At 41.9% G+C, this 72,089-nt stretch overlaps 2 protein-coding genes across 4 annotated transcripts in view; one reads left to right on the forward strand and one right to left on the reverse strand.

Annotated features, from left to right (window-relative positions):
* The window catches only part of EPAS1 (endothelial PAS domain protein 1), an 80,810-nt gene extending 79,913 nt beyond the window's left edge, over positions 1-897 (forward strand). For all 3 annotated transcript variants that reach the window (XM_074818064.1, XM_074818066.1, XM_074818065.1), the window contains one exon: positions 1-897. This exon is cut by the window's left edge and continues 1,385 nt beyond it. The gene's annotated coding sequence lies outside the window, so the exon portion shown is untranslated.
* A 42,617-nt stretch (positions 898-43,514) lies between these two features.
* Positions 43,515-47,067, reverse strand: TMEM247 (transmembrane protein 247). The gene is made up of 4 exons (XM_074820528.1): positions 47,036-47,067; positions 46,209-46,425; positions 44,502-44,691; positions 43,515-43,585 (listed from the first exon to the last, which is right to left on the reverse strand). The coding sequence occupies exons 1-4, from the start codon at positions 47,065-47,067 to the stop codon at positions 43,515-43,517; spliced, it is 510 nt and encodes a 169-aa protein (XP_074676629.1).
* Positions 47,068-72,089: the final 25,022 nt, after the last annotated feature.

Below are 72,089 nucleotides of genomic sequence, written 5' to 3' on the forward strand. Positions count from 1 at the left end.
AACTACCATTAGTTGTCATGCACATATTTTAAAAATTAAGGCTTTGAATGCTGTCAAAGGATTTGAAAGTTTAAATTACAACATATTTAAACAGTAAAAATATTAAAGTAATAAAAGGCAGGTGAGCAGTTCTGACTTTAAAATACATACAGACCTAGATATATGTTGGGATATATAATCTTGTTTCCTCCACTGGTATAAATCATCACAGCTTCATTGAAGAAAATGCAACTGTGGCAATGTACAAAAGATAAAAATCTGGCCCAGAACCTTAGAACAAAGATATCATCTTTTGAGACTTCTGATTCTGCTGAAGCCTGGTTTATAAAATTGCTTTATATCATGCACTGACACTTACAGAGAAGGGAGCCTTGGGTTCACAGAGCACTTCAGATTTCCCTGTGTTAAGTGAGTCTTAACCACACATACTTAGAAAAGCTGAAGATCTTTTGTTATTGGTACATAATGTAAAAAAATATGATAGTCCCTATCTTTTAAGAGTTTATTACAAAAATAATCTACAACTACAGTGAAGTTATTACTGTGTGGAAAAAATATATTGTAAGCATCCAAATCTGATGACAACTGGCAATCCCGATTTGACAAATTTGCAGTAGCAAGGACTTAAAGGCTTCAAGGATTAAAGACACTTGAATACGGCTCTTCTGTTTCTTATTTGTGTAGTTTCAGCATTAAAAATGTTATACCCTAACAGTTTACTAAAACACTCTGAAAAAATATTCCATGTCTTAATATTAATCATACTTTTTATTGTAATTATTTCATAATCTATATTGCTGAATTCTTATTGACAATATTATAACTGTATGGGAACTTTAACTTGATAAGGAAATGTATTTTGACACTGATACCTTATTAAAGTATACTGATCCTAAATTCTTTGTGACTCATTTGCTATGAATTTGTTATTTGTTGTATCATTGTAAAACAAAAGTATTTATTAAATTATTTATAGAAAATAAAGGTTTGCATTGATCTTTGAAGAATGAAAGAACAAAGAAGTTATCCATATTTGAGAGCTGGGAACTAGCCTGCTAAAGGTCTGTACCACCAACCTCTTTGTAGAGTTTACCCAGCTTTCCTCAAATGCAGAATTAATGCCCTGCAGATCACCCTTCTGAAACATGTCCTGGGGTTCAGACTGTTGCTTCCATTTCAAAAGTGTGTTTCTGTCCAGGGAGCTGAGGGTGCCTCTTGTCATGCTACTCTTTAAAAGAAAAAAAAAAAAAAAAAAAAGAAAAAAAAAAAAATTAAATTGACAAAATGACATTATAGAGGCTGAAATGCCACAGCTCCCCACTTCCATTTTTTGTTGCAGTAGCATAAGCCATCATATTCTAGCAGTCCCGACAAGCCCATAAATAAATGGGCTTTCCCCCATCCAAGCCTCTGCCTCACCCACCCAGTCCTTTACCCCAGTGCTGCTCTTAAACATGCCAATCTTTTTCCGTATAGAAATTGCCAGTTTTGCCTATGTAATAACGCTGATCACGCTGTAGGAGCACAGATGCATTAAGAAATTCCTTTCCAAACATGCACTTAAATGGTACAGTGCAGAAGCTGTTGGACCTTGACCCTTCTGATAACTGCCTTTGAAAGGTGCAGTGCCAGTACAGACACTTCCTCTGAAGAACCTGCATAAGTAGGTTACCATCACCTTCACAGGTGTAGAAAGTAACTCCTTCCTTCTAAATCTGTTGTAATTAAAAGTAACCACACAACCTACAGCAGTGAAGAGCCAATGGTGGTACCCGCCCAGTTACCCACCCATTGATCTTCAGGGCACTCGGACAAAGACTAACAGCATGGCAGATCCTAATCCAATTGAGGGTTAAAAAAACCCCGATCATCTCTTAAATAGAGATTAACCTGTTCAGATCAATTCCTATCTTTTAATGGTTGTAATCAGTAACTGCTAATACAAAATAGTGCTGCCAGGCATTATTTTTTCGGGTGTCCAAACACAGCTTATTGGTAGCACTCTCCTTCTGAAGAGCTTCCAGCATTCACCAGTCTCCTATTCAAGTAGCTTAAGGAACATACTAGTAGTGCCCTGAGCTTTTTTTTTTCTCCATACTGCAGCTAAACACTTCTTACATTAGTGAGTTTTAGTGGTTTTCCCCTGTATATAATGAATGGCCTGGACAGCTAAGCTCTGACATTGCAATTTACACACCCGAAAGACCCAAACCCTGGCCAGAAACGTAATACATAAGATTGCATCAACAGCCAAGTTCTGTTCTGCTGAACAGGGATTTATTACAACTTTTTAAAAACTTCCCCCCGCCTGTAGGCCATGCTTAAAATTAAGCGTGCATCATCTTTCACTGCCTAAAAGCACCATTTCTTGGCATCAGATCTTGTATCTCTAACAAGATAGTGCTCATCCCAACTATGTTGTTCAGCACTCACCATGTACTGCTGAAAAACTGGGCAGTTTTGACAAGCTCTCATGACTTGCACTGGTCTCAGTCTTTGGCTGATTTTCAAGCCTATCATCTTTTTAAAACGATCAAGCCAGCGTTTCTGCTAGACCACTGATTTCATGCATATAAGTTTCACAGTTTATCGAACAAATAGTGACAACAAAATACTATAGGAAAGTCTCAACACCCTGGTATACATATTGTGATTACTAATAAAACTACAAAAAAGCCCAGATAACTTGGAGCAAAGTCTAAATATCTCAGTTGAGACACAGCTCCTAAGTTATACTGAGATCTGCGGACTGTAGGTGATTCATCATGCTTGCTTACAGCAGTAGGCAGAGCACAGGAAAACACTCGCTCTAAACACACAACTGCTCCAGTTCTAGATGGTGAAGGTTTCATCTGCTACTTCTCCCTGAGGAGCTTTATAAAGCTACTTACAGACATGCCAGATTTTTTTAAAAATTTTTTTTTAAGAGCTACAGCAGAAAACTGGAAATATCCACCTACATTTAAATAAACAGAATTATTTTATTTTCTTTTTTTCCCCTCCAACTCTCTTATTACAGGCTTCCCAAGAGAGGAAGAAGCAATTTCTAAGAAAAAAGACAATCCTTAACAATATTTTCTTAGGACAACAAAATCTGTCACCCATCCCTGTTCTGCTCCCTTAGCACAAGCCAACACAGCACAACAGCTGCTTTTCAGTTATCTGGGGCTGCATGTGAGCTCACCCTCACCCACAGGGAAGGCAGGCGTGGATTCCCGTTCCTTGTTGTTGCTTTCCTTAGACAACTGAAGCTACAAAAGCACCATAGGAAGGCTGTAGCAACTGGTTATGTACCCCATTTTTGGGTGTTCACATTAAAAATGGGTTCAAATTAAAAAAAAAAAAACAAAAAAAACAACAAACACACCCCCCCCCCCCAAAAAAAAAAACCAACCAACCAACCAACCAACCAAAAACTTAGCTACTCAGTTTGGAAACACCACTGACATTTCATCTGAAAGCCAGCCTGCAAGTTTTGGCAGCTTGTGATGTACCATAGGTCTCACATGGAACATTTTCCTTGAAAAAGTCCTAAATTCCTGTAATCAAGGAGTTACTTAATTCTCTTCAGCCACACTTCTCAGTTAGTAACATGCTTGAGATGTCCGATTAGGGAACAGAAGCACATGCATGAACCTGGCTTGCAAAGACTACCTGCAAGCCAGCCAGCACCAGCTACTACTGCCTTTGACAGTGGTAGAAAGGACTGCTTAGACTTGGGTCGCATCTCAAAAAACCCAACTCCCCTTAGCTTCATTAAAAAAAAGAAAAATTAGCAATTCCCTAAACTCCCCACTTGAAAACTCTGTGTTTAGATCTTAGAATTACAGACAAATCTGGCAAGCCACATCCTCAAAGGCAACAGCACCAGAACACAAGAGTGAACCCCCCTCCAGGCATACTTTTTAAAATGATATGATTTTTAAACTAATGATTCGGGGTCTAACTGGTAGTCTTTGAAGGACTGGCACTAGCTGGGTTTTGCAAGAAAAAGCGTGTTATGTCAACAGCTCTAATGACTGAAGCTCTGTCTCCCCACAGCACTGGCAAAGGCAAACAGACAGCAAACTCTCTTGTGGCAGAAGAAACCTACCTCAAGCTTTGCCTCCTCCAGGCATATTGGTGTCACCTTCCAGCATGTAGTTCCAGAAGGACAAAAGGTCCTAGATAAACCACAGCAACACAGGACCAGCAACTTGATGGCTTGTTCATCCATCAAACATGGAAAGTCCTCCAGTCTCTCAACAGCTGAACATGCATCTTGGCTGCAGGAAGCAACCTTTATTGTTTAGTTTTGATTCCTGGTCTTTCCTCTAACCCCAATTCCACTTTTTTCCCTAGCTCCTAGTCATGGAATGATTTGGGTTGGAAGGGATCCTAAAGATCATCTAGTTCCAACCCCTCTGCCACAGGCAGGGACACCTTCCACTAGACCAGGTTGCTCAAAGCCCCGTCCAACCTGGCCTTGAACACTTCCAAGGAGGGGGCAGCCACAACCTCTCTGGGCAACCTGTTCCAGTGTGTCACCACCCTCACAGTAAAGAATTTCTTCCTTATATCTAACCTAAATCTACCCTCTTTCAGTTTAAAGCCATTACCCCCTGGTCCTATTGCTACATGCCCTTGTAAAAAGTCCCTCCCCATCTTTCCTGTAGCCCCCTTTAGGTACTGGAAGGCTGCTATAAGGTCATTCCGGAGCCTTCTCTTCTCCAGGCTGAACAACCCCAACTCTCTCAGCCTGTCTTCATAGCAGAGGTACTCCAGCCCCCCCGATCAATTCATGACTCTCCTCTGGACTTGCTCAAGCAGGTTCACGTCTTTCTGATGTTGGGTGCCCCAAAGCTGGACACAGTACTGCAGGTGTGGGTCTCATGAGAGCAGAGTAGAGGGGGAGAATCACCTCCCTCGACCTTCTGGCCACACTTGTCTTCATGCAGCCCAGGATGCAATTGGCTTTCTGGGCTTTGAGTGCACACTGCAGGGTCACGTTGAGCTTCTTGTCAACCAACACCCCCAGGTCCTTCTCTGCAGGGCAGCTCTCAATCCACTCATCACCCAGCCTGTGTTTGTTCTTGGGATTGCCCTGACCCATGTGCAGGACCTTGCACTTGGCCTTGTTAAACTTCATGAAGCCCACCTCTCAAGCCTGTCCAGGTCCCTCTGGATGGCACATCCATTCCCTCCAGTGCGTCGACCGCACCACACAGCTTGGTGTTGTCGGCAAACTTGCCGAGGGTGCGCTCAATCCCACTGTCCGTGTCACCAACAAAGATGTTAAACAGCACCGGTCCCGACACCGAACCCTGAGGAACAACACGTGTCACTGCTCTCCACTCTGATATGGGGCCACTGACCACAACATTTTGAGTGCAACCATCCAGCCAATTCTTTATTTACCTAGTGGCCCATCCATCAAATCCATTTCTCTTCAATTTAGAGACAAGGATATCATGTGGGACAGCATCAAATGCTTTGCACAAGTGCAGATAGATGACGTCAGTTGCTCTTCCCTCATTCAACAACACTGTAACCCCGTCATAGAAGGCCACCAGATTTGTCAGGCACGATTTGCCCTTAGTGAAGCCATGTTGGCTATCATCAATCACCTCCTTATTTTTCAGGTGCCCTACACCGTTTCCACCTTGCCAGGCACAGAGGTGAGACTGACTGGCCTGTAGTTCCCCACATCTTCCTTTTTTCTCATTTTAAAAATAGGGGTTGTTTCCCCTTTTCCTGTCAGCGTGAACTTCACCAGACTGCCATGACTCCTCAAATATGATGGATAGTGGCTTAGCCACTTCATCTGTCAGTTCCCTCAGGACCCACAGATGCATCTCATCAGGTCCCATGGACTTGTACATTCCTTACCTAGGTCTGTGGTTTCATCATTCTGGCTTCTGCTTCATGCTGCCTTCCCCTTCTCCAGCTCACCTTCCCCTCCTAACAAACCTGTTCCAACCTGGCCCATCTACACACATCCCTCATTGCAGGCAGCAGTTTTTAGCACAGATTCAGGGACTTCCAGTATAGGTTTTCTCTGGTCATGTCCTTGCCTTGGCTGTCTGTATCAGCCAGATCCTCAGCCTTTTTTGTCCAAACCCTCAGATTCTGTGGTTATTGATCTGAGCTCATATTGAAAATCTCCAAACCCCATTCCCACTCTAGCTGCTGGGCATGACAGACCACAATCCTTGCCCTGACATGAAAGCAGATTTAATACTTGAAGTCACAGGGGGATGCACTAGCTTCCTGAAAACTGCAACAACACCACCAATTCATTTCAGACATTTTCCTCAGCTATTACAGGGTTGTTTCCATTTGCTACTCAAGCAAGTGATGGTGAAGTATGGATGAAAAAGGTTCTGCTGGCTCACAGACAGCATCTCTTTCATGATCCCCTTGACACTGTGCTTCGAGCAAAATCCTAACAAATTTTAGACGTACAAGAAGTTTCTCCTGCAGTTTTGGAAATGAGAGCAGAGTTGACCAATTTCCTTGGATGGCTGAACTCTGTCTGTAAAGCCAGAAAAATTTTCCCAGCCATAAGAGGCGCAGCATAGGTTTGCTCTTTTAGTTCTATCAGCATCAGAGAGCTAACACTAGTGGGAAGAGAATCCCTATCTGTGATTACCCAAACCTTCTCCCCATACAAATAATTGCGTGTTCAGGACAAAAATTAAGACTGAGGTAGAGGCACACGCATACACTTGTTAAGGCACTTTGTTAAGGCTGCTACATGCTTGACGGACACCAAGAAGTTCACTTAAGGTGCAATTTCCAAGTCCAGCTTATCCCTCGGCATTTTCAGCCCTGGGCAACCATTATGCACTCACTCCAGAGCTTGGCTGTTCAGAACTTGGAGAACCACAGGGTGCCCTGGAGGAGAGTGACCCACAGGGATCTCTCTGTCCAGTTATAACCCGTAAGTCAGAAAAACCAAAGGTTAACACTCCTTCAGGCAAACTTAAACCCACTTGTATGTCCACCAGAGAGAGTGACAGTAAAGTGATCACAATGCCACTTCAGCAGAGTTTACCAGAATAACGCTCTTTCTAAAGACATTGACAGGGACACATTTTCCTATTTACAACTGATTATGCAACTGAATTTTACTTCAGATTCTCTAGTAGAAAAAAAGCAGCAGTTTGAAAGCCTTGCTCTCTTTTTCTCAAGATGTTGGTAAAGGCCAAATCTGAGACAGAAGAGGAAAGCACAAATACAAAAAACCCACAACTGCTAAAAACGCAGACCGAAGCCCACAGCTCCCTGGCATTATATTGTAGTAGAAGTTGCATGAACTTCTAAGTGGCAAACCACAAAAGTTGCCTCATATGATGAGCCTTATGATCAATACAAATATATGTAATTTTAATTCAGCCCCTCCTCCACACAGCGGCACCACAACAGTATTACACGGGATCAAATGAAGCATAAAATGGATGTCGTCACCGTCCATTTTTAGATACATCGCATGACATCTATTGGCTTTTTTCCTGGAAGAGCAGGCAATACTAATTGTGTCTATCGCCTTACTGCTAACATGGATAGTGCTGTCCTTAACTGTAGCCCCGAAAACACACTGGAGTTCACAGAAAGCAAACCAATATAAGTTTACTGGGAAAACAGGTTGTTCTCCATTATTTTAACTTCAGCTGCAAACATCAAGATGACTTTTCCTGTGCTTTGCTCAGCTATAGAGATGTTTGCATTTTTTAGCATATTTACACTTTTTAACACAGCTTGTTGTTCACAACTTCACTTTTCTTTGATCTTTAGTCAGTTCTTGGGAGTGCACAGTACCATCTCTTTCAGGGCCATCTGATCACTGCAGAAATCTCAAAAATAATGGAGACACCAACACTATATACTTTAATTTTTGGTCAAACTCCCTCTCCCCCCTCAAAACCTCTTCTGTAGAAGAGATTCTGCTTAATGATAGGCAACATCTTGAACAACTATGTGCTGGGTTTGCTCTTACTTAGCAACCCCCCCCTTTCTGCCTTCCCTAGATCCACAGCAAGCATAGTCTCTGCAAAGCCACCCAAGCACTCTGAAAAGTGGACAAAAACCTGGCTTTGTAACCGTCAATTATATCTTAATATACCAAATAAACACTGTAACTTTCATTTTTAGAGTGACTTCTCCAACCTACCCCTTTACACGTTCTCCCTCCCCCCATGCAAAACCAAGAAGAAAGCATCTTTAGAAAAAAAATGAAAGTCACTAAAATACTTGTCTGGGTAACCAGCAGAGGAACCAGGAATGAATGAAATATCTGGAACTCGTTTAAGTTCACTGGAAAGACAGGGAACGTTCAAGTCAACAGTGCTGTCATTCTTTTCTTTCTGCAACACAGTCCCTGCTGGGCAGGGTTTATTTGCACTGAGGTTTTGTATTAGAAACACACACACTTAACTAAATATTATTTTGTTTATCCAGGATTTTTTCTGTCCTGTTCAGTGCACAAATTCCACAAACCTGTGCTGAAAATAATAAAGAGGGTGAAAAGTGCCTGTGCCCAGCACTCAGGAACCACAACCAGTGCCTCTGAACGTCAGACTGCCATGCTGGGCATACTCAAAAGACCTGAAACCTGCTGAAAGCAGATCCTCTTCAAGACCTACCACGAGAGAGAATGTTTTCCCTGGTGGGTACATTGAGACTGAATCCCAAATGAGTCACCCTGGAGAGCAGGAAATGCTCCCTCTGTCTCCTCCTGCAATATTCACCTGGACATTTCCAAGAAAATAGAAGTGATCCTCACTCCACCCCTTCCCTTTTCCCCACATTGTTCCTTCTTTCCATGGAAATCTCTTAAAGAGTATTTTGATTCTTATAGGCAAAACCATGTCCTGACTCATGCCAAGGAAATAAATCCCACATGTCTACAAAGCCTATGCTACAAACCGGTTGCTGAGGGGCGACCATTCCCAAGCCCCTGAAAAGCAGGTCTTCTGCAGCCTATGGCTGGAATTCATGCTCTCCATAGGGCACTCCTGACCCCAGCACGGGAGCATCCAGCAGACACTGCTGTTCCTCTAGTCGTGGGCCAGAAGTGCAGTGGCTGAACAAGCTGTTCGTTTCATGTGCTGCCCCCAACATAGGTCACCTAATCAAAACCCATCTACTTAGGCTTAACGTAGATAATGTGCATTCACTTACATATGGAGCAAGAGGATAAATAAGCCTGGCTCATGGAAGTACTTTGTGGCTGTGCATAACGGACCAACATCATGCATAGCAAAAGCTGCTTAACAGGAAATTGCTCCAGGAAGCTTTCCAAAAAACATACTTTTCACATTGACACTACACCCCCAAGCTTCTCTGCCTAAAGGGCAACAGCATAGCACACCCGCTATGATGGTGTCCATGACTGCTCTTCCCAGTGAGCCAAACCGTAATGGCAGCAGCTTGCTAGGACCAAAAGCAGCATTGCAGGGTCCCCCAAGCACACTTGTGCTCAGCAGTCCTCACTCACAACAGCTAGTTTCACAGCAATCAAGTACTGCCTCAATTTGCTGCATCCCCCAGCCATACCCTCCCTTTCCTCACTACCAAGATGCCAAATTCTTCTCCTGAGTGAACACCTCCAGCTCGCTTTTTCACAACATCCAACAGCATTTAGAAATCCTCTTCCAGATGCTCTTATTGGAAATGCAGACCACACAATTACAAAAGGAGTTCTGGGATCTTATCTGTACCACCATGACTCATCTTTGAAAGTAGTATTGCAGCAACACTGAAACGTACATTCAAATTATTTGTTTGTTCATTGTTTGTTGTTTTGGTTTTTTTTTTTTTTAAAGTCAGCTACAGAAGAAAAAGGACACAGACAGTTGCGCAGTCACGTGCAGCACACACTGTGGTTGGACGGGCCTAGTTTTGACAGTACAAGATGTACATAGAACTAAGTAAGTCCATACCCAAAGAGATAAGGGCTTGTGGGACTAAGCTCTGTTAAGAAAACTAGGCATTAAAAATTGAATTTTAAAGATAATATCTTGTAGCTGTACAGCTAACCCCAGATATAGAACACTGCGTTGCACCTGCACCACAGGGTGCCAGTAACTGAACTAATGCTGAAAGAGTAAACTTGCTCTCTTCAGGATCTCCAGTCAAGATCCAACCAAACAAGTATTTTGCAATAATCAAGGAAACAGGACAGAGTGCGTTTCAAGGCAGAAGTCAGCAGGATACAAAGAGGCCTTTTTGAAAATAATGCCAACTATTCTCTCCATCTTTAAAATGGAAACGAGTAGACTGTCATCCATTTCTACCCAATCATAACGTGTTCCTGTCCAACATTTCTTTCTACTGCTAATTTGTTATGTTTTCAGATTTTTCTCCTCTGTTTAAAAACAACAACAAAAATCACCTGAGTCATTTGAATTTTTTAGCTTCTTAGTGTCTCCCCTTAGCAGCTACAGAAATGTAATTTACAGGCTCTAAAATGAGCTACTTTGAAAACTTAACTTTTTAAACAACTCAGAAAAGTTGGCTGTCATCCTTTCATTTCCAAGCAGCAGTCTGCGTCGATTTCAGTACAATCAATTCATGTCTATGTCATGTTTCATTTTCATGCTGCATTTTACAAGCCCACTAATCAGACTAATGAGGTTGAATGTGAAGAAATTCCTTTGTTTCAAGCTGAACAGCCTCTGAAACCACAGTTATAATGGTCTTTCTTTGCTTATTCAATTCCTGTTTGCAATTAATAGAAAAAAAATGGCATTACAGAATTTTTCTGCTAAACCTTAAAGGCAGAAAGCCATCTTATTACAATGTCCCCTATAATTTACAGAAGCTCGGGCTGTATATTGATGTAAGGGAGTCACACTTTGTGAACATGCTTAAATGAAAATAAAATCTTATTAACTGCTTTGGTAGGGTCACAAATATGTTCCATATGTGACAAATTGGTGGCTTAAGACGGTCCAGTGAGCAAATGCCTGTCTGCAGGCAGCAAGGAGTTTGTGCTGTGCTGACCACGCTCCCGCACGGAGGAGTCCGTTCCCCCCGCGCCCGGGTACAGCGTGTCTAGGACCCGTAGGGGCTGGGACCTTCCTGCTTCGTTAGCCCATCTAAACTATAAATCACATGTATACAGATAATTCATGGCAGGAGACAGAAGCAGACATGGAAATTCCCACTCAGGGATTCATTACAGAGCCGTTTCAGGCTGCAATACAAACCTGCCAGTGCTCCTTGGAGCTTTTTGTCACGAGTCAATAGGAGTACAGAGAGACACACAAAGAGACTTACAAAGGAATACATGCAATTACAGGACGGTGTCACAAAAGGTGACACTGTCAGCCCCCACACAACTCTTATAAAATTGAAATCATAATCTCAAAACAGTCTCACCTTGAATTTGCTCATTTCTTGAGTATTCTTTTTGTTTAATATCACATACAAATCTCCATCCCACCCTTGCTTTGGAAAGCAAAGTAGCAGTTACAGTATATAACAGTAATCAGAGAAGGCTTGTTTCTGATCTAAATGCCTAAGTAGCTGCCCAGACCATCTGTTAAACAAGTGACAAGTACATTGCAGCATTAGGAGGTCACAGAGCACTCCAGCTTTAACATTATGGGTGTCACTAGACCTGCTCAGCATGAATAGATAAGGTTCAACCCTGGTTCAGAGATGTCTGAAAGATGCTGGATATACCTATAAAAGGGCATGGAGATAGAGAGGAGGCAAGGTTATGTTTTTTAGCCTGTAGCATGATGACAGCACAAGCACAGCATCATGGTTTAAATCTGGGAAAAGGATGGCTCCCATTCAAAATATAATGCATCTATAGGCAAAATGCAGGCAACCCGTTCCCTCTTAAAGCCATAAACCAAACATGAGAAATACACTCCCGCTACAATACATCCCAGGCTACGACAGAAGCTTTAAGTCCTTCACATGTCACCTATAACATCCTGAGTTGACAGACAGTGGGGCTTTAGGGGATCAGAGGTACCAACTGCTAAATCTCCTGTCCCCAGCCAGTCCATGGAGATGGGGTGAACATTCATCATGACACAGCAGGGGCCAACACTACCTCCACTTGGGGTCTGCCTGGTTAACCTTCAGCACTTCCCTAGGGGAACGGAGGAGCATCACTGGTGAGAAGACAGAAAAAGGCTGTTCACCTCCTGCCTTTTCCCACTCCTGGAACAAAGATGCCCATCGTGTGGCAGCACCCTCCAGATCAGGTGGAGCCTGGCTGCAGAGACAGATGTGGAAGGACCAAGGCAGAGCATAGGGGCATAGGACCAGTCTGATGGCTGCTGCCACCACAGCATGTGTTCATGACTATTAGCCAGAGTCTACACTCACCCGCAGAAACCAAACATTTGAAAGTGCTTTTGTTTTTCTGCTTCATAGGAGACAAACTTGAGCCAGTCATCAGCAGTACCACGGCAGGAAAATAACTGAGAGCTGATGGATCTGAAGAGTGCTGTGCAGAAAAAGCAATTTTAACTTCCAGCTATCTCGAGTGATCCTCTGATGTTTAATTAGGAATAATTAAAGAACAAACAAAAAGCCTGAATCCTTTCATGAATACTTCATAGGTATGCACTAGTTACTTCAAACAGGAGCTTGGTTCCTCCCTTTGCACAGAAACCGAGGAAAAGCAAACTAATCTGTTAAAGAAATAGAGCTAAAAGGTGTCAGATTTCTTCCAAAACAGAGATATTTTTTGACAACAAACTTGTTAGTAAGCTTAAACAAGATAACTGACTAATGACAGACAGCAGTCCCCCACAATCAGCCTCAAGTCACAGGTATTATTAAAAATCAACATGTAGCTTTACTGATGTCTTTAAACACTGTACTGCCTCCCAGACATGGGAAAAGAATAAAACTGCCTGAACAGCTTGGGTTTGGCATAGAAAAAGAGAGTTAATTAAGGAATTGGGTTATTCCCAAACTGTGCTGTTTAAGAAGCCCCATTATACCTGTTGAACAATAGGTGGGATCTATTTTCTTTCAGCAACACTTAATGTCAGATCTTAATTCAAGACTGTATCGGGTTTAACAAATACTCCCCTAAGACAAACTACCTTCTGCCTAAAAGAGGTAAGTCATGTTGCTGGGAGTACTGCAAGGGGAAGCTCACTAACTAGAGCATGTGGGTGAAAAGTAGGTGACATGGCAACACACATTTAAGCAAGTTTAAAGGTGGAAGACGGAACATCCTTTAGAGTCATCAGGGATACAGGTGGGAGGCAATGGCAAAGGACAACGCTGCTCCTCAAAGCGAGGGAGCTCAGCCTTTACCATCCTATTACACCTCCCGACTTCTTGCTTGTTTTTGGCGAAATCTGTGTTTCGCCCCTCCAGAGGCGTGTGCCCCAACCTGAAGAATGCTCCCTCTGCGCTGCCAGCTGCAGCTCCCGCACCCAGCAGAGCAGGGGGTGGTCACCACCTCGCAAGCATCCCCTGGGCACGCGTGGACGACAGGACAGAGTCCCGTGGCTTTCGCACAGCTGTAAGGGCATCAAGCCACACGCGACTGGTAAATCAACAGACACGTCGTCCCTCCGGCAGATGTGGAAACAGCTTGTGGAGGCCTTCCTGTGTGTGGGTGCAGCTGGTACGGGGGCTGCCCTCGCCTCCTGCCCCCGCCGTGCCAGCTGCACAGCCCAGCTGGGCACCCCTCCGGCCAGGGGGGCTGGCACATACTGACACGGGAGGGAGGGAGGGCATGGCAGCGAGGGCCAAAAAGCAGCATGTGTCCCAGGAAGCCACAGGGACCTGCTTTCCCCCTCCAGGGCCACAAAAGCCTGCGAGTGCACCAAAGGGCACCAGGGCAAGAGGCAGGAGCATCAGTTTCAGCAGGAGGACTAAGAAATGGAGACCATGCCAGCCAACCCCAACAGCAGCTTTTGCCTCATTTTAGCACCAGAGGTCTGCAGACCTTCTGAAGGTGCTCAGGAAGGCCCTGAAAGTTAGTCCTGAGGCTACATTTGGAAATGAAGAGGGTACGTTGCACGGGGAACAGCAGGTTCCTGGTTGCTGACCACAGGAAGGAAGGAGGCTCTGTAGCCACACAGGGAGGAACCAAAGGTGTGGAAGGAGGATGGGAGGTAGCAAACCTTTCTTCCTTGCTTCACTAGTCCAGTTAGATTTGAAGCTCTCTGGTGCAGGGATTTTCTCTGCCTGCTGGTTTTCAAAGTACCTCCGAGGACGGAACCTTGAAGCCATTTCCATAGATATAAATAATATGAAGCAAGAAAGAGGCATTTTAGTCATGGGATGACAATGTAGCGATGGTATTTAAATCAGCCTCTACCCCTAAGCACTTACCACTCACCAGTAATGCTTTCACAATACTGCTGTGCACTTTTTGGCTTAGCAATGCATTACATCAGCATTACATATGAATCCTCTAGGCAATTTTTGGTCACCTCTTCATGCCCAGCCCATCTTCCCTTGCATCAACAAAAGCATCATTTCACACAAAATAATCAATAGGTCTGCTGATTGGAGCACTTCCTAACTAGAGACAAAGCATCACAGCTTCATGACAACCCTTTTCCCCTGCAATCCCACGGGTGTAGTGCTCTCCCTATTTGACAGGGCAACACTCTGTCTTTGGCATTTGTGTTGTGGTAGCTAAGCAATCACTAATAGTTAAGCTCCCAAATTCTAATCATAAATAGTGGCAGGGGTGAGTCCATGAGCATCCGTTAATACATACTAATTTAAACCACACAAACTACAGCCTGAGGCACTGATCACCCTAGACACAATGAGATCCAGGGCAGTTAGCAGACCCACCTCATAGCAAGCTAACAGACCTGCCCCTGTGAAGTTGAAACGCTGAATTTCATCTAAAACTCTAGTCTTGCAGATGTTCCTTCACCATCTCTCAACCCAGCTGCTATTCTTGCAGTTTTTAAATACTCTGGAGGAACCACCTCATCTTTCTGAAAGAAGTTCAGCTGCACAAAGTGAGCAAAGACAAACAAAACTATGTCTCTCAGTTCCATTTAAAAACTAACAACCACACATTGCTTGGACAAGCAAAACCATTTGCAGAACAAATGATAGTCTACAGGCCACCAGCAGGAAAAGTCACATTATTGTTATGGTTATTTTTCACACTTAACCCTTCCCATCTCATTTGCTCTTCTCTTCCATGTCCTCAGATGGTGCAGTCTCATCTCAGCGTGATGACATTCTGAATTCAACAGAAACATGTGAAAAAGTGGGAGTCCATTTCACTGATCTAAGTGTAGGACAGGGACCTTAAAACTGTCCTGAATTGTAAGGGACTGAGTTGTTTACAGCCCTAGGAAAGCAAGATATTAGAGATACCGTACTACTCCAGGATTCTGAGCTACAGCTGTTTAATAAATTTATTAAAGTTTATTCTACAAATTTTTCACAATTTTCTGCACAGCAATTGTCAAGAAATGCTACAGAGTATCATGAAGGGCACGCACTTAGAAATAAGGAAAACACTGAAACTCCCGAAGTACCATCTCTCCCCTCAATTGCTTAGTTCTAAAAAGATGGGTTTAAAGACGTAATACTTATTATGCACAAGGAAATATAGGGTTATACATTTTAATGGTTATAATTGGGGCGGGGGGGGGGGGCAGGGAGACAGGTTCCCCCTTCACATATATTTCAGGCAAGAGTTTGGACCTGAAGAAAGGTTTACACATCTCAAAGTTTGTTAGTTTTGGGGGAGCAGAGCTTACCACAAATATGTTATGAAACAGAAAAACAACAACAACAAAAAAGGAACATCACAATATTATGTCATTTATTCTTGAAGCTTTTTGTTACATGTTCTCACCCATCCATCCTTCTTACTTATTCCAGGGAAACACACAGCAATAATTTGTGTATATTTTACTCTACAATCTTCCCTCGATATAAAAACATTTTTTTCTTGAGGTGTTCTTACTAGTTCCTAAAGGAAACATTAACATCAGCAGATCTGATCACAGACAAAGTCTACCCAATGGTTAGACAATGTTTATGCTTATGACAAACCCGTAACAGTCTAAACCCTCTGGGATGAATAAGCAGAAAAGAGCCTCTAGACCAGTGCAAGTACCATGCCACATGTTTCTTCATTAAAACAACTGTGCAACACTTGAAAAGCTGAACTTTCTTTATGCTTCTCCAGTAAGCAACGGGTAAAATGACCTTATTTTTTTCCACACAGCTTGCCCTTCAGCAATATTCTTCTGAAGGACAGCAAACCACCGGCAAACGAACTCTTATCATCGCCTAAGGATCCCTGAAACAGTTTAACCCTGATAAGTTTTAATTGGGCTCTTCCCAGAAGCACGCATATTTTCTCATAGGCATTTACCTAAGAAAAGTGAAGCAATGAAGCACACAAATACCTGTTTATGTAAGCTCATTCATGTGCAAACATGTGCATGAATACCAAAGGCTGAGACTTGGGATCTCATTCGAAGGTACTTGGAGTGAAAATGTCACGACTTAAACCAGAGGTTCTGGGTGCTGGAATTTAAAACTTCCGTCGTGAGAAATCGGTCTTGGTCATGATGACACACAGTCGTGGTCAACATTGGGCTTCTGAAGGTATCAAGTGTTTTGCATACATAAATGCTGACAATTCAGTTAAGGAAATCTCAGACATACATAAACCTAAATGATACTAAATTTAGTTACAGATACACCGCACAGTATGTAAAGCTTGTCCACTTTCAGTGTTATGTTTGTAAAAACAAATACATATTTTCTTCTTTTCTGTCCTACTCAGTTTTCCTATAGAGTCCACAGAAAAGATGTGTTTCATGGACAGACTGAATTGCTTACCCTTCTCAGGAATGACAAAACACAAATGGACTCTGGTCTGGAGACTGAATTATCTGTGCGAATGTACGATTAAAACAATATGGCCTTTTAAGCATACTTACAGATGCAAAACCATCCCATTCAGACCATTTTCAAGCACGGTATAAAATACAAAGAAAACAAAGACTCATTACGTTTTCCTATCCATAAGGCAAGTTTTTAAAACTTGATTCTGAATCCATTAGAAAGAACAAAGGACTAAAGCTCCTTCAAAATATTTCCCTGCATGGTCTACTTATCTACAGGAAACTCATAAAATCCTCATTGTGATAGCAAGTGATTACCATTGCAACTGCTCCCACAATTGCCGAGATGCCTTCTGGGCTGTTTATGAAGGAGAGTTAGAGGAATTACACAAGTACATGAGGGTTCAAGAAATGTCAGACCCAAGATTATCATGCATTTTGCCTCCACTGTGCCAGTGGTAAAGTACCTGTGACCTTCCACTGTAACCTTGTATTTCCTTTCCTCACAAAATTTGCTAGCAAAGAAATCCCAAGTGCCTGAATTTTGAGTACCTGTGATGGAAGAAAAGCCTCTAGGTCATATTCCCACAATCCAGAGCTAGACTATTTGAAACAGATCCAGATGCCACTCCTAATGGCCCTTTTTGATGAGCAGAAATCACTGACTAATGATCCCCAGGAGGTATTTTTCTACCCTCTGCAGAGCTGCCATAATTTTCAAGATTCTCCATTCTACACTACTGACACACATTTCTATCACCATGGCATATTGTTGCACCTTATATTCAGTGTAATTTCCCCTCAATTTTATGCCCTCTTCCCCTAAAAGGATGCCAAGAATCACTCCATCATACCATGAAACAACTAACTTTGCCAACAGGTCGATAGCAGCTGCTCCTGAACATCTGGCTTAACCTGTTGCCAGGAGCGCAATTATCACCTATAATGCTTAACTGCCTGACTTGTTGGCAAGAGTCACAATTACTAGTATGCTCCTTTTTTACCCATATAATGGACAGCAATTACCAGAGATAAAATAAAGACTGGAAAAATCCCTCCCTTCTAGATCTAAATGGTAAAAGCTGTATTCTCAAGATAAGAATATGCATTTTGGGCACAGTATTCATAAAAAAAACAAAACAAAAAAACCCGAGAAACCAACAAACTATAGTCTTTGAATACCAATCTTTCTCCTGGTTCACTCTACTGGCAATGACAAGAGGTAGATTATTACACAGGGCTACTCAGAGCCACCACTGAACTGCCCTGAGGTAGGGCCTGCCTTTGATCTTGGTGGTATGTACAAAGGCCTGATAAAACACACACAGTCATAACAAAAGAAGATTAAAGATCTTTGGACTAGCTAATTTATTGCTAATTTTGCCTATTTGGTTTCATCCTTTGCATACTAGGCAAAAACCAGTCTAGACCTCCCTGATATCTCAAATTTTGTGCCTCCACACAGGGTTGACTTTGATAGTCCCACAGGTTTTGATAGCATGCTAGGATTGATATTCCTCCTGAAATCAGAATCAGGGTTTCTTCTGTCTGGAATATGAGTGTGAACTGTTCCTAGTGTGACATTTGATATGGTTTAGATCATCTCTTCAGCTGGAAGTAAGTTTATGACAGAAAAAGAAGTCGAGAAGGGAAAGGAGTAAGTGAACTTCTAATATTGCTAAGAAACTGCTGGACAGGCAATAACCTTGTGTTGCACAGTTTAACATTTATTAACAAATAAGCAAGCTGGAAATTATTCCCATCTTTCACATGGCTTTCTGTCCAATAAGCAAGTTTCCATCCAAGTTCTTCACATCTTTTCTGAACATGAGCTCTTCTTTGTCAAAAGTGATCCTGTCACCCAGGCTCAATAGTCAATCACAATTCATGGCCAAAGGCATGCCTGTCTTGTATTGAATTCACAGGTACCTTGTCACCTTTTATGCATTAGGTCAGCTACATAACCTTGTTATTGGGGGACAAAAGGATGCAAAAGCACTGAGAGCTATTCCTGTACCTCCCCCACCCCCTCCAATTAACTCTCTCCTATGTATCCTGTGAAAAATAAGCTCTTATGCAGAGTTGAGATCTACTAGCCCGATTTTAAAACTGTATTCTTTCTTACCAAGTATGAACATTAAACTTTCTCTCTTAAATGTAGGGGCTTTTGCAAGGTTGAAGTATTCACCTCCTGCATTTTTGGTTCTGTTCAAGATTTTTCAGGCTTGAATTCACAGACTGAAACCATGGTTTGCTAGGAATGGGGAGACAGCATACCTGAGAGTGATCTCGTTCACTCCCATGCCCACTGGGGATTCTCATATCTTACAAGGTATTTCAACACTATAAACCACTGAATTAGTCTAGCTATTCTGTTGTTTACTGATCCTAGAATGTCTTCATATGCAATGTCTTTTTGTAAATATAAGTGTTGCCAAATCATTGTGGAGACTTTGTTAGTAATCATATCTGCTTTGCCATAAGCATAAAAAAAAAAAATATCAAAGAAAGAATTATTCTGTTCTGGTCAGAGCAGCATTCAACCAATTTTTTATTATATTTAATTCACAGCTAAAATATAAGCTTAAATATAAAATGTAGTAATGCAGACTTCTGCTTGTGAGAGTGAAATTTATCCTTTACACCAGCATGAAGCTCCAAGGTAGCTCAGAGAGGAAATTACATGGGCTCTTTCTGCCTTAGTTTCTCTGGGAGTAAAGTGAAAATACTGGTCATTACTGAATATGACAAAGTATTTAGAGACTAAAATGCTCTATGTATTCCTCATTATAAAGCGTACAAATGTTCTTCCATCTTCGATATTCACAGTGAGCATTTAAAGGCCATGAACTTGAAGAGCACATTGTTAAACTCTTCTCTAAAACACAGCTGTCAGGGTGGAATAAAAAACACTTCTCAAGCTGTTTTATTGTGCATATCTACAGGACATAGGTGAATACCTATGTGACCTGCTGTTGCTTTAAACACAAAAGAAGTGTGGATGCAAGAACCACACCCAGATTCCAGTTTACAAGCAACTTCTATAACCTCTTTCCAAGTCAGGTAATTTCAGAGTACTCTGACTCTTTATCTATTTAGTGTTTTTCTAATTATTTCCAAACATATAGCCCATCTCATGGAAATTTGGGATTTTAGACAAGAAACAAAAAAAAAATTTCCCAGAAGATAAATATTTCACTCGGCAATGCCAACAAAATAGCAGCTCAACAGGACCAAGGACATCAGATACTGATCTTGTAAATCTATGGCTTTCAATTCTTCCTCTAATTGTGGAATAATGTGGATTCAGTAGAGCACAAAGGTATTTTCTTGTGTCAACAGAACCACAGCAATGTTTTTGTACTTTGGCTTTAGTATCTCATGATACATCTGTTGTTTCTAGTAGTCATGTCCCAATCCTGATTCACATTCAGTGAACCAGGTGAACTTGATTCATGCCTATGCAGATGGCCCCATTCATGCTCACTAGCTATCTCATACACCTATGACCTCACCTGTCCCAGGCCTCTTGGCTCACATATGTTGCTTAACCAAGCCCTATTGTGCACCTTGTAACAGAATATCTTCCCTCTTAAGAAGGCCAAATACATTATCAGCCCTTCACCATTTATATTGACTTTTCTATATTAGCACAGTGCCTCTGCGAGCAAGAGTAACAGGGACCTCAGCTCAGGGTGATTCAGACTTCCCCAATTGCGTTCCAGCAGGCAAGAACACAATGGGTGTGCTGGTTTTTAGCCTCTGATCTACCTCCAGGGTGCTGCAGGCATTGCAGAGAGAGCTGTGTACAAATCTCTAAACACCTTTTATCTGCATTGCAGAGGATACAACCACAGCTGCAACTGTCCCTTCTCTACACTCTAAACACTTCCTTTTCTCAAGAACAAAGACTAATACCACTGATGGGATGACCCAAGCTGGAAGGAAAAGGAGAAGCTGTATCAGAACATGCTGTTCAGTGCTCAGTTACTTGGTGAGAAGGGCAGGAATGACAGATTGACTGATACTAGGGGAGGAGAGAGTGGAAAAGAGAACGTGGCAAGTGAAAAGGAGTGCTGGTGTCTGCTACATCACCAGGATGTGCTCCAATCCCACATGAAAAATACAATCTCTTTTCTTTCAGTCAACTGAGTCCTGGATTTCTATTATGCTTGCTGGCAACCTGCATGCAAACTCCAGAAGTCTGTACTAGGTACCATATTTGATGGAGATCTGTACTGGAGAGATGGGAACAGACGATCAGAGGCATCGACAGGCTATATGAGTGCTTCCAGCAAAACAACACAGATACTAACTCAGCAATAACAGCTCTGCACAGGCTTCCTTTGAATCCTCATATGATGGACACATATTTAGAAACTAAAGGCCTCTGCGACTGACATACACATGCTCTTCAATTTTTGTATTGTACATCAACAGGTCTCTTGGTAAAGCTGCCTTGAGATAGGTGCAGTGTGATTGCCACAGATTAGTGTTTTCTGGTACGGCCAATCTCAAAGCCTCCCTCAAGCTGTTGACAAGAACTTTGTATCCCTAGGAGATAAGTAAGGACTCTGCTACCCATGTACTCAAAAGAGTTTCAGAAGTGGTGCCCAACATTCAAAGTCCATCCCATGTATACTTCTGTAGTAGACAAAGTGGTATGCCTCTTTGGGCAAAGTGTAACACCACACCAAGCCTTCCCCTCCTCATGTTAATATTGACCTGGAGGGGTCACCTTGCTCCACATGTGAGGTGTGCAGCAAGGTGTGAGCAGTGGGGACAACCATGACATTTAGACTGAAGCACCAGGCTCAGGTAGCAAAATACCATTGGTACAAGTATTGAGAAGGCTGTTTCCTCACTTACGGAAGGAATAGCATGAGGCTATGCAAGATGAGCAACAGTAACGCCTACCTCCTCTCCAAACTTTCTCCTGAAGGAAGCTGTTACAAAGCTAAGAACAAAAGATTATGCTGAAATGCGGACAAATTAAGTCTTTTCGCTCCCTCCAAGACTTGTCACTAACTAGAGAAGGTGGCTTCCTCCTCTCTGGGGAAGTGATTTGATATTGTTGCATCTGTTGTGGCTTTATTCAATACTGTGCTGAGCAGCAGAACACTGTGCGGCCTTTTGCAATGCAAATACGTTTTTTTTCCCACCTCTCATTTGCCTGAATCGGCCCTATTTCCAGCTCATGATATAATATTCCGATAACTCTGTTTCCACCCTTACTTTCCACTAACAAAAAAAACATCTGCCATCATTGATGTAAATATGTCACAAAACACCGTTTATGTTTGCCTTTACTAAAATGTAGAGCCCATACCTTCCAGAATGCTTCCTCCTATGAAATATGATAATGGACTTGTGACATGGGAGACCACAGCAGAACAAGCTGTTATAGTATCATCACCCATCTGCCTCCTTCTCTACAGTTTCTCCTACAGCTATGCAATTAAAATGTATGTAATCAGGAAGGGGCAGATCTGGGTGGGTGCTTCAAGCAAAGACCACACACAGGGTATGGAGAATCCAGAGAAGCAAACATGTTATTCTATTCTCCAGGGAATATTCAGAAGATACCTACCTCAGACATGTTTGCCACCTTAGGTAAATAACACAAGTATTAGATAGGAAAAGTGCTTAAATATACTGAAATATTAAAAATAATCAGGGAAGCAAACCAAGTTTATACAAATCAGAATGTTTAAACAACATAAGGAAAGAAGAGTTTAAGAGATTAAAAATGATTGCTTTCCAAAAGAGTAATAAAAACTTTATACTTGTGAAAGCAGTTGTATAATAAAGGGTTATCCTACACACAGATGAGTTCTTGGGATGTCAGTGGGTGACAAACCAGGTAAGAAGAACCACAGACTACTTGACTACAAGGCAGGAGTTTCTCGTATCATCCTTATCTTCTAAGATAGCTTGCCAGCCAAGGAGTATATGCTCTAAAGACAGACAGTCTAAGCCACATGTTGAAGGCTAAGAAGAAATTTGTAGCAGAACAAACTGAACTCAATCCCTTAATCACTAGATCATGACTCCTTACCAACACTGTTAGACACCTGCAATTCAAAAATCCTTATATGACAGTTTAAAGAAGAAAACCAGCTAGTGTATGAACAGAAGTTAGGCATTTACTGCAGCGTTACTGTGCTTGGGTTTTTACACCAAGGGAAATGGTTTATAATGAAAGATTGTAAGATCTTTGTTGCATACCTCTGCAGCATTACAGAAATGCCATTCACATGCTCCTACCTTGCAAGTAAGAAGCATCAGGTAGAAGCATCAAAATCTACAGATTTGGCACTTCAGTCTAGCTTTCATATTTTCTAACTAATTCTACCTCACCATCAACTTTCCACTGTAATAATGAAAGGAGTAGGACAGTTACAATCCTAAGGGGAACACCCAGCAACTTCTATCTGCTATACGGTTTCAAAGGTGTGGACACCAGCACAAGCTGACTAGCTAAATGAGATGTTTGAACTGCACATGGGGGTTTAGGTACCGAGATCCGAGGGTACACTGCAGGACAGTTTAGACATTAGCAGGCAGAGGCCAGACAGGGATGAAGTCACCTGACCATGTGAGAATGCATCTTGGAAAATAAAAATCTTGCTCGTCATGTTGCCTTGCCCTGCTGGGGATGAGGGAAGATGAGTGCAGTAACAAACCTTCTAACCAGATGATTCACTTATTTTCCATTTGCAGGACAGAGTCACCTGTACCTTGTTTGCTGCTGAAAGACTGGTCCTGCTACACAGGCGTTGTGGACCTAACCTCTGAAAAGCACTGCCTTTGCTGTAGACAGGCAGATGTGCTTCCTGCCCTGGAAAGGATAGACACTGGAGAAGGTTGTTTGGGATTTTTCATTAAACATCCTTAGGAAGTAGATTTCAAACACACATGTCACTGTGCTCAGTCCCAGATGTGGCTACGTGCCCCTTAAACATGTTTTGATGATTCAAAATTAGGTACTGTGGCAAGATGGCACCAACCAACTCTGAGGTAATTTATATCATACAGAAGTCATGACAGGAAGAAAAAAAAGTAAGAGTAAAGTAGTAACCTGTGCATCAAACATACAACCAGCAAGCACATCAATATCAAGAGTGTGAAATGCTTTGGATCACGGCTAAGGATGAATCACCAGGGTTCCCCTGCCTACAGAAGTCTGTGATGCAGAAAGCCAACAGATTTTCACTCTGCTGCTAGAGAGCTTTGAGATGGGCTATATACACACTTACAAGTCCAGACTATAGACCTGATGGAATAGGTAGTATAGAAGAAGGCCCCTCCTTATTAAAGTTGAAATCTACTCCAAAGATTTCTGTGTGTATGTGTGTGTTCCCTCCTTTACAATGAGGAAGAGAAGTCCTAGCCCTAAAAAACCAAACCCAAATGGTGTCTTACATAAGACATCTAGAGCCAAAGCAATCTAAGCAGTAACTTAGTAACTTCAGATTTTTCACAATATGTTTTCAGGAGCTTTATCTTAGGCAGTATGTAGAAAGTATTTGAAAGCCATGACCTGAAACCTGAAAGAGCACAGAAGTTCATAATGAATGCTGACATCTGCTTAACCTCACACCTCTATTTCTGTTCCTACTACAGCTATGACTGTCACAACCTTTCATACTAACTCTAGAACATAGAAAACTTCAACTTCCAGCTCTGAGCACAGGCAGTAGCAGGAAAAGCTGAGGGGAAAAAAAGGAAAGAAAAAGATATAGCAAAAAATTTGACTTGCTGTATTTAATTATCAGTGTGACCTCTCTTTAACCCAAACACTATGGTTAATAGGTTTCCTGTAGCCATCATGTGATTAGACAGCTCTTGCACCTGTTAGCATATTTAGGCATATATTTTTGTGTTAACGGCCAGTGTCTCTTTCTAAATAAGCCACGACTACATTTTAAATTGCTTAAGTCAACTTCCTCAAGCAACCACAAAGTAAGAGGTTCTCGTGGGAAAAAAATAAAAGAAAAAAGTGCTAGGCATCAGTTTTCAGTTCAGAAAACCTCAATTAAGCCTACAAATTATTTTATCAGAAGAAGGGAAAAGAAATTAGAAACTACCTGGTCAAAATACAGAATAATAAATATAGAGTGGAATAATAGGGTCACAGATGGAAAGATATCTTTATCTATGTTTTATCTTTGCTTTGAAGTGCTGTTGCTTTACACATATTATCATAGATAACAAGTTATCCAAGGGCAAACATTGTAGTATTCATCTACAACTGCTCAGAACAATATTACTAATTTCCATTTGGGGAGAGGACAGAAGGCTTCTGGCACAGGGCACTTCACAGAGTAGCTCTAACTGCTCTCTTACGTGTTTGCACCTGGAAAATAATCTCAGTAAAAAGATACAAGGGATTCATTTTTTTTAAGAAACAGCAGAGTGGTTTACTCTATTCCTCCTTTCCCTTGTGCCTCAAAGTGCAATTATTAATACAGTTTTCTTCTTCCAGGTTATGCTTCAGGGCCAAATTTTGTGACCATAATTTATGCTGCTCCCCAAGTAACCCATTTTGACCTCATCTCCACTCATTCCATTTTCAGAGCTCCTTGACGAGGCAGAGCTGGATTTCTACTAGCAGGCTCCTGGCCCGCACGGCACACACGTCTTCTTTCCCACTGAAGGCGCAGGGGGTAGACTGCGTCTGGGGTGATTTTCACTTAAAGGCTTTGTATGTACTGATGCACACATGCATGCAAAGTGCCATCACGCAAGGTCCTCCCCAGCTACCAGACAGTCACTGTGACCGTGAGAAAGTGAGTTTGTTTGAGACCATTGGTACAGTGACACGGGAACAGCTTTGAGTATCTTCTACCAGCATCATTCATGGTTTCATATACAGGAATGAGTGGGAAAGATACTCTAATATAAAATACCACAACACTGTCAGTACCAGTTCAACTGAATTTGTGGGTTGCATAAAACACAGTTCACTGGAATAGTTAAGGATGTACAATTTATTTTTTTTTTAGCATGGACAAGACCCAAGATACTATCCGATTATCTGATTCTGGCTTGCAGTCAACTAATCCCTTTGTATGTCCACACTGAGCTCCCACACGAGCTCTGCCCAGCCACAGCCCTGCTCTCAGTCTGCTCAAATTGGAGCAAGCCCTTCTTCATAAAAGGCTGCTCTGTGCTAAACACGCAACCACCGCCCAGCATCGCACGGAAAAGAAAGACACAATTTGTGCCTTTCTTCCAGCTTGCTTTTTTATTTGCTAAAGAAGCCATTTCTAGAAAAGCTGAGGGTGGAGAGCAGACTTGTTTTCAGGTCTGATGTTTGCACAGGCTGACAAGAAGGTTGGTACCTTGTAGAAAAAATTAGTAACTAGATGATACAGGAGTGGAGGAAGGAACCTGCTAGCTTTCACCTTGCTGCAGACAACAGCCCGACAAATAAGTAGCAGGATAAGCAACCTGACTCACCACAAGGACAAAACCAGGAGTTTGTTACCAACATCATCAGCAGCAGATAAAGCCCTTCAATTTTTGTGCAGAAATTGTGTTAACCTTCATAAAGGCCTCCTATCTCATCTTCCCATGAAGCCATACACTTCCATATATCATTACAGCCTCTATAACACGCTAGTGACAACCAAGATGTGGTTATGTTGCCTCAGGGTTTATTGCTTGATTTCCATTTTTGAAGTTGCTATATCTGTTCTGCATACTAATTATGGTTTTGTACCTACAGTTTGAAGAATTATGTTTAAAAAAATAGCAAGCAAGAGATGAATCGCTAATATGGAAAAGTAGCTATGTTGTTTTGCCTTAGGTTTCACTACATGGTTTTGACAGGGATGATGCATGTGTTTCTCAGGTGCTAAGCACATTGTGTGGCCACAAATTAGCCAGCTACAGATTTGGGTTTTCCTGCTTACTCACATCTTCCCTAGCTATTTATGAAGTTAAAAAGAAAACCTCAGGAGTGTCATTTACGTGATAAAAATTCATCTGCACGTACCCAAATGAGTACAGAGAGATAGTGGCAGGAGAGGAAGCCCAAATAATACCCTGCCCTGGCTATTCCCAAGCCCATCACAGGAGCCATCAGCCCACCACAGCCTGATCTCCACAATCCCAGAGGAGCACCCAGGCACAAGGGCAGGCAGGAACCTAAATTAAGGACTCAGAAGAAGGGACACCCTGCCTAGGCCCCTCCTGGGCATGTCCCGGCAGGGCCTCAGCCCCAGTGTCCAGGCATGCAACACATCAAGACGGGTCAACAGTAAAGCACCTTTTGGATGGAGAGGAGTTGCTGCCCAGGGGTATGGGACACATTATGGGATGTGGGGAAAGAGCATTTTGGGATTCCGTAAGACTTATTACAGGATGTTTAGGGAAGGCACCAGAGGTGGGGAAAGGGATGGATTTAGATGATTTGGGGATGAATAAGTGTGGAGAAAATAGAGAGGTAAGGGGATATAAAAGGTTGCTCACATGTAACCAGTTGGCTGTTTGGTACACTTTTCTGGCTGCACCCTGCCCTGTGTTCTTATTAAATTAATTTCTAAGTCTTTTACTGGGTGAGGGACTCTCTATTCATTATGTGTGTGTGTGTGTATGGGGGTCTGAGCACAGCTACTGGAGTCAGAGCAGGGGTGGGAGGTCCCATGTGTCCATGGAGTGCACGCATGTGAGGGAGTGTGTGAGTGCAAGCAAAGACTGAGCTGAGCTAGCTGGTGAGGAGCTGAACTGGTCTGGGAGCCATGGGTGTCTCTAGGGGCAAAAATGCAGAGGAGTTGGCTACTGGAGACTAGGGCCAAAAATATATCTCTGTTTTTCCCCCACCCCTCACTAGAGGACCTCTGCCCTGCTCAACCAGATAGGGGAGTGGGATGCAGCCTTTACTAATGCCTGGGAATACATTGTCAGCCTTGCTGCTGGTTGGACCTGGGGATGCAGCTGCCTCACCTATCTCAGGACACTGGTGATGTATTTTCCCCTAACAAAGTACTCTTTTCTGAACTATTATTACTTGTACATGAATTGTTGTCACTACTCCAGACTACAAGTATGTTTCATAATGTACTGTAATTGTCAAGAGACCTATATGCAATAAATTATTGTTTCAGCACCCTATATTCTCAAGTCCATTCTGACCTTTAAAAAAAAAATGCAGGGGCTACTATATTAATAATTCTCTGGAACTTAGATCAAGGCAATTTAACTGGGGAAAAAGTAACAGCCATGACAGAAAGAACCATCTATTTTTCACAGGAAAGAGCAGATGTGTTTTGCTGTTCACAGGCAAGTCCCTGACCAGGATCATGATGGACCTCCTCAACTCTTCATTTATCCACCATCAGATGTTAAGGCCCATAGCCCTTCAGAGATGAAAAGTAGACATTCAACACCAAACACAGCCAGAGAAAACTCTGCCTGAGGAGTGTGCAGACTATATAAACAGGAAAGGAAACACAGGCAGGGAGAGGCAGAGTGCCTTTCCCCAGGTCATACGCCAGGTCCTTAACAAAGCCAGAAATAGAGTTCTGGCTTCCTGAGCCCCCTCCATCCCACGACACACCTGGTCTCCCACGCAGTTAGGCTACAGACATCGCTGTCACATAGAGACACCCCTTCAGACACTGGTGCATCTGGAGAACAGAGCAGCAGGAACCTCAGGAGCAGCATCTTTACTCTTTTCAGGAACTTAAGTTTCAGCAGAAAGAATTGAGCCAGGATGTGTTACACAGCAGTGAAAATGTTTTAATATTCTTCACTCCAACTCAGTTGTCTATCCTGTTCTGGATAGCATTTAAGGGATTTGTTTTGCACTATAAATTCATAGTTTCTCCTCCCATGTAAGAGGCTATTTTTTTACTGGACAACATCACTGCAGAGCCTAGTTATACAGCTGCTAAGAAAAACCCATTTTAAACACTAATAAAACAAAAAGCATAGCACAAGAAGAAATCACTCTACTAGACAAACACCAAACCAAATACACAGCACTACTGGAGGCATTCCACCCTGGAAGTGATTCTTAGTTAAGCAACTGATTCAAAGTACAAAAATATTAATTCTCTACATATTCAGTGTGATGACAACTGCAGTGCTGGGGTCCCAAGCCTGCTTACCCAGAAGCAAAATTCATCAGGTGAGAATCAAATCTGAATTTGCTCTTCTGGGCCCTTTTCTACCAAATGCAGGACAGTGCTTGGGTTCGTTTAGTAACTCACAAAATTGGAGATGCAGGTGGTGGTGTCTCATCCAAGAGCAGCATCTGCGTCACTCTCACCCAGCAGCATACGTACTCAGTGCTCTACTTCATACCCCCAGGCCTCTTTGGCCATGTTAATGCAATAATAAGTAGGTGGTTTGGTTTCAGTTTTCTTATTTTTACTATAGCAGAGGAGGAGGGTTTGAACTATAACCCAAGGAAATGATACATACAGTTTGTTCTCAAGCCTCCGGGCTTCTACCTCTTCCAGAAGGAGCACACCTCAGCTAAACAAAATGGCCCCTCCCTCCCAAGTTTGAGGTAATTACACATACGTTATTCAGTGCTCACATGTTGTTACCTCTCTTTGCACTAACAACAATCATTCAAGTAGCAAAAAGCATTATATTTGTGAGTTCAGACTGCCTCAGTACATACAGACATATGCCACCACCACATCAGTGTCTCTAGGAGCATGTCCCGCCTCACACAATCCTGTGCCACTCTGCTTCTGCCCCTGCCTCCACCCCTGCTCATTCCCACCCCATGGCTGAAGTGAATCCACTTGTAAAGCCTCCAAACCCTGGAGAAGGAAGGCCTGGGAGCAGACTGTGCTCTCACCTGCTTCCCTCGTCCTCGAGGTTTAATTGTCAGATTTGAAGCTTTCACAAGGTGTGTAGCAAAAGTGGCACAGCCCAGTCTATCATCTCTTGAGGAGAGCTGGGCAGGGGGAGAGGACAGCAAAGCACTGCTTTGTGCCCAGCCACAGCCTTGCGGCTGGCGAGGGAGCATGGCCCCAGGTGTGCTGGAAGGGCTGCTGCCTGGGGAGGAGAGGAAAGGCTCCTCTCACCCCACTTCTGCTCCTGCCCCTCCTGCCCAAAGCAGCTCCCTGCACACCACAAGGTAAGGCATTAGAAAAAGTCCCTATTTTGAGATGTATTACTTTTATTTGGCAAAATCTTGCCATTCTTCTCAAACACTGGGGCTGAAGAACGAAGAGCCGAATGTTTCGATGATGCACATACAGCCTGGAGTAAACTAAAGTGAATTAATACACTACACCTGGGCAGTTAGTGCACACGCTGCCTATTACCAGGAGGCTGCGAGCCAAGTGCCATTAACCTCCAAGGCAGATCGTTATTAGACCATAACACCCAACCTGTCATGTCTCATTGTTTCATTAACACAGTTCTGGAAAGCCTCTAATAAAGTCAGGGAAACTGTTGCCTCAAAATTAGCAGAGATTACAAGATTTTCCACATGGATACTGAAGAGAAGAAAAGGAAGTTTATTACAATAATTTTAAGGGCATTAGCGATCACTGTGATAATTTTGCTTCTGATCTAAAGCCCACTGAAGGGAGTAAACAGGCTCCCACTCTTTTCTTCTGGAACAGCGATTTTATTATTATAAATATGACTCTCCCCCACTCATTTCTTAAATTAAATTAGAAGTTGCCCAGCCCAGAAGAAACCTGTAATGCATGTACCAAAATATTTGCATTGCTGACAAGCTCTGTCTTTGAATCTTCATGAAAGGCATATAATTGTGTTTAATGCAATTTATTTGTCATTAAATAAGCTTTGATCCAAACATCTTTGCAACAGAGATCCAAAGAAACTAAAACTCCAAGTCTATTTTAAAGCAATGTGCATTTAGCATTCATTCTTCTCCTTATCTGGTTAAGAAATTTATTCCCTAGCAGATTATAGAAATATAACAAAGAAAAAAGTTATACTTATGCAACTTTATTAATGCCTCATAACTTATGGCTGCCCTAGTTTGTTAAGGGACATTCTCATCTAATTCAAAACAAAACTCATTGGGACAATGATTATTGACCATTCCACCACCCTGGAAAGCTTAGATAGCACCTAACCAAGTCAGTTTCCATTGTTTCAATGGGTCTCAAATGCCAGCTGATAAAAATAAACAGAAGTTTAACGGGGAAAGAAAGGAGAATTTTGAAAAACTTTAAACGAACACATTTTCATAAATTATTTTAATGACAATGGCAGCTCGTCTGCATTTAAGTAACTCTCTGCAATGTGTGCAGGGCCAACACGGACACTGCACTTCTATCCACAAGGGAGGAACCAGCTAGATGTTTTGGTTGGTTGGTTGTTTTTTTCTTCTTTTCCTTTTTCGGTTTAATGAAGACATAAGCAGAACAAATGCTCCAGAATGTGATCAGTTTAAAAAAAAAAAAAAAAAAAAAAAAAAGAGAGAGAGAGAAAACAAAACCAAAGAAAAAACCTCTCTAATAGAAAAAAATTGTGTTTTTTCCTCTGCCAACTGCCTCCAGGAAACTTTCTGTGGGAGTTGGGACATTTATCTCCCAGAATCTGGCCCCTAGTGAGGAATTGCAGTGTACCAAGCCAAGAAGAGGGGGGAGGGTAAAAAAAGGAAGCAAATTCTACACCGATTGTGAAATAACCCAGATCATCTAATTTCCTATTACGCATGTGAAATATTTCTTTAAAAGGAGGAAAGTTACTTAGAAGTCATGATTGCTCAAAAAGAGAAAGAAAACCTTTAAAAACCGTACTAATTTGGCTTTCAAACTAGTTCTTATCCACATGAAAATTAGTTATTATGGCATTTAAAAACCACAACACCCATAGTGGATGGGACCATATTTCAGCCACATCAGTGTCTGCAGCCTAGGTTAGCCTGTTTCCGACACTGGCAAATACCAGATGCTTGGGGAAAAACGTAAGATGAGCGCAAGCACATGGTGACATCTCACCAGATTACTCTGCCAGGGTCCACACAATTCACAGGTCTCCTATGAGTCCTTAAACCCAGAACTCTTGAACACACGTGAAGTTCTAGTACCTTTAGCCTCTACTCAACAGCTTAGATGGTTACAAACCACGCCCCCTTGCTTTAAACCCCAAACCCACTAAAATTTTTCACATCCCCTGGATCTCATATTAGCAGCAGCAAACAACTCATTCCTTTTCATCTTCTCCTTCCCTGTGGCATCAAAAGACTTTTGTCCATCCTCTCTCAGTAGCTTCTTTCCCAAGAAAGGAAGTCCCAAGCCTATCTGTCGGTGTACAGAAGCTGTTCAGTGCCTTTGGCAACTACTGCTGCTCTGATCTGAATCTTCTCTAGCTCTAATCTACCTTCTCTGATGTGGAGCCGCCCTTAGCCATTTTCTGTACTGTTGGCTTTTGACTACTTTTCCCATTGTGTGAAGCCTTAATGCAGGCAACAGTGGAACCAAAGGGTATTCCAAAAATCAATAGCAACGAAGGCATGTGGATTTTGCACTCACTAATTCTTCAGGGTCTGGCAGACAAAATGCATTCTTAAAAACAAACAAAAAAGCCCATACACCAAACAAAATCCGGGTTTTCATTCCAAGTCATATAATTTTTGAGCAAAGGTAAGTCAAATTTTTTTAACCAGTGAATATTTTTTTTGAAAAAGAAGACAGTCCTAGAAGAGACTGACTGATATGAACAGCTTAGTTAAAAGAAATTTCTAATGGTACCATGCTAGTTTGAATTATTATTCATACAAAAATCTTTTTATTCCAACTAGACTGACATGGAAATTGTCATGTTGTAAAGACAAAGCTACTTCAGAGTCTCTGCACAGTAGAAACAGCTCAGTCCCAGTGAATTCGTCTCTAGATACCTTTGTTAATTTAGCCCTACCTCAAAACAGGCCTGAAATATAATTGTTGGGCTCCTAAGTGCAAAAGATCCATTCTGGAAAGTCTGTTTTTCCATTTGTTTTTAAGCAACAACCAGCACATGCCTTTGAGTGTCCCAAGAGGTAAACTTGGGTTTCTGTCCCCAAATGGAAGGACAGAATTAGCTGCTTCTTCAGACATTTTCCACTCCTTTCCTTAGATTCATTGAGCTCTCCAGGGAGAAGACTACAGAAGTAGATGAGGAAATCATGTGTATAAGGATGTGATGGGGGTGGGGGGTGGAAACATCAGGGTATGAACTGCATTCCCCCTCATCCCGTGATGACCACTGGCTGGATCTTGCAGAGGATCCACAGGCTCGTTGCTGCCATCAGACGCAGCAGTGGCTCAGGAAAAACTGTGCCTGTGTAGCATCCAGGCAGGGAAGTAAAATACAGCTCCACCAGAAAAACATCAGTGAGCAAAGAGTGCCAGCTCCACGGGGTCTGAATTATGGCACAGAAACAGCTTCAGGTTCTTCAGATATGACCCCAAACTGAGAAAACACTGAAGAAGTCAGGAAGCTTTCCGCGTAACTGGAGAGTACAGGTCCAGGCCTTTGGCACAGTTTTTAGGGAACGGTTGTAGCTGTGATGACATTTTAAAAAGCTGTGGAAACCCAGCCACAGATGCAGAGATGAAGCATTCATAGCATGCATTTTAATAATTTCTGTTTACACAGCTTAGGGAAAAAAGCCTAACTAAAACTAATTCCTTTTTGTGTGGGAATCTGCTCTGGTTTAACTCAAAGGTCATTTTAAAGTCTGCGTGCATTTACAGTGCTAGACAAATATTTGTCAAATATACAGGCTGCTGGTCTCGTTTGGAAGATAAAGGTTATGGGGGAGGAGGGGAAGGAAAAAACCCCATCCAATGCAGAACATAGAACTGAATGAACCTTAAGGAAAAGCATCCGTCTGCCAGAGAGACACACATTCCTGCTAGCAGAGACTGCCACCTTTTGGGAAACAGCTTCAGAGCCTGAGCAAAGAGGATGCTCCACCTTTCCCATAAATTTCCAGGCTTGGTTCTGTATTTGGATGTATGTCAGGGTCAAATGGTTTCAATTTCTCGGCTAATTTCCAGTAGAAAAAGAAAGAATATTTAAAAGAGGATCCCTGAGCTCTGCTAGGTTTTTTCTGTAAAAAAACAAGGTATCTTTTTTTACAGTCTGTTCATCTTGTCTGCTGCTACTATTTTTTTTAATCCATTAGCCAATTTCAATAAAATTTGACACAGGGGAAATATCTCAGATAACAAAATCCCAAATTCCCAAGAATTAACAGTTGAGAAGATAAGCTACATTCAAATTTATGCCTCATTTGGGGAGAGCAAAGAAGGAACTTAGCTAGGACACTTCCTGGGGCTGGAGGCAGCCAGTCAACCAGTATGGATGTGGCTCTCCAGTAGCCACTGCAAATACTTTCTTACCCCAGGCCCCGGTGCTGACCCCAGACACACAAGGATGGGACAAACAAGGGTCATGGTCATTATGGTAGGTAAGGCAGTAGCGAAATAGATCACAGGTCAATAGGATTAAAACATCATTGGTTCTGCTACTCTTTTGGTGGCTTGTCTTGCCAGTAACACAGGGACAGAGCCCACAGGGAGAAAATGAAATACTTTCCACTCTTTGGATGTGTTTTGTATGGATGCTTTTATATCATGTGGGAAACATGACTGTTAAAGATAGGGACTTAGGATTTTCAGATGTTTTACCTGTAGTCTGACATCAAAGTAGGTCATCTGGTTTAAAAAAAAAAAAAAAAAACACCAACACACAAAAAGGCAAGCTCAATAATGCAAAAAACTGAGCTGTTGTAAGAAAAATAATCTTACCACATGTGTTGAAGTAGAAGCAGCAAATTCAGTAATTTCTGCTCTCCTTCTTGCCCCTCTTGCCAGAGGGGGTTTGGGTTTTATTTTCCCTTTTTAAATCTAGCTGCCTGATTTCAATCCCATTGTGACAGAGACAGAGGCCTCAGGGATATGATTTTCTTCTAAGAGTCCTGACAATAGGTAGGGAAAGGAAAGACAGCCTCAATGCCTCATGGAGGGACAGGCTGCAGCCAGAGCTCAGCCACACTATTACGCACAAGGGGCTGTGCAGGAAACAAGACGTCACTTTTTATCTCACAGTCCAATCTGTAGCTGCACCCCACTGAAATCCCTCTCCTGTCCTGACTTTTTCTGTTTTTATAAAAAATGGTCTTTGCATTGACACTGGATCTCCCTCACTTGCTCTCTTGGACAGGGAACCCTGCAGTTTCAAATCACAGCAGAAACCTTCTGTACATCCCCTGGGGGCAGTAATGCCAAGGCGTGCATTTCACAGGAGCCTGCGCATCGCTGGCCAACTAAACTACCTTCCAACCCTGTAAGATGCTCTCTTCTGTCACCATGAAGGAGACTGCAAGGACACTGCCCTTCAGAAGGTCAAAAGCACCTACATGTTGCCCTTGTACTGCAAAAGGGAATAAGGCAAAGACTGTCACCTGATGTGTCTCCCAGAGCAATCTTTCCCAGCAAGTCTTCCACTCCACCCATCTGCTGTCCCTACCAGGCTGCTACCTCCTTGTCCTCTCCCTCTTGCTCTTTGTCCCCATCTGCATTTATGTGAAATTGGATCTTGATGTGGAGGAACAGTGGAGACTGAGATGTTAATAACTCCCAATAGAGTTACTGGGGCTGTGAGTGAAAAACAACACTGAAGGAGGAGCAATAAATGTCACACAAGACATTCAGTGCTGGAAGGGCGAGAGTAAAAAAGTTATTTGGACAGTATGAGAAATTTCGCTTGCAGGGGGCATGCCTCCTCCTTCCTTCCTTCTCAGATTATTTGAAAAGCAGGAGCAGCAGCATGTCAAGCTGCAGAAGGAATCAGAGAAAGGAGGACTTTGACAGACATATCAGACCCAGCACCTCAGTGGGGCAGGTGCTAAAAGACACCCTGGTCTTCCTGTGCTGCTGATTTTCCTCTCCAGCAAGAAAGGGGAGACGAGAATAAGTTTAGCCTCATGTCTCACCTGAAACATTCTGAGATCTCACTGCTCAGAAGCCACAACCCTAGGATCTGAAAACATCAGAAGAACAGCAGATATCTCTATATAAATCACTACAGGCTGTCATAGTCTTTAAAATGCAGTGAGATGTGTTAAACACTACAGATTATTTCAATTTTCTATGCTGAAATACCATGGTAGATACAAGCAACTGAAGCCCACAAATTCAAAACCCAAGCCAAATGTTGCAGCAGCTATTCTAGATTAGATCCAATCAGAACAGCACCTGTTATAACTCTAATGGTAGCCAGGCGTCAGGAGAACAACTGATCTTAAAAGATTTATTTCATCATAGCTTAAAGTCTAAAGCATCTTAGGGAAGGATGCTCTTAAAACTCCTGCTATTAGAGTGGCTACATATTCAGCACCTCTGAATTAAGGTTTGAGGCCAAAATAATTTTCCACCCCCTGCAGGATCTGGAAAGAACATGCTTCCAGCACCAGGGGAAGAATGTTCTCAGACATCAGCTTGTGCAAAGAAAACAGAAGCCGGGCATTTTCTTGTCTTAATAGAGAGAGGGATTGTTCACTGAACAGGAAGAACACAGAAGATAACTTATTTCACCCTTGAAAAGCTAGTCCTGTCAGAAACAGAAATTCAGAATACCCTTTTTTAAGCTGGACATCTTTGAAGGATGCTACAGCTTTGGCGAGCCAAGAGTTAATCAATTAATTTCCTTATTCTCCTGGGAAAAGAAAAAGCATTTTCTCCATTGGAACTGCTGTAGCAGAACCAACAACAGATACTAATTCAGTAAGCTGAAGAACATTGGGAATATGTGACAGCTAAAGACTTGTCTGAATCCTTGTCCAGTGCAGACACACAATCATGCTGGGGCGATCCCAAGTTTTCACTATTTCATTAAGAAGTGACAAACAACGTGACAAGGCAAAAAGCAATTTAGCCCTTTGCAGTTCTCAACCCGAGGGTAGGCAGGCTCACTCTGAGATGCCTCTGAAAACAAATTAAGTTGTCATGGTTCTACTGAGCTGCCTACAGCACTGCTCTGGGTGGCTCCCTTCTGCAAGCCTTACTGTCCTCTGACTGTTGGTGTACTCACAATGTCAAGGGCATATTTGGCTTGGCCAGAAACATGGATCAGGGCAAGACTCTCTCCTCTGGCCTGAGGATATCCCATGAAATGGGGCAAAAATCAGGCTCCAGGGAAGCATTGCAGTAAAATAAAATGAATAAGCTCCTAGGCCAGCAAAATGTTTGAATATGTTTTCTTCTTAAAACAAACAATAAGCTACTCACCAAAATCTATCAAGACAGGCTTTAACAGCAAGATAGGAGGGTGTTCGCTGAACCAACCACACCAAGTTTGTGTCACCTTAAATCACCTGGGAGAATTTTTTCTTTTTTTAAAAAAACCTTGACAGATTAATAAAATAAACATTTTCTGTTCTAGGCACCAGAATGAGGCTGGATAAACTGGTCTACCAGCCTAACTTGCCTGTCTAGCTAAATCTAAACAAATATTTCAGGATTATGGTAGCCAAAGACAACTTTTAGTCCATATACCTTCTTGTTGCCCTGGTCATATTACTAAAAAGATGTTACTTGAAACATTTAAGTGGAATACAATTCAAAATCACGTATGATCAGCTAGGACATTTAGGACACCGCATACTAACACAGGGCAAAATTTCTTATGGCATTGAGGTACTTTGATGTTGAAATCCCTCCAAAAATTCAACGAGGTTTGGTCATCTACATCCCTTTCGCTCCCTGGAACTCTACCCTCGCTACATTTAAGCACATGTTTTGAAAGGCTGTACTGTCGCTAATCTTCCATCAACTCCGTTGTTTCTAAAGGAAGGACAAAAATAAAAAGAAGAAAAAAAAATTCATCTGGAAGACAACTGTCTACCCTGGGGTGAACATAGCAGCAAGTTTCTTGAACTATTTTGAGATTTTCTAGCGTTTCCTCCAAAAGGACAATCGAAATTTTAAAAAAGGTGTAAAAACAAGGGTCAGTTACAAAGCAAGGATGACTTTAGTGAGAAACCCCTCTGAGCCCAGTGCAGCAACCGATAATTTCCAGAAGAGGGCAGTCTTAGACTAGGGATGATTGACAAAGGGCGTTCTTGCTACACCTGTTTCCTGACCCAGTTTACCGTATGTATCTAAGCAGCTTGATGCTTAAATAGCACCGTCCATCAAAAAAATCTTAGATATATGCCAACACTTACAAGTTAGCCTCCTGCAAGATCCAAAGGGGAGGGAAATTATTTCCCTTTTACAGATGCTATAATGTAAGGAACAACATTCTGTATGTGGATTTAGTCCAACAAAAAGTATTTGGTTAAGCACATGCTCATCTTTAAGCACACCATCAATTTTACAGCAGACAGCAACACTTTTCCTTGCTTCTGAGTTCACCAGCAGTAAGATTATGGTGAGGGGCATCACACAGATTCTACAAGACCAAATACTAGCACACCAAAAAAAAAAAAAAAAAAAAAAAAAAGCAATTTATGTAGCGTTTTTCTCCCCAAAACAAAGGTTCTTCTGGGCTTTTTTTTAAAAAAAAAAAAAAAGACACTATCAGCCAGCTAGACTATGCCAGCCCTGCTGTCTGCTTTTCCTTCTGAGCAGAGGCTTTACTACCTAAACAATTAGGGAGAGAAAACCATACTAGAACAGATTTCTCTCTACCTTTCTTCAAATCTTTAATGAAGGCCACCTGAAAAAGTCAGCCCCAAAACACAGTCCAGTACCTTCTTTCTTGTCAGTGAGCAGACTGGCTTCTAGAAGGAGGCAAAACATTCCACTAAATCCCACTGCTCCCAAACCCTCCATGCTTTAGATCCAACTGGCACTTCCAGCCTAAGCATCAGCTGATTAATGGTGGTTCCCATGCCCTGAAGAGACACCACATTTCAGGTAGTTACCCTCAGCACTCAGAAGACAACCTGGTTGGAAATAACCCAAGTCCTGTAAGTCATTTATCCCTACTTACACCAACGCTAAAGGCAGAGCCACCAGCTGACATGCAGGAAGCAGCGCCTGAGCTCGGGGGACCAGGGGCAGTAGTGCTTGTATTGGAGCCATGCAGAGCAGCAGTGCACTGGAGAAATGCTTATGAAACTAAGGATGGAGGAACAGCTGTGAGCATGCTACTACTTCAAATCATTTAAGTGACAAGATCCTGATTCATGTACTTGAATGTCCTGCTAAAACCCTTAGTCCAGCTGCATACCATCACACTCAACACCTGTGAGATTCATCTGCTCTTGCCTTGCAGGTGGCAAAGCCCACAGACACATTCACCCCATTCAGAGAAACTAGAGTCCAGTAAATTCTATTCCTTCAACCAGAATCACCTTCAGCGTCTTAGGGATGTACCTCATCCTTTTTCTCCATCTCTCTCTCCCAAGCATTCACATGAAGCCATCTTTGTTCATGCTGGTGACCAATTCATTAATTGCACTAAGCTGGTGAAAGAGGTCACACACTAAATTTTTTCTCCAGTAAGGTTAACCCACATGGATATCAGGAGTTTCACAACAGCAGCAAAACTTTTGGGGGCAGAACACAAAAGAACAAATGTGAGGGAGAGATTTCTTAATGGAAATTAAAGTTCTTTACTGTGATTTCAAGGCTGCAGAAGAAAGCAAACAAGGACCCATTTTCTTGCTTCCCCTACTGAAGCACTCAAAAAACCCCCAAACATAAACACTCCACCAGCTTCTGCTGCCAACAGAAGAACACCATGAGAAACAGCCAACAACTCAAATCAAAGTTGCTGCCCAGTGTGCATACCTGGAAAATTTTGTGGCTGTAATGAAACTTTTACAGCTATACTATCCCATTGGCCTCTACAGTGGTAATACTCTTGAGTACTTTTGCAAGCCAGGACAGTTAACCCAGCTACCACTGAGGTTAATAGAATGATTTTCACTGGTTTCAGTGAAAGCTGGACCAGGCTGTAGCACAGAGGCTATCTACATGGTAAGGTCCTTAGACAAAAGCACCAGGGCAGGCTTTTAAAATTCTCTTCACAACAATAAAGGAACAACATAGTTCAAGAGACCATGGCTTTTAAGAAGCCAAACGACCATTTCAGTAACAGCCATCTAATGTTGAGCATTTCAAGAAGTTTGAAAGGACTTGAGTCCATGAAGTGCTAACCAACTACAGCTCTCAAGCTCCAAACAAGAAGAAAGGGATCCCAAAAGCACAGTTAATTAACCTCACCACAGCACTACAAACACCTTAGTTTTTAGAGAAGAGCCAAGAGTACGAGTGTTTATGCAGACACAGTGCATCTCTGCAGAGCTGTAAAGCATCTTGCTTTTAAACATGCCAAAGCTATCCCTTATACAACCAAGCACAGACAAAAGAATAATTCAAGAACATTACTGTAATTTAGGCCCAATGGTTTGGGTCTTCGGAAAGAAAATGAAAGATGATAAAGGGCACTGGGATTTAGGGCTCCTCTAAAGAGGCTGAGCCCACACCTGGCTGTGATCAGTGGCATCCCAGGTGCAAACACTTACAAGTCAGGCCTCACCTCCCACCACTGAGAGGCCGGACCAGCCACTTGCACAAACACACACTTTTTACACCCTAGTTTTGTGCATTGGGGAGTCATCCCCACAACTGTAATGCAACTGGGAGCCTATCTCATTCTGCAAGACCTGCAAAGCAGTTTATAAAGCTGAAGGCAGCAGGCAGGACCTAAAGCATTTTTCTCCAGCACAGCTTATGTTAATCTAAAAAGGAATAACAGAAGACCAAAAGTCTCTCCTTCCCACTTCCCCCCAACCCAGAGTACATATAGTACACCGAGAAGCTGGCTGCTCATGACTGCTAGTAAGTGTGGTACTGGCCTTTAAACCACTCTCAAAAAGACCTGGAGCAAAAGCATCCAATCTAGAGCAACAGCAACCCTCTATACAACTGTACCTAACTCTGTGCCACAGACAAATTGCTCCAAAAACCCAGGGGGGCAGGAGTCCCACCCTCTGCCTCCACTGACCCCCTGTTTCCCTGCCCGGCTCAGAGTGGCAGGGAGCGCACCTGAGCGCACAGGTACTGCCCAGCAGCTGGGATACTGCTGCAGTCCAGCAAAAAGAATTCCTTTTTCTCCTCCTATCCCACCTCACCCCTCGTAATTTGTGAAGAATGATTTGCAAGTTGCAGTTATTAAAGGTTTTTGATCTGAGCAACACTTCTTCTGGGATCGCACAGGTGAAAATAAGTAAAATTAACATCACACTCTTCAGAGCATGAAAGCCCACCCACAACACCCCCCTTCCTCTTACAGAAGGACTCATATCACTCACCCCCGCGTCGCACCGAACCTCTCCAAGGTTTCTTTGTCCCTTGCTCCCAGGGCCAGCCAGCAATTTCCCCTCTGCCGTCACGCCCCCCGCTCCCGACCTGCCGGCCCTGCCCTGTCCGGCGGCGGGGGCCGGGGCTGGGCCGGGGCGGGGCTCCCGCCCCCGCGGTGCTGCCGGGGCCGGACCGGGGCTGCGGAACGGGACCGTGTTCAAAACGGCGCCGTGTCCCGCGTGCGGCCACAGGCGCAAGGCTCCGTCTCAAACCTCTGAGTTCTGCTCAGCGAAGGGTCTCACCGATGCATCCTCGCAAGATCTTCCTTTCTGCTGCGCTGCCCTTTTCCTCGTCCTCTCTCCTTAGCCTTCCACTGCAGGGAAGAAGAAAAAAACAAAGAGGAAAGTTTTGATCAGGTTTGTTAAGCTTGTATATAGGTAGGAGCGCATCTTGGGCTCAACATGTAAACCTGAGGTCTGAAGTCACCAATTAACTTAAAGGAGCCCGTGCAAACTTTCTGTAACAAAGCTGACCTTGCAGCCTTCTAAAAACCCCCAGCTTTGACTTTACAAAAAACTTCTGGCTAGAGGGCCCCAGAATGAAGTTGCTAAATACAAAACAACTTTCGGTTTCCTAGCAGGTTGGTGCCTTCCTTTCACTACCGAGTTTGCCCTTTGATTTGGTGCAGCCAGGCTCCTGCGGGAGAATGATGAAAACATGTTGTGAGTCTGCGCTAGTAGGTGAATTAGCAAACGTTTTGTCAGGATCAGTAATGACCAACTCGGGTACTGATAAATCACAAGTTTGCTGCTGAAAACCGCAGGAATTATGACTTTACTATTTTTAATCATTATTTTGGGGCTCTTCATAGTGGCTTCTGAAACTGAATTGTTTTATGCTACAACTTTGAGCTCTTTTTACTTGCTGCTTCTCTTGAAATCAAACCAGCTGTAAGATACTGCCAGCTTTTAGGATTAAAATGGCTGAAACCAACAAGTTTCCTGTGGTTTGACATGAAACCATACACTTTGTGATGTGTGCCTACTGTCATAAAATAAGGGTGTGGGGCACAGCCAGGCAACACAAAGGGTGTATTTGTCACCCCAGTGAAGGGCAAGAGCTGATTCTACCTCAGGACCTGAAGCGGTTAGGGACGAGCTTGGATTTTTCTGTTCCTTGCTGTATTGCTACTTCTCATGACTTTATCATCAATTATTTTCAACAATTCTTTGAGCTGCAGCTCCCAGAATCTAGGCACCTACACAGAATTTGCCACTTAAAAAAAAAAAAAAAAAAAAACTAGCTCTCATCAACGTGGGAATACGTTTATAAATATAGCATGGGTATCCACAGCAGCTCAGAGAGCACCTGTCAGGGAAAGCCTAACCTATTTTTCTCCTTGATTTTATGATTTGGGGATATGTATGTGTTTGAATTATGTGTGTATGGTGAGGCAGCTGTCTTAAGACTATTTACTATTACCTCCTGCAGGCAGTAAATAAAATGCAAAAGACTACCAACTCCTTCTGCCCCTCACCAAAAGTTAGCACTGAATGAGTATTAAAAATAAAGCTTCTATGCAGACCCTGTATTCTGGAACTTCCAGTGGTCTCACATCTGTGACTAATTCTAGCTGTCGTTTGAATTAACAATATTAAATGCAGATTGATAGAATCTCTTCTGTTGATTAAAACCCAAGAGCTACCAATGATGAAGTATTTGAAGTTGCTTGTGCTATTGCAAACTGTATTTTTATACAGGTTATCTACAGGAATTGCTTTCAGATTCAGCAGAAAACAAAGGACAGGCTTCTCTCAGTTGTTTGGGTGACATTCTTATGATTTCAGTGAAAGAAAAACACAGATTTGAAAGCATCTTATTTACAGGTCTTACTCTTCAGTCATAAAAAAAGTCAAATCACTGTATTCCACAGAAATCCTAAAGCAATGAGGGGGCCTGGGATTTCAGTGAGAGCTAATGGTCACTTTTGCTGGAAAAAGAGGAACTGCAGCTAGGATAAAGCTTTTATGCACGTACTTATTTTTGATTGGTCTAGTTCTCTAAATCTGTTTACATAGATCATACCTATAGCAAATGACCTCACTTTGCCTGGTTAAATTTCCTTTCAGGAAGATAGTGTCATCATTTATTTCAATCTTCTGCAGATTTTTCCTTATATGTAAAGTGGACCTGCCCTGTAACCTTCCACTGCTTCAGAAACGCAGAGGCTGTGGAAATGCACCTGCACTCTGCACTCATTCTGCATTGTTGGGCAACTACCCAGTCACTACACCTGGATCTGAGATACTCTTTTCTCTACTGCCTTGATTCAGCCAGCCTTGTACATAGCATTGGTTTTGTAATCACATTGCCACTGGCATGCCCAAAGAATACCATCTTGACTGAGGTCAAACTTACCGTGGATACAGACCTGAGTAGGGTTAGACTACACTCATTTCACCCTGACCTGAACGGTTTTTTGCATGTCCAGCCTGATTATCAAATACTCTTTAGGTTGTTTTCCTGTTAAGAACACAATGCAAAGAGAATTCAAACTGAGACAAGACTTATGTAAATAAAACAGAATAAGGCATGTGCATGGTGATATATGGGTGAATTATGCTCTGATTCTAACAACACTGGAAGGTTGATAAGATTGTACTTGCTCTAACTGGACATCGCATATGGTAGATGACTCTTCACCTTTTCTCTGTTGGAAATATCCTCTATTGCATGAGTGAAATAGTATTAAAAGGGTCTAGTCACATTCTCGCTAGACAAAATGCCTTTTTATTGGGGCTACATTTGATACCTTGCCTTATCAGTGTGGATACTTCAGAAATCATGATACCTTAACTATAAAGAACATATGCACTCGCCAGTGCTTGCTGGTCTATTGCTGATAGAAACTGCATAGCTATGGAGGATGGCACAGCACAGAGGGGAATGCTTCTGTCCCAGAGGTAGAGACAGCCCTAATGCAAAGCAAGATGTCTGCCCAGTGCATGGTAGTGAACACAGAACAGAATACTAAGTTCTCCTGGGCACATCCCTCCATGCTAATGAATCCACCCCTGAAACCTCTCTGTGATAATTTATTATAGGTAAGCCCAAGTCATGTGTTAATCCAAGGAGGTGAGATAAAATAGAAAGCATATATTCCAAAATTATTTTTTATTGCATATAACTTTATTTGTATAGATGAATGCCCCTGAGTGATGCCAAACATGTTGGCGAGACAGCATGAAGTCAAATGATGTCATTCAGTCACAATTTTCTGGAGGAAATCAGTTAGTTTTCCATAATTAGGCTACTGTATATAGCAATAGCTGAAATCCTGCATGTATGATCAGTGTAATGAGGAAAAGATAGAAAAGCAGCAAAAACAGGGGCAAAAAGAGTACAATATGCTGCCTTTTTTAAGAACATTTTTTCTTACTTTTGCAATACTGGAAAATCTTTTTGAGAACGTAAGAGAGCACAACAGCAAAACAGAACAGGTAATGGGTTTGGAAAAAGTAGATGGCCAGATCCTTTACTGTATAAATAACATGAATAACGATGAAGCAGTACAGGAACAAGGCATACTGGTTCAGGGGCTGGAGTACGTCTTGGAGTCCTTGACTAAACTGTGGAAAAAGAAAAAAATTACGCATTATGTCACACGACTATGTTCCACTCGTGACCAGTCCATGTGCTTCTCTGAGCACACCTGGTTCTCTGGCACACTTAGTTCGTTAAAAGTTGCTGTGAGATAAGCCAGCATGTGAACTGAGAGCAAATCAGGTACATTGTGTTAAGTGCTAGGTGTCACATTCCCACCCATACCCATAATATGAGCTAGGTTTTCTCTCTCTGAAATGAAGGTAAGTGACCTCATATTTACTGAAGGAACAAGCGTGCAGGTACACAAAGCAGTTCATGTGAGGTAAATGCATGCCCATGGTAAGGCTCTTGTGTATCCATCTACCTCTGTGGCACAGACTGTTGCCTATGTTTTTTCACTGCATGGTCATTTTCACACCTTTACACATGTTCATGGGCAAATTTTCAGGTCTTAGTTTAATAAAAAATTCAGCAGTTAATTTGTTAATCCAGATGCATGTCAGTCATTTAGCCAAATATATATTGGACCTGATCCTCATCTTTTTTTTCTCTGATATAACTTCATTGATTTCATTGGAACTGCATTTACTTCACATAATTGTGAGATCCTATCCAGGCCTATGGATTAGCTATATGGAAAAAAAATTTAAATACATTCATATAGAAAACTTCAGGGATTATATTGTACTTAGCTGAGTGCCATTCTTGTGCATGGTCTGAGCTCTTATGTACAACCACAACACAAATGCTACAAATACTGTGTAAAACACATCCCTCTATCCTGTCCTGATTTAGAGCACAGAACATGCAAGAGAAGATAAACATGCAAGTACCTCTGAAACACTGATGATTTAGATTCAGATACTCTGCTTACTCTCTCTGTCCAATGGCAAATTGCATTAAATTGGAGGAGAGTCAGGCCCACAGACAGCCAATGTGATCAGGAAGAGCCCAGACAACCAAGAATTGCAGCTGTTCCATTTGCTAAACTCTGCCAAATAGAATGGTCTCTTCTGAGCTGGACTACAGCAGACAACAACAGACCCTTATGCCTGAATGTATGATAACTTCATCAACTTCTGTAAAAGAACAGCCTTGCAAAATCTGACTGTCTCTAAAATTTGCATTACTTTGGTAGATTCTTTCATCCACTCATTTATTCATGCACTTATCTGAGTCATCTAAGTGTAACCCAGGTAATTGATCCCACTGTAGAAGCGGGAAACTGATCGAAGTGGCGTTCAGAGCAATTCCTCTGATGTTTTGGGGGGGGAATGTTCTTGGATCCTTACATCATAAAGTTAATTTGTGAGTTAACTGTTCTTTAATATATTTTACAGCAATGAATTTTACCATAATTCATATTCCATTCTCCTTAAGTATGTGTACAAGCTGTAAAGATCACCTAGTCAAGTCTAACTTTAAAAGGAGTCACACTACTACTCAACATGCAAAAGAATAAAACCTTACATATTGCTTAACATAGAATGCAAATGTTTCAGTCTCTGTTATGTTCAACCCTTTTCCTTTCCCTACTTACTGATCTTTTTACTGCCTGTTGATGAATCTGCTCCATTCTCTCTTCATGAAGCCTTTGCTTTTCATTATCCTCATGTTCATATTTCAGCCTAGCCAGCACAAAATCCCACCTCACCCTCTCAAGCTCAGTATCAGTTGCTGTGACCTGCTTGCCACAGAGCTGTTCCAGCTCCTCTGAATCGGTGGATATTTCTGAACTGCAAAGTGCTGGTTCCTCCCTTCATATCCAAATATGCCATATGACACAGCATCCATGCCCTCTGTTTTTCTCTCTGAGATGAAAGATGATGTTGTCATGTCTCTGATGGCTCCCTGCTATAAATTGGAGAGAAGGATTATAAATTTGTATTTAAGCTGATAGATGGAAATAGAATATGTTCATCTAAGTCAACCTGAATATTTGTTCAAGTGATTATTCACACATTTGTATAACAACACACTAGTTCTCCAATATCCATTACTTCCCTTTAAATGTTTCTTCTTAGAGTTGGAAAACAATCTTCCACTGAATGTTGTCTGATGAAATATGAAATATCCACCATATAAAAATTTTCTGATTTGAAAATGTAAATAAATTTTTTTAAATGTTTTATTAGGGTGTAGTTGACCTAAACCAAACACTATGGCTCTTTTGACTAAATGGAAGGATTTGACATCTTGTGAATTTTATGTTAACCCATGAAAATGGGAGCCACTGAGGTTCTTTACCTCTGAGAAGTAACTCAAATGTCTCACAATCCTCACTTTCCTTTACAGACTCAATTTCCTGGCTGATCGTCCATGATGCATTGTAGTTTTACATCTGGAAGAACTGTATTTTCCACTTACCATCTTTTCATGCTGCTGCTTTTTTTAATCATTATTCTGGGCGTCCTGTAAAGTAGGTTGAATAACTTTCTGATTTTCCTCAAGCCCTTTCATAGTGTTTGGAATGAATATTCTGATCCCTCTAGATCACTGATTTCTTCCGAATCTCCTTGTATTTCCTGGTCTTTAGCAGAGTTCCTGTCTCAACATGGGAGCCCTCCACTGATGTTTAAGCATCTCCAGGGATGTTTGGGAACAGAATGGGTGTATTTATGGGCTGACAATGAAGCAGGTGACCCATATGTAAGAAAAGGAGTGACTCTGAGAATAATGTAGGCACATACACATAGGGCATACTGGAACGTATACAGAAGTGGCTAGGGACTTAACTCTCATTTATGTTCCATCCCGTTTCTTGCCTAGATATGAATTAAAAAGAAAATAAAAATCACTGGATATAAGTCTGTAAGTAGATCTTCTGAAAATCTCACTTGTAATCTTTTTAATATGAGAATTTGTCAGCAATTCCTTTTACAGTAACCTGTGGAGCTGGCTAGGGGCCCCCAGCAAGTAAAAAGTAGTATGTCACACTTCTTTAAAATGTAACATAATCAAAACTCTTCTGCAGCTCCAAGAAGGATGGCTTTTCTTTCATGGAAATAATACTTGACTGATAATCTACCTTAGACTGGGGAGTTTCTTACAGCCTCCAGTATAGTCAGATCACAACTTGTAGGGTACATCTAGTCATCAGCTAGAAGTCAACACTATCCTTTTAACTGACTAGAGCTAAGTAGACATTTCAGCATGTGAACTAAGAGTTCAACCTCTTGTTTCCAGGCTCATAGTTGTTGCTGCATTTTATAAAAGTGATATAAGGCATGGATTTCACATCTGATAAAAGACTTAGGCAAGCAAGATGATTAATTTGTTTGTTACTGAGTTTGAGGAAGAGGAGCAGAAGAGGAAGAAAGTAAAGCAAGATGATTACCACGGGTAACTGATGTCCAAAGACAGGGTGGGTAACAGGCTAAACGTAAGGCAACAGTGTCCTCTTCACAGGATTTCTGTATGGAAAATGTGAAAGCAGCTGTCCCAGTTCAAAGGCCAGGACACAATGACCGCAGAGATTCTGCCCTTGGCTGACTTCATAACTGCCCTGTTGCCACAACAAACTGATGCTTTTTGTTGGCAAGGTCACGTTCTGACACATTCCTTGTTCAACTGCCAGGGCAGTATCCAGGCTCTTCAAGGGGGACTGAGCTTTCCTCCTCCTCTGTCACAGACCATCCTACTTGGTCACTGTTTTCTCCCTTGCAGATACATCTATATGTTACAATGAAGCTTTCTGCCAGAATTTGTGGACTCCCAGAATGTCCCTGTGCCTAAGCCAATTAGCTCTTTCTGGGAGGCAGGTTTATTGGATGAGATAAAGCACCATGATAATAGCTATCCCATTTCCATGTTCCTCGATAGTTTCTTTTCAAGGTGTTGCACTGAATCTCATGGATGTAATTAGCCCAGGAATCTCTGCACTGTCCTCTATTCCCTACTGTAGATATGCCAGCATTTCAGTTTCCCATCTATAAACTGGAATCCCTTGCAGGGACTGGTCACAAGCTCACAGTGACTTCGTGATACAGTGAAGGATGTCCCCGTAGTAAGGTAATGTAAGCCTTTTAAGAATCTTAAAGAAAACTTTCTTCTTCTCTGTTATTCAGGAGTAGGGAGATAAAGCTCTTCTACTGTTACTAGTCTGTATAAAGGACCTTTCAGAAAAGGATCTATCAATTGCAGATTATATCATGTAAATAAACATAGCAACCTCAACTGCTTTTTGCCTGGGTCCGTATATCATATTCACTATTGCAAAGTCAGTATATTTGCTTGGTAGGTGTTGTGTGGAGAGCTGGATGACAGGTCCAGTGAAGATAAGAAAGACTGCATCATTTATCAAGTGTTTTTTCAGTTTACAGCTGGATTTTAAAATCCCAAGGCACACTGAAGACAAAATGATACACAGGGTTCTGGAATTCCATCATTAGTTTTGACTGAAAATATTAAGGAGTTTTTAATTGCTTTTGGTGCCAAATGATCCAATTACCTAGTTAAACATAGGTCCTAGTTATTGAGTAATCAGAAAAAGAGCAAGAAGGGATGTAGGATATTTGTGTGTACATGTGTGTTTGCTTATTTACCTTATGCTTTCCAAAGGTAATGTGTATTTTCTAAGAAGACACTGAAATGGAGCTGTGGCAGTCTTTGTGCTTTTATTGCAGTTAAGTTTCCTGAATTCCTGATGGACAATGCAGATATCATAATGCCTTAAATGCTTACTAATGATGTATTTGTTCAGTCAGTCTCAAGACATTCTTGTGAATGTATTTCCCCATAAATCTTAAAGAACTATAAAAAGGATTTTCATCTCTGTCCAGGATGAAACATTGTAGTGCAGTTAGGAAATCAATCTGGTTTTGCTGAATGACTTAATTGGCAAGTGGGAGGCATAGGATACTGTTTGGTAGGCATGAAATATACAGTAAACCTCCTACAGTAAATAGGTACTTGCAAAATCATTTATTCTCCAGGTAGCAAACACCCTTCAGTCTTTTGCAGCCACACTCACTACAAGGTATTTCAGAGTTGTGAAGTTTTCAGCATGTCGCATGCTTTTGTCCTTGATTTACTGTATTAAAAATTTTGCCTTCACATTCAAACCAAAGAGGAAGCTAATGTAATTTCTTGACACACCCCCAGAAGCAGAGGCTGCTACTTCCATTATCAAATGATGATCCCTTTTGCTCTGTTTTGCTTTTCTCTACTCTCTCCAAACTTGCTGTCACTTTGCCAGCAGAGCTGAAGTTAACACACAGCAGGAAGGTATACTGTTGCTGTCATTTGTGCCGCAGTTATTGCCATATATTGCAAACTTTTACTTTCATTTCTTTCTTGATATGATTTTTCCATAGTTGCAAGGACACGGTAGGGTATAGAACAGTTGGGATAACTATACATATTTAGAGAGTGAGGAACATTCATACCTGAGTAGGAAGTCTTTCTTCACAACGTATTTCAATATCTGAAGATAATTTCTCTATAAAGCCCAGTGCATCTCATATGGACATCTGTGTTGGAGGTCAAATTTAGAGTAGGATGTTAGTAATAAGGGATTGTGAGCAGGTGCAAAGAATTCCAAAGGAATTCCAAAGGTGGGTTTTTTTTGGTACTCGGGCACTGCAAGTTCCCACATAGTATTTAATAAATGGGAAGGTCATCAAATGGAGTTGTATGTAGACACTTAATCAGTGTTTCAATCCCCTCAGGTTAGATGACCTTCCAATACACTGGATCACAGTGCTGTTGTTTGGAAAAATGCGAGAGGACTGGCAAAATAGTTCCTTGGACTGCAGCTTTTAGGCTGCCAAAGTAGTCAGGTAGTCTTCCTTAGACACCTCGTAGGAAATAAATGAGTACCTGCTTTGTGGCACACACAATATTGCTATAGATTTTTATGCACTTGAGTTAATTTGTGAATTAATGGTATGGTCAGAGGAGATATCTCCTCTTTACATATGGGGCAATGAGTCACTGGCTAAAACAAATGACATATCCACGCCTAATCTTTAGTCTTATGCCTTATCTGTGCAACCATCCTTCTTTGCTTGTATTTTCTCCTTCCGAATAGTGCAGCAGTAGACAAGAGAAAATTCTTAGACAGGAAACAAGTATCACATTTCTCCTGCATGCCTTGCCTTTCGAAAACAGACATAAAGTTACTGTGGTACAGAGGCATTCATACCAGAAAGAACACCATGCATAGGAAAATCCTGAGTAGATACCACAACTAACAGATGCGCAATCATTCTCACATTGTGATCACACTGGAGGTCTTGTGCATGCACTGGACAGTCAATCTGTGTATAGTGGCAACATCACTAAGACTTCCAGGATGTCAACATTTAGAAATTCCAGACAAATGGCTAAATTCCTCTTTTTCTCATAGGCCAAAACTTACATGCAAGAAAAGAGTACATGTTTCAGTGAAATTAAAACACACATAACCCTCGTCAAATATAATGGCCAAAAAATTATAATCACTAACATTCCCAAGCTCTTTAAAGCCTAAGTTGCCTCTATGTGGTTTTTGATCAATTTCAAAGAACCATTTTAAATTATCCTAGCTAACTGTGTTTCACTGTTCCTTTTAGTGAATTTTGATGACCACTCAGAATATACATTTGAATTTCCTGAAGATAAGCACAAACACATGGGCTGTACATACTGGATAACAAAGATAATACTACTTAAACTATACTGAGAGAAAGCGGTCTAATTTTACTGTAAAACTCATTCTTTTGCTTTCCTCCAGCTTGACTAATAAACTCAGGATCAGTTGCTGTGTCAGCACTGGGACACTTCATTTTCATGGGCTGATTTATCATGGTTTCATTTCTTTGTGCACCAGGAAAAGAGCTCTTCCATCTTGTAAAAACAGTGCAAAACTATTTGCCTGTAAGATTTAGTTGCCACATACAAACATACATGCACACATACATATCAATATACGTGATTGTTTTAAGATATTTGTATGTCATAAATGACAGAACAGGAAACACCAATATTTTTGTGACCCATTAGGGCAAATTAATCTTGAGTGATGTTTTCTTTGAAGGATATGGGTGTTACAGCAATTTATGAAGATATGAACACCCTCCAGGGACCAGATTATCATCTAGAATAGGTTAACAAACCTCATTTTCTTCCATGACATTCTGCTATTTTTCATCATCTGAGAATTTGGCCTAGAATATTCCACAACAATTGTGAGGCACTACAGATAAAGTTGTGTTCTTTTACCTGACAAATAATACTGAGTTCCTCATATCCAGATAACTTCTTATATCAGTGTTTCATGGAACACCGACAGATCTGTTTCATTAGGCCTACATTTTGGAGCTTCCTTAATTTCAGACTTTACTCTGTACTTGTTAAAATTCTAACTGTACTCCAGCAAAGATAATTTCTTGAAGCCTGGGTCTGACCCCCACTTGCTCTGGTGAAAATGTGCAGCCTGGGTTCTCCCAGGGCAGGTATTAGAACAACGCTGTCACGATGTCTAAGCTTGAAAGATAGTTGAAAGATGCGAGTGGGAGGCTGTGCATGTTGTGTCTGACTTCTCTGAGTAAGCAGAGAAAGCCAACAAGTACCAACAACAAGCACAAAAGCACCACCAGTTTGATTTTCCTGAAATTGTATACTAGACATCACAAGATTCGAGACAGCACAGTATTGCTGTCATGGTATTTAAGGGTAGCTTTTAGGCAGAAATTATTATACAGTACTTCAACAGTATCCAGGGTTTCAGTAAGGAGTTGGTGGTTGGGTTTTGGTATAGGACCTTTAAGAACCATGAATGCATTTAAAATGGGAACAGGCTTTTCTGAACACCTGACAGGAACTTCTGCAGTTATTCCAGGTATTAGAAATAAGCTCAGAATAAACATAAAATTACTTGCAAAACCTGAGTTACTTTTGCTGCTGGTTTCACTGCAGTCAGCATACCAATCACTGAAGAATTCATGAAAGTTTTACTTCCAAGTGAATTGCTTCACGTTCTAACCCCCTTGCTTAGGTTCTGGATCATTGATGGAGTCCAAGCCAAGGAAACGCCAGTCCTGAAAGATGAATGCAGTCTTTCTTCTGTTGGCTTTGGGCCATCACTATAGAAGATGGTTTCTCCCATTGCTTGTGCCTATATAAGTTTTACAACTGCCTGCAGATCTGTTGGAATATAGGATCCCTTCAGAGAATGACAATCAACTGACAAAATGTCATTTCTTCCTATGTAGCTGTTGGTTGGGTGGTGTCTCACATTCAAGCTAGTTCTACCTTCCTCTTTATAACCACAGTTTACTGCATTCATTGCAGGGACAGGAGCACTTTCAATAGCTGGCAAATCTCTTTTTTTTGAATATTCAGGATATCTGTGTTCAGATGAGATGAGTCTCTAAAATTAGAGTGTACCATATCTCTGCTTAGAAAACTTAGCGTATACACTGAGAAAGGAAGGAGACGGAAACACAGCTATTTGAGAAACCATCTCCCGTGTTCCGAGAACAGAGAGGTACCATGCAGGCTGTTAGCAATCATCAGACCTGTGCTCAAGCCTGAGATGCCATCACAGAGCTGACACCATGATTTATTTGGATACCTGCTCTTATTCTCCTCCTACCCTGGGAACCAGCTCACGATGACAGCTGTACTTGGAAGTACCCCCACACTAATCCGCTCACATTAAATGTCAGCCTAGTTACTCAGCGTGCTCCGTCTCATACTATGTGGTCAGAATGGTTCTCAGTATGACATTAGCATTTGAAATATGTTTCTCAGTTATCAGCAATCCTCCTCCAAAAAAAGATAGTTATCCAGTTCTCAAGCCTTCAAGACTACATTTCTTCTTTTCTTTTCTTTTTTTTTTTTTTTAAACACACATCTGACATTTCTATAACCTTTTGGGGATGGTGCTTTCCTCTTTATGACTAACTTTACTGAACACTAATAATATGTCTGTCTTGGTATAAATATGTAGGTGAGTCCCTTCTCCCAGGACATTGCCATATAAACCAAGGTCAAATGATTCCATTAAAAGACCAAGTTGTTCCTGGCACAGCTCTACTTCTGTAAACGGAATACATTACTTATTTACACTAGCTGATTTTTTTTTTCTCTAAAAGGAAATACAATTACAGTAAGAGCAATGGAAGCATAACAGTCCTTCTTAGTCTGGTGGGTGGCAGTTGATTATTCAGGACACATATAAAGAGCAATTTGGGAGATGACGCTTGGGGTTTTAGAGAAGCAAGACAAAAAGAAGGCATGAAAATCCCTACAGGACAAAGATACAAAAGAAGAAACAAGTCAAATACATGGACTGAATAAAGAAAAGAAGCTAACAAATAGCTTTAAATGGCAATTGCTCCCGAAAAACAAAGCAAATGAATATCACCAAGACTGAACTCCCTCATGGAGAATCTCTAGGAACAAAGAACAATAGATGACTCAGAGAGGAGCAAAAGAGCAAAGAAATATTAACTGAACATAGACACTCTTAATGTGAAAGGCAGTCTCTGTCTTCAATCCACATTTGTGTGTATTGCATGGGGAGGAAGCCAGCATTGCACCATCCCAGGGCACGCATCCTCTTGGCAGAGTGTAATCCTGCTAACACCACGTCTCTCAGCTCCCTTCACATTCTCCCAGCAAGTTAGACAAATTCTAGAGAACATTTCCCTTTTGGGAATTTGTACTTACTGAAAAACTTAACAGGCAACACAAGAATATCCATCCAGCCTTCCCAGCTTGTTCCAGGTCTTCATATTTAAGCCTTAATATAACTCCTGCTGAGGTTTTCTACCAGCACAACTCATCTTCATCATCCAGGCTATCCGCCTCCTGTTCCCTGAAGGCAAATACTTACAGATTCTCTGTCAGCTAAAATCTTTAGAGGAACTGCTTCAGCACACCCTTTTTCCAAGAAGCAACTCCCAGAGTTTCCCCTTCAACACTTCTCTGAGGCACCTAACAGCTGTTCTTCTAACATTAACTGGAAAGTCTCTAGCTGATAATGACTTGGCCCCATTCTCCATCTTCTCTGCTGCTGCTCCAAGCAGCCATCTCTTCAAATGGCAACATCATGCAATAGCAGGAAGGGGAAGAAGGGAAGCTCATATCATAGCCTGTACAGCACAACTCAGGAACGATGCTGACCATTGTAATTCGGTCAAGCCTCCTTTACCCCCCAGTTTTAAAGGCAATACTATACAGAATGACAGTCTTATATAATGAAGAAGAAAAGTGCTGTGTCACCCTAAAGTGACTTGCTGTAGTTGTCATTCTTGCTGCCAGACTGTGGCAACATAATAACAGCAAAGAAAACATATCATTCTGACATAAGGCTTGGCAAACCATTCTGGAGTGAGCCCAGGAATGGCCGATGGGTTTGAACAGCCAGATGTAACAGCATGAAGAGATTGGGCTATACAGAGAAAGACGTAACAAACTTCAGGGAAGTGTCTATCACCAATACAGTTACAAATATTCCTAGTACTGGGAGATGGAGCACATGCCACACTCAGTAGTCTCACACTCTGTGTCTCCAGTTAAATAGCAATTAGACTGCTCTGGGGTGGATATGTAACTGGGCAGGAACAGCCTATAGGAGATTCTTCTCCATTACTGAACTTTCTGCAAAAGCACTTTACATTCAAAAGGGTATGTCAGGGGCTCTGTGTATGTGTGCATGTGTGAACAGTATGCCTAATTATAGTCTATATTGTCTAGGTGACGACATAATATATTATCAGTATCCAGAACCAGGCAACAGCATCACTAGATGTGGGAAGTTCATAAACTTACTCTTAGACACAACTTACCCCCCCTCACCCCAGCCCCAATGGGGAAGCTAAAGGAGCAGTATCTCATCTAGAGCATGAAAAGGAAATAGAAAAAACAGTCTCGGTGAGAGAGCAGAGAACATCTGCTGCAGCTCTGGGCTGCATGGTCACCAACTTACCAGGTGAACAGGATATTTGGTGTTTGCAGACAAGTTGAACGTGAGTCAGCAATATGCCTTAATGGGGGATGAGGGTCAACAGCATACTAGGCTGCATTAACAAGAGTGTAGACAGCAGGTCAAGGGAAGTGCTTATTCTCTCTGTTCAGCACTTTTGAGATGACATATGGAGTACTGTACCCAGTCTGAGCTCCCCAGTACTCAAAAGACACTGTCAAACTGAAGTATGTCCAGCAGAGGCATCCTAAAATGACTAGGGAACTGCAATATATGAATAAGAGACCTGGGTTTGCTCAGCCTACAGAAGAAAAGTCTATGGGGGATCTACCTGCTGTGTTAATTACCTAATGGGCAGTGGTAAAAAAGACTGAGCCAGATCCTTCTCAGAGGCACACAGGGAAAGGCTGAGAGGCAATGAGCACAGGTCACAGCCAGGAAAACTCCGATCAGATACTAGCAAAACTTCTTCACTGTGAGAATGGTCCAACACTGGAGCTGGTGCCCAGAGGGGCCAGATGACCCTTGTGATCATGGGCTCAGAGTCACTTTCAGGTGGGAAGAGCAATTTCCAGCCTCTTGTGTGGGGAAGCATTTAGCTGAGCTGAGCTTTAACCATCACTCTATGAAGGGAGTTACCTACAGCCCACCAATTAATAATGGCTTGTTTCTGTGTATGCCAGTGGCTCCATGCTGACTGGCTGCTCCACTTGCAGCGCTTGCTGGAGGAACTCAGCCTGTGCTGGGAGCCGCACTTCTGGCTCAGGACGTGGGAGGATGTGGGTCGCTGATGTGTGAATGAGGAGAGAGAGGTGTGAGATCTGAGGGTGGTACAGGTTCGAATACTAAGCTGAGATGCCAATTTGTAGGAGTGAAAAAATACATTAGGCTATGAAAGAGGGCTGTCTTTTTCTCCGTATATGCATTTTCTCTCCTGGAAGGAGTCAAACATACCCAGAAACTCAGTGTCTCATAAGTCAGATTTGAAAATCTCATGTTTTTCAATCACCTACCATGGAGAATGGGGAAGAAGAAAATACATTTATGTTATTGTGAAAATCAGAGAACCCAAAGACTATTTTGTAAATATTAGAAAAATGTCTGTATCAATATTACTGTGGCCATCAACGATATGCACTTTCACTTATGTAAATCATGGTATTCCCCAGAAATCAACTAACTGGAAATGAGAATAAATCTTTTGCACAGATAACAGCTCTTGATTTTAGCATCATTTTGGTGACAAATACCAGTTCAGATCATATACATATGATGTGTGAGGATTATGCTTCAGTTTTCAGAAAGCAGTGATGAGGCTAAAGGTTTCAAATCAATCCATACCAGAACAATGAGATATAATAGCTACTGGTATATGACCAGCAGGTTCTATTAGACTGGCAGTTGTAACAGGATAAAAAAGAAAATATAAGGGAAGAGATTTTGAAGCAGAGTCATAGCTGTTTCACACTCAATATCTGAAGGAAGTTGAAATAGAAATGATGCTCAGAAGGAAATACCTATCAAGGAGAAAGAAACCTGTGCCAGCTCTTGAGAATGGATGATGGGTTCTTTATTAGCTCAGATAAGCTTGTTGCTATGATCAGTGTCAAAGACCTTTCAGTCTTCATCTGTATAGTGTGACATTTTCCAAAAAAGGGAAAAAGCAATGTGACTAGATCATTTAATTTACCTGTAGGTAACCCATTAGGATAATATATGGAAAAATATGTCTTAAATTAACATTTGCCAAAGCTGATTAGAGAGTTTTCACTGCCAAACAATCTGGAAGACCTGAAAACAATCTGGAAAACACCTTTGAAGCATGAAGATCACAGAAGATTATATACAGCTGGCAAGGATGTGGTGGGATTCGGAAACAAACAAAAAAAAAGATAACTAAATGTAAAAGGTGTTTGAGAAGGAAATGGAAAAGGTATGTCAATAATCAGTCCACAAATCAGTAAGCAAGGATGGGAAAAGGAAGGTTGGGCAGGACACAGAAGGAAGTATCATACCCAGATCAGTTGTTAAATGCTTCTGCATTTTGTTAATGTCTTCTTCCTTCAGAAAATTCTCTTCAGAGTACTCTTAAGCCTGTTTTAAATTAGATCAGGGAATATGCCAACAGTGCAAACATATTCACAGACAAAGCCAAAACACTCCTTCTTGGGAGGCTCAAGTAGATGAGGTAGGTTATTAAAGTATGCTGAATTCTGCCCTGAAGAAGGAAGGGTAAAAGTTCAGAAGAAAAAGAAATTAAAACTGAAAAATTATATTCAGACTGCTGAGAATAATTCACTTGATGGATAACTTCAGAGTTTTTACCTACCACCTAAGGAAAGTTAGCTCACCAAAGCGATCACTTGACAAGGACTGTTCAAGGCCTTATACCATCAGGTCCTCAGGTCCTCATTCCCCCTTGCCTGACAGAGCATCCAAACTCTAAATACTGTTGACACTGGCCTATTATGTATTTTGCTTATCTTGCACAAAATAGAGCCATAAGAGATGCCTCCCTCTTTGACAATCCTAATATCTACTAATCCAGAGATTAGACAGCTCACAGGGAGAGATGTGGAGATCTAAATTAATATCTCCACTTCAAATCAGATGAAGGATTCAAACAAATCCAAATTCTACATTTCAATTTTCTGAAAAATATCACAGCTTGAAGCCCTCATCTCCAGCAAATGTGAATCTGAAGGGGAGAGCAGAAAGCTACCTCTGAAGAAACACAAGACAAAGTCTATTCCTCCCCTTAGTGTTTTCAGATGGATATCCTGAAGTGTCACGGTACCAATCAGCAACTTTTAAATTCCATTGAGTTACCGTTGAATGCTATAGTTCCTACGTCCCTCTCTGAGTTTTGTCCTTCATATATCTGCCTCAGAAATTTAGGGGGCAGGTTTTTAAAAGTTTTGGGGCACCTAATGACATCTCCATGATCATGTGAAGGTTTAGTCAGTATAATTTTTCAAGAGCAAATAACCAGCTTAGGTGTTTGGCTCTTATTAGCTAAAAAAATAGAGGTGCCAAAGTCATTAATTGGGTGTTTGCATCAGTACAGCTAAAGATGACAAAAAACATGGATCCTGTAGAGTTAATTAAGAAGAAATACTATCAACTCAGTGTTTAACAGATGAAGATCTGACACAAAGCTCTCAGAATTCAATAGATTTTTGTGGGTTGTTAGGGTTGACAGCTTGTCCAAGCTGAAGAGAAAGCCTATGGAGGTCTGGACAATGAAACCAGAACAACTGAGTCTATTAGGGTTTTTAGCCAAAACAACTGAGTCTATTAGGGTTTTTAGCCACATGATCATCTAATGAGATCCACAACTGAGCTGACAATTAGTTCAGTTCTTAAAAAATTAAAAAAACCCCAAACAATACCACTGCTGTATTTAGCAACCCTATGTAATTTACTGTCAGTCAAAAATGTAACACATGGTGGAGAGGCAAATAAGATTTATTTTTAATCTTTTGAGAATGATTCAGTTACAGTAGGTCATTCCCCCCACAAAAGGTTACATTCTTCTTTCTCCATAGTGAATTCTGTAGAAACTTCTTTGAAATGCTTTCATGCAATTTATCAGATTCTCTTCAGATAGTGAAGGTTATGGGGCATTTTCTTGCTCTTCCAATACAGTATTACATGACTTTCATATATATACACTTTGAGAAATTTTATCTAGACTTTCTTTTACCATTACTCATGACATTTTCATATAAGTACTTATTAGTTCAATTGTTAAAAATGGGAGATGTCTGCAGTCTCTTGTTTTTCTTTGTGTTTGTCACACAAAGTCAATTGAAACTACCTCTTTCCAACGGAAATTTTCCTTGCCTGAACTCAATCCACTAATGAATCTTTTGGACATTCTAAAAAGCATTGCCAATGTTTTCTGAATACTGAGGTATTTTTCTACAAAGACTGATACACACTACTTTGAAGAGAAGCAATCAGCAGGTCAAAGTCTGATCCAGTGACCACTGAAGTAAAGAGAAAGGTTTCCACTAAAGGCAGTGTATTTTGGCAGAGATTCACTGAAGTAATTGTCCTAATTTTGGCCATATTACACGAGCTGTGTCCTACTAGTTCAGCCGATGTCTACAAGGATCAGTTCTGGTAAGATTTCACATTCTTATTCCAGCGTAGCTCTAATGTAGGTGATAGATCAATGAGATGTTCCCTGGAAACACTCTTTTCCATCTGAGTCCTGAAAACAGACTCTTTGTCCAGCTTGGGACAGCAGTCATCTACACCGAGCATCTAACACCTGCTGTGTACAGTGTGCAAACCAATGTCATCCAAACTGAGTGGGTAGCAGCAATGCCACATAATTGTTTCTGTCTGATGTTCTGGACACCTCCTGCACACAGGCTTTTCTAGAACCTGCTTCTTATAATAAACTGACAGTATAAATGATCTCTTTTTATTTCATTTGATTCCATTAAGTCTGACCTGCAGCCTTCAACTATGGATAAAAGGGTTGGCCTATTTTGCCCTGCAATGGTTCTTCTACCTTTTCATTCATTCTCAAATATGTCAGATGCTGAAACTTCCTTAGGTTTCTTCCTCAATAATGATTATTTCAGTGCATGCATGGCAGGCTCTGCATTTAGATATTTTAGTGATGCAATGTCACAGGAAATACACTTCCAGAAATATTAAGGGAATGTTCCAAAAATGTCTTCCACTGTATGATCCTCTGAATGACGCCATGGTTGGTCATTGGGACCTAACCAGCTTTACAGACTCAAGGCCTTTCAGTACCATGCTTTTTGCTAGCATGCATTTATTACATGGAAACCTAAGTTTTGGTGTTTTTACCTTTGCATACCCAGGTATACGGGATAGATATATTCCGTACCCTGTGAGTCTTGCTGATACTGGTTATGTTAATGTCTTAAAATGGGCCATGCTTCCTTACATGCTATCCCACTTTATTTGTGCCTTACTAAGGTACTACTTCTGCATCAATTAAAAGAAATCCACATTGTCACTGTTTGATAAAAATATGACAGTATCACTGTTGCTGAGATTCTATCCCTTGAACTGTTCTCCAGTTATACACACTCTCTATCTTGTGTTTTTCTGCATACTTGTGAGGTGTATTTGTGAAACAGTGAAAACCATTTTGCACTCCATATTTTCCATATTTTCTCATGTGCATGACATTCCTGTGCATGAGGCAACTCACATCTACTTCAAGCCTTCTGTTTTTGTTCCCTTACACCATTTTTATCTTATAATGATGAATATGGCTGGCACCTACCAATTGTTTCCTTATCCCTTTCTTCATGGTGAGTCTGATTGCTGGTTATATTCACATTTCTGTTATATGTACATTGTGATGGTGCTACTGAGTACTTTCAACAGCTCTTCTGAAATGGCTTTGTCACTATTTTTGTTCCTCTTTTAAATAGTTTTTTTCTGTATTTCTTTTGGACATCCATGAAATTATCCAACAACTACATCTGTCAAAGTCCAAGTTTTTATAGCTTTCCCTATGGAAAACAACAGGCTTTGAGTAGTGTGAGCACCCCCATCAGTTCCTTCTATCTGCTTCTGTGCACTTGCCAGTGCAGACTCATGCTCCTTCAGGATTTCTTTTTGCCCAGCATCTATTACAAAAGAAAATTGCCTGCCTGTCAGATATTTTCCTGCCTCAGTTCCTGTGAAGATCAGTTCTCATAATTACTTCCTCTTTGTTCGGTTCTCAAAGTCTGTTTCACTTCATATTCTGCAAAAGGGAGCACAGCTCATCTTTTCTTCTTTTGACATTCTCTGTTCTCTTGATTAAAACTGTTCATAAGAAATGGAGACTCTAGGATGGGACAGAATAACCAGATATTTCAAAAGTACATTTGTGCTTAGCTGTTCAGTTCACAGGGAGGAGAGGAATGGCATGAAGTCATCAACACCTTAGCACCACTTCGTGAAACTCACTTAAAAACATTCACCATCTATCTAACCATGACAACACTTCAGTGTTTGCTGCAGGCCTGTTATTTTAATCTGACTGAGACTCCAGCTTCTTCCCGTTTTCCCTTCTCTCGCCTTCTCCTCTCATCAGGGATGACAGCATAATCTTCCTACTCACTAAGCACAAGCAGGGCACCATCCTTCCTCATCCCCCCTCCCAGATTGCCTTATATCTTGGCTCTGTGTAAATCTTATCACTCCTTCCTCCACAGCTTTGCAAAGACCATGGTGTTTTGCCTGAGAGACTGCCAAAGTGTTTGTCGATGGGCTGATAATCTTGTTGCTTGACTACTGCCACCTCCACTTTTCCAGTTCTGTTGCCTTCAGTCCTTTTGCCACTCACATCTATGCCAAACACTACCACAATTTTCTACTTTGTCTTTTGTTTATGTCTCCAGCTCCACCTTACTTTCTTTTTATCATCTTACTACTTTAAACATAAGCTTCTTTCTTAAGGCTTTAAAGACTGCTACAAGGTAACATCACTATGATAATTAGATCTCCTGTGATACAAAAATGACAATGCCAGTCCACGTTATTCTGCTAACAAACACCTCTGTGAATAACCTTCCTGATCATCTGACATGATATGAAAATCCCTATCAGATCCCAGAAAAACTTCACCAGCTCATTCTTCAATTTCCTTCTTAAATCTTTTCTTCTCCAGGTCTTCTGGTTAATTGTGACTATTTTGGTGGGTGATCTAAGACCACTCTCTAGTACGCAGAACCACATGGGTGAAACTGCATCTCCTCCACCACAGAAGCCAGGAAGCAGGAGGCAGGCAGGAGAGAAAATAGGAAAGGTGGCTTAGTAAGCACGGCTTTAAATCAGGTCTCAGGTAAACTGCATCCTGACCTGGCTCTACTCCAGACTGTGTATATCGGGGAAACTCAACATTATCCAATTTTCCAGGTTGGAGAGACAAAGGGCTCCACAACTCCGCAGAGACAACCCTGGTGCAGTGGGCCGGTGGCGAGGGCAGCACAGTGGCCAGTGAGGTCGGCACAGCTGTTCCCTGCACCTGGCACTGGGCTTGGACCCGGGGTGCTGAGCTGACCATGGACGGACTTCACAGAGTCCTCTGCAGGGAGGAGAGGCTTGAGAGGCAGAGGCTACTATTTATGAGACCAGCATTAGTTTCTCTGATTTTGTATCTAACTTTGTATCTCAATAGTAATACTGTCTAGTTTCGTGTTTACTCATTCCTTTTTATGTAGACTTTGAACTACAACAGAATTTAACACCTGTAACAGAGAAAGTTTACCTTTTCTGTTTATCTTCTTTTAATGAAAGCTCTTGTCCAGGTTTCCTGAACTTACTTGCTAAATAAACAGATCTTCAGACAACATCCACCAGCTTAACTCAACTGACATCACTTTGAAAGGGCACAGAATTATGCAACTTTACACATGATGATGAAAGTACACAACAGTCCTTTCTTTAAAAACGTTATATGCAGCTCTAACTAGATACCTCCAGTTATAGTCAACATGAAATTTTTCTCTTCCAAAAACAATGAGAAAGATTTTAAAAGTTTAGTCATGAGGATACAGAAGAAGGTCCAAAGCAGAACAGTCCATGCAATATAACAGGACTTAGAAGTGAGATAAGCTTCAAAAAAATAGGTGGGAGAGAAAACAGTCTCGCTTTCTCTAGCTTTTTTTCTGCTTATAAGCACAAGTGACCTTTGATTTAAGAAAAGGAAGGTAAGCATGCCATAGTCATCGTGCCAGATGTTTGTACCACCACTTAGAGCTCAGTCCCTCATTGCTGGTTTGGCATTTGGCACAGATGACGGGGGAAGACATTTCAAGCAAGGGAAGGGACAAGAACTTCTTAAATTGATAACTAAGTTTGTCAATAAACTAGTTAACATTGACAAGCTCTACTCCACGCAGCTTAGAGATCATAAAATATTCAGAAAAATGCAAAAACCACAATGTAAGAATGTAAAATACATGGGAACACCAGTTAAAATATGCTGGAGCATTAATAAGCTAAAATTTTCTTATATTTAGAAGCTAGACATTTTAATGACTCTGGTTTCTGTATGGCTGGTTCCTGCTGCAGTAGGATGGTAAAGGGAAGGCCTTGGGTTAAATCTGCACACTGCATTAACACCATTCACTAGATTTGTACTGATGGCAAATTTGAATTCTCTCTCATTCTCAGTTTCATTCACTGTGACCCCTCTGCCTTTTCCATCCTGATGTCAGGAATCTGGGTCTTCAGTTTAGTTATCCTTATCAGTAACAGAATGGATAAAAGACAAAGTGGCAGAGAAACCAGCAGAAGCTCCTCTGTCACTCCTCAGCATGGCTTTCTCCTGACAAGCAGTGACTCTCTTTTCCCTCTAGCCCAGCAGAGCTGGAGGAAGCTTCCTCTTACCCATCACAATCTTCAGCTCTGAGATTTGACTAAAGGAAACAAGTCCCTTTTCCCTTCCTCACCCAAAACTGTCACTCTTCCCAGATGCCTGCTGTCTCATCAGTGTCCTCCAACAGGCAGCTTCCCTGCACAAAAATCTTCTGTATTTTCCTTTCCAGCTAACTTGTTGTGTGATAACCTTGAAGATACTGCCATACACTCTGCAAGGAGGAGCAGAGGCCCACAGTTCACATTCTCTCTGGAGTGTTTACAAACAGCCACTCATCTTTCCAGAATTCTTTGCTGTAAATGCCCGCCTGGAGCATATAGCCCCAAATTTCTTTGGTTGGAGAGGATTATAAGCAAGGCACAGCTGAAGTCAGAACCTATATTACAGAGGTCATATTTTTTTCTGAGGCAAGGGAATACTCATCAGTCAGCTCAAAAATACTCTATGACTGAATAAATTCTGAAAAACTGAAGAGGAGATTAGAGGACCAAATCCCAGGCAAGGGAAAACAAGCAGTTGTGATGATTAATAGACACAAGGACAGCTCATAGGAAAAGAATAATGAGACATGGAGCATGATGTAAAAGAAACAAGCCAGATGGCAGTACAGCTGTGGGGAAACTCAGCTAGATCTGAAATGAGTCTTTAGTTATTCAGACTGCTGACTGCAGATCCAAGCCACTGACTGCAAAAAAAAGCTCTGGTTGTCTAAAGAAAGTGGCAGTTTGTTAACAATTAACCAATTGAGAGCAAAGTGGAGCAGGTGATGCTAAGAAATCTACTACAACACCTCTGATGAAGAGGTGTACAAGAATGTCCATGGCCTCTCTTTCTTCCAATAGCACAGATTTAGAGATACTTTAGAAAGTAGAGTTATAACTTAAACCTTAAGTAACAGAACAGCTGATAACTTTAGTCTATACAGGATTATGCAGTTAACATCAATTCCAGGAAGTCTTTGGAGGTCATGCAATACCTCCGTGGATGACTCGGTATGAAAATAGGAAAATGAATCCATAAAGTAGCATTGTGAAATAGTTTGAATATGTAGTAGTATGGAATTTATGTGATATCATATATTTCATGAACACTTGTAGTCTACCAGTGACAAAGACCACAAAGGAAAAACATAACACTAGTCTAGTTCAATTCTCACATGAATTAGAATAAATTCTGCAGTGACACCAGAGCTCTCATGTTGGATTCCTAGCTCTCATGGTAGATTTTAAAGCAGCTGCCTAATACACAGCATGACGTTGTTCTTACAATAGTTAAATGGAGCAGCATTTCAGTCTTGCAGCAGTGTGCTGAATGGAAGTCCCAGAAGTCTCTTTTGGGTGAATGGTCTATGAAACAAGAACCAGTCTCCAAAGGAGTAAAAAATGAGTAGCAGCAATGACCTCAAGTGGCTTCACATGCAAGTTCCTATAAACTCTATATTTTTTGACTCGTCATCTGGGATTTAAAGAAAAATTCTACAGCTGATATAAAAATGTCCAGAATATTGCTGTTCCTGCCTATGTCACTAGAGCAGAAAAATAGTTTCATGCATAAGAAAGGCAGAATTCAGTGCCAGAATATTCAGGTATTCAGAGAAATTTTAGTGTACACCATCAAACACTAGCTGAATGATTTGCCTAACTAAGCAATGCCATCAGTCTGCAATTCACTGGCACTCTCCCATGCAGTTCTAGTGGTTTTCAGTGGATCATGACAAGTGTCGGTGCCAAGGGCTTGACCTTGAAATATTAATGGCTGGATCAGACTGTAATTCAGACGAGAGCCCAACTGTCCACCACTGCATGAGCAGTGCTGGGGAAGGCAGAAAGAATACATTGGATATCCCCTCCTGGTTAAATCCTCCTCTGTGTATCATCTATTTTTGTTGTTTTTCCTACAACCTATTGAAACATTACAGGACATCTATGTGCCCCAAGACCAGATTGCTTTGTTTTTGTGCTGCTTCATCATCATGATCCTTATCTACATAGGAAAGGAACTGCTGTTCTTTTTCATTGAGAAGCATCAGCTGTTTGTTTTTGTACTGACTCTATTGTATCTAATTAAACATCTCTGGAATTACTTGGTTCCTATTAGTTCTTTTTCTCCCATATCAGCCTTCACTGAAATTCCTGACCGCAATTCACACTGTTCAGATGTAAGGATGAAAGGCATCTTATGAGAAGGATTAGCCGTGTGGTATGAGCCATTGGTGGTTTTTTCCAGTACTTCACTTTTGGAGAACTCATCCTGCCCTCCTGATGCCCTGTCAGTCCTGTAAACTATTTCACTGTTTCCTCTATTAAAAAAATCATTTAACTAATTGAGTATGGTATAAGAATGGATGAAGCAAATGTGTACTACGATATTTTGTCAGCTTCTTGGGAGCTCACAGACTGTCTTCTCCAATGCTATGTGCAATGCCATCCTAAATATCTCAATGAGGTCCAGGGTTTGAGTGAGTGGCAGCGGATTTTGGTAGCGGGGGAGGGGGCTACAGTGGTGGCCCCTGTGAAGCTTCTCGAAGCTCCCCCAGCTTCAAGTCAGACCTGCCTCTGCACCAAGGTCAAGCCAATTAGCAATGGTGGCTGTGTCTCTGCAATAACGTATTTAAGAAGGGGAACCTGGGAGGAGGAGGGAGAATTGTGAGGACAAGTTGTGAGGAGAATACCTGTGCAAACACAGAGGTCAGTGGAAGGAAGGAGGAGAAGGGGGGAGGCATGCCGGAGCAGAGTCCCTCTGTATCCTGTGGTGAGAGGGCAGGGCTGCCCCCCCTGCCACCCATGGGGATCTACAGTGGAGCAGATGCTCACCTGCAGTCTGTGGGGGGCTCCATGCTGGAGCAGGTGACTGTGCCCGAAGAAGTCCAGGACTCTGTGGTTAGAAGTCCCCACTGTTGTAGTCTGGCACTGGGAGGACTGCAACACGCAGGGGTGGCCCACGCCAGAGCAGCCTGGGAAACGCTGTGGCCCGTGGGAGGGACTCATGTCAGAGTTGGTTTGTGAAGGACTGTCTCCTGTGAGAGAGCGACTGTGCTGGAACAGGAGAGGAATGCCAGAAGTCATTGTCCCCCTGTCCTGAGGTGGAAAAAGCAGCAGGACTGACAGCACCCTCCATTCCCTGCCCCCTGCGCTGCTGTGAGGAGGAGGTAGAGATATCGGGAGCAAAGCTGAGCCCGAGAAGAGGGGAGGGGTGGGGTTAAGGTGTTTTCAAGATGTGGTAACGCTTCTCACTGTCCTACTCTGTCTGTTAAGTGGTGGTGTTGTTAGTGTCTGTATTAAATTTAAATTTATGTTCTTTTCTTCTTCCCCTAACGAGTCTGTCTTTCACCCGTGACCATAATGGGTGACTTGTCCCTCCCTATCCTTATCGTGATTCCTGAGCCTTTTTCTTTATTTTCTCTTTCCCAGCACTGGGAGGGAGGGGGGAGTGAGCGGCTGCGTGGTGCTCAGTTGCCCTCTGAGGCACAACACCCAAGCAAGAAGGATCTGACTTTACCATGGGAGGTTATTCTAGAATACAACAGCTATTGCCAGGAACATCTTACATTGTACATTTCTCTCTTCATAATTTCATGCTTTCTTTTCCAGGTATTAGTGCTAAAGTAAACCACCACCACGGAAAGAGAAGACCATTACTTTTAAGAAATAATGGCACAATCTTATGCTGTGCTCACTTTAGACAGCACTGACCAGTTAGACTCTAGATAAAAGAGATTTCAGTCAGACTCCTTGATTCTAGATGATTGGTAAGCAGTGGAAAAAAAAGCAATCACTAAGCAAAACAAGGAGGAATTAACAGAAGATCAGGGGAGCAAAGAATAGATCAGGGAAGGAAATACTAGGAAAGATCTGTTTAAAAGAAGACTGAAGTTCTCACGTAAAGCCCTAATGCACTACTGGGATCAACAGAGCACAGCAAGAGGTTATTCTGGGAGCTGAACCAGTTCACTGAGACACTCTTCATTATTTTTATACTGATTAGAGCCAACTGAAGGGTATAAAAGGGATAACATCGCACGGCTGCCTACAATAGCTGAGAACAAAACTAAGGAAGTCAGTTCTAGTCTCATCTTTCTAATGTAGCCTGCACTAGACAAAAGCCCCACTGTGAACCTAGAAACCATTCAGAAAGAGAATATTCATACCTCTCTCCAGTCATAAATCATACTGCTCATTTTTAAAAGTTTTCTGTGAGCCTCAGATTGGCACCACTGTAAACCTATTTAGACTATGCAAGCTTAGACTTTGGCTCAAAATGAGCAAGCAAAAAGAAGAAACATATATCAAAACCTCATTCCCCACTCCCAAACTCAATTTGGTGAATAGAACCAGTCATAAATCCTGAAAATGTTCTTGACTGGTTCTTTTTTATTAAACCTTATCACCCATGCAAGTCTGGACTATCAGCTGGACACCCACACTAATAAAGAGGAAGAACTCTTACAGCAGCTAGAATGTGAATTAGGAATGTTATGGTTGATTTAGAGTTTGATGCAGAAGAAGCAGACTTCACATCCACATTGCTGGTTGGATGCTTTTGCTTTGCAGCTAGGTTGGCATTCTTCACTTCAGGAAGAGGAAAGTTACTGCTATGCTGCAGTTCCAGTCCACCAATTTGCTACTGCAAGGCAAAACCTAGATACCCACTGTTCAAGTGTACCATCCCCTTGCACCTTCACCTGCCTCTGTAACTCCCCTTGTGGGAGTCTTTGTGGCTTATAGGATCTCTACAATTTCACAGAATCACAGAATCATTCAGGTTGGAAAAGACCCTTGGGATCATCGAGTCCAACCATCAGCCCTACTCTACAAAGTTCTCCCCTACACCATATCCCCCAGCTTCTCATCTAAACGACCCTTAAACACATCCAGGGATGGTGACTCCACCACCTCCCAGGGCAGCCTATTCCACTGTCTGACCACTCTTTCTGTGAAAAATTTTTTCCTAATGTCCAGTCTAAACCTCCCCTGTTGCAGTTTAAAGCCATTCCCTCTTGTTCTATCACTAATTACCTGTGAGAAGAGACCAGCACCAACCTCTCTACAATGTCCTTTCAAGTAGTTGTGGAGAGTGATGAGGTCTCCCCTTTGCCTTCTCCTCCTCAAACTAAACTGTCCCAGCTCCTCTGCACTTGCTCCAGCACCTCGATCTCTCTCTCGTATTGAGGTGCCCAAAACTGGACACAATACTCCAGGTGTGGCCTCACCAGTGCAGAGTACAGGGGGACTATCACCTCCCTACTTCTGCTGGTCACACTATTTCTAATACAAGCCAGGATACTGTTGGCTTTCTTGGCCACCTGGGCACACTGCCGGCTCATGTCCAGCTGTTTGTCAATTAGAACCCCCAGATCCTTCTCTTCCAGACATCTCTCCAGCCACACCTCCCCAAGCCTGTAGCGATGCATGGCGTTGTTGTGGCCCAAGTGCAGGACCTGGCACTTGGCCTTGTTGAAACTCATCCCGTTGATGTTGGCCCACGGATCCAATCTATCCAAGTCTCTCTGTAGTGCCTCCCTATCCTCATGCAGATCGACATTCCCACTTAACTTGGTGTCATCTGCAAACTTACTGATGATACACTCTATGTCCTTATCAAGATCATCAATAAAGATGTTAAACAGAAATGGTCCCAGCACCGAGCCCTGAGGAACACCACTTGTGACCGGCCACCAGCTGGATTTAACTCCATTGACCACCACTCTCTGGCACCGTCCATCCAGCCAGTGCTTGATCCAGCAGACTGAAGGCTCATCCAGGCCACGAGCAGCCAGTTTTTCTATGAGAATCCTATGGGGAACTGTGTCAAATGCCTTTCAAAAATCCAGGTAGACAATATCCACAGCTTTTCCCTCGTCCAATAGTCGGGTCATCTTGTCATAGAAGGAGATCAGGTTTGCCTTTCATAAACCCATGCTGACTAGGCCTGATCCCCTGTTTGTCCATTATATGACTTGTAATGGCACTCAAGATGATCTGCTCCATGACCTTCCCTGGTACGGAGGTCAGACTGACAGGTCTATAGTTTCCCGGATCCTCCTTTCTGCCACTCTTGTAGATGGGTGTTACATTTGCTACCCTCCAGTCCAATGGGACCTCCCCAGTTAGCCATGGCTTCAGGTAAATCATGGAAAGCAGCTTGGCGAGCACATCTGCCAACTCTTCCAGCACCCTTGGGTGTAACCCATCCGGTCCCACAGACTTGTGTGCATCCGAGTGGTGTAGTAGGTCTCTGACCGCTTCCTTTTTAATTGTGATGACAATTGTGATTTCTCTCTCTTTCCACCCCCTCCATGACTTTCTGGTCCATTCAGCTGTTCATTGTCTACTAAAATATCTCTCTCCTGGGGATAAGTGAGGATAAAGACAAATATTTCATAATCTGCAGATCTCTTAAAATCCTAGAAGAAAGAGGAATGGTTTCCTTGCCAGATTCTGGTCTCCCTACACAGGTTCAATCAAACCCAAATCAAACCCAAACTGATTATTTGCTTTACTGAGAGAATAATCTCGATTTCAATAGAAAGCCATAAAGAAGAATCCTAACTGTGTTGAAGATTTGGGTCCTGAAAGGATTTCTTACCAGGCATAAGAAGTTACTCTAGCTGACCTAGAGGACTGTGGACAGCAGTGAGAGCTCTACCACTGGTTAAAGATGGAAGAGATATGCTGCCATATGTTGGTACGGTCTGTGGCTTTATCTCCATCTTAGTCTATTTTATGAACATATTGTCACACAGACTTCTCATGGAACAATGCCACTAATGAGGATTTGTCTTGTCTCCCTGAAAAAAAATATGTTCTTACACAGAAACTGTGATCAGACCTATCCCGTGCAAAGTTCCACACATGCATATGCTTCTTGGCGTGGACAATAACCACATTATTAACTACAATTATAAACAGCTAGCTTTTTTTTTGCAGTCCAGTCGTATGACTTCTCTCTAAGTTGCAGTTGAAACACAACTTATGGTGGAATAAGCATCTTGCACCGAGCAGCATGCAGCAGCAAGGATTCTTAGCTATTTTCAAGACTACAGATTTTTGGGGACGCAGTAAAGACACTGACAAAAGCCTAAACATTTTGCCATAATAGAAAGCCACATTTGTTTCTGGACAGACCCCTGCCTGTTACCAAACAAATACCCTGGCTATTAGAAGAACCTCTTGTCTGGTGAAAGGTACAGAGTCTACTTCCCTTCTCTTTGCAGGGTAAAAGATTGTTGAGAGGACCCGACCAGACTTAAACCCACAGATTTCTGTAAGTATCTTGGCAACTCAGAGGCAAGAAGATCGTTAACTGTTTGAAAGCAAAAGTCAGAACATGTAATATGACTGCCACTGCAGAAAACCAGAAACTAACCAATTTAGTCTCTCCAAACAAGTCTTCCTGGAGTCCCTTGTTATCATGCCCTAAAGCACTGGTGAACTGTGACAGTTGTATGAATCTTTTCCAAACACAGAACATTGTCCAGCCATTTAGACTGAGCTCTGAGATGACTGTTTGTGCAATATTGATCCATTGAAGTCTAAACTTAGATGCTGCAATAAACAGCAGTTGTGGGACCAGAGTTAGGCACAGGTCATTCTGTGCCTTCCTATATTCTTCAAATCCTGGGGGCAGAAAGGATCTAGTCTGGTCTCTGGCATGGTTCAGAACAGCTTTATATCTTCTTAAAATTACTCTGCTGCACTGAGTCAGTGGCCTTTGTGGAACTGTCTCCTGTCTACTTCCTTACTCTAAGGGATGTCACCTTTGTGGGTGAATAAGGGTTGATTATCTCCCCTCAATAGAGCACCTTTTTTTAGGGAGCCCTGTTAATTATCCAACTTTTATAGCTGCAGAGCGATGGCAGCTGAAGCAGACCCAAGAGTCAGGTCCTACACATGTTATTAAGGATTCCTTTCAGGACAGGAAACCATCTTGTGACTCCTCCATTGTTAATTCACTTTCCCGGGCAATGAAATGAGCTGAACGGCAGGTGCTGGCATGTGTAGTGGAAGTGTGTGTAGTAACAGGAAAAGTGGATGAAAGCTGCTGCAATAAAGGAGAGAAAAAATTAAAAGAAGGAGCAGTGCCATGTGGACAGGAAAGAATTAAGCAGCAGATTTAGGGTGACAGGCATGATGATGCTG

The sequence above is a fragment of the Strix aluco genome, chromosome 3 (assembly GCF_031877795.1).
Source record: "Strix aluco isolate bStrAlu1 chromosome 3, bStrAlu1.hap1, whole genome shotgun sequence".
In the NCBI taxonomy this organism is placed as follows: Eukaryota; Metazoa; Chordata; class Aves; order Strigiformes; family Strigidae; genus Strix; species Strix aluco.

Bases quoted from the DNA above. Each gene is read 5' to 3' on its own strand.
- TMEM247 (XM_074820528.1), bottom strand. From the start codon at position 47,067: ATGATTAAAAAAAGCAGCAGCATGAAAAGATG. The intron at 46,426-47,035 runs GTAAGTGGAAAA...TTGGATATGAAG, and splicing joins AGCAGCAGCATGAAAAGATG to GGAGGAACCAGCACTTTGCA. The intron at 43,586-44,501 runs GTAAGAAAAAAT...TGTTCTTAACAG, and splicing joins GATTTTCCAGTATTGCAAAA to GAAAACAACCTAAAGAGTAT.